We start from the raw sequence: 55,354 nt of genomic DNA on the forward strand, positions 1-55,354 counted from the left end.
AACCCTTTTTGATGGCAGGCAAGCAAAGCTTCCCTGATCTTAAGGATGATAAAAAATCTTCGCCTGCTACGAAACGGATTTTCCCTAATTGCGAGCAGGCAGCTCAGAGAGTCTGTCAGAATTACAGTCTGTCTTAAGTTATGAGAGTGGGCAAATAGGATTGCTTCCAGAATAGCAATCGCTTCACCGGAAAAAATTGGCTGCCAACAGGCTGAACCGACACAGCTACCAGGGGATATTTTAGAGGCATCAGTAAATATCTGGAGGTGGTTTGACCAGTTTTGATGAAAAATTCTTTGAAACTTAACATTTGTATCAGGGGCTCCTTTGATTAGACCAAGGTCTGTAACAATTGGAGGATTATGGACAAGAGCTCTAAATGGAGTGGAAAAAAGAGGATTAAGATTGAATCTTAATATAGGATGAGGGAGTTTTGTAAATTTTAAAAAACTGTCTAATAGCAAAGATTTACTATTAGGGCGATCACATAGTTGGGACAGTATGTTTAAACGGGACCAGAGAGGGTGAGAGGATAGCTGTAATGATTTTACCACAAAGCGGTCGCATAAAAATTGTCTTCTCAGTTGAAGTGGAGGATCAACACATTCAACTTGCAGGGCGTTAGTAGGAGAAGACTTCATAGCTCCTATAATTATTCTAAGGCATTTATGTTGGATTTTATTGAGTTTATCCGATGCAGATTTATTAAATGGGTCTAAAACAAATAGTCCATAGTCCAAATGACTACGAACTATTGCATTGTACAGTAGTTTGAGAGAATAGGGGTGAGCTCCCCACCAGACACCTGAGACTGCCCTAAGGACGTTAATGCCTTTTTCACATTTTTTGATAATATGCTCAGAGTGACAAATTCCGTTCAGCTTGTTATCGAGTATGATGCCTAAGAATTTCGCCTTATTGACAAAGTTGATACGCTGATCCCCACAAAACAGATCAAAGACGGGGATTAACCTTTTTCGTGTAAAAGCAACTGCCTGAGTCTTATCTACTGATAAAGATAAGCCATGGTCAGAGAGCCATAGGTCAAGATAATGCAAAGCAGAGTTTAATTGCAATGTTAAGTTTTGGACTGAAGGAGATCTAAGATATAATATAATGTCGTCAGCATATTGAAGAATGTTACAAAAGTTATTAACAGACAACTCGAGATCGTGAGTATAAATGCTATAAAGCAGAGGGCTGAGGACTGAGCCTTGCGGGAGACCTTTCCAGACTAATCGGGGGGGCAGAATACAATTTTGGTATTTAACAGAAATTGATCTGCAAAAAAGCAGATTACATATGAAATGAGTCATCCTCGGAGGGATACTCAGCTGTTGCAGTTTTTGCCTGAGTACCGGAAGAAGAACATTATCATATGCAGAAGTAATCTAGAAAAACACCCACAAGGTACTCTCCGTTAGAAAAGGCTATTCGAATGTCTGTCGTAAGAATGCTGAGACTATCAAGAGTGCTCAAACCCTTTCGAAAGCCAAATTGAGAGGGCGAGAGAATATTCCTGCTTTCCATTATCCATTCCAAGCGGTTTTTCAGGAGATGTTCAGTTACTTTTACTAATGTAGATGATAAAGCAATGGGTCTATAAGAACTTGGGTCCAAAGGGCATTTTCCTGGTTTGAGGATGGGGATAATAATTTGGGACTTCCAAGATTCCGGGACGATTCCTGCTGAGAAAAAAGCATTAATTAAATTCAAATAGACGCATTTAGCTTTATCACTAAGGTTAATTATGAAAGAGTAGGGCACGCCATCTTCCCCTGGTGACGAGTCCTTAAGTCCCTTTAGGGCTGTATGGAGTTCTGCGAGATTAAAGGGGCTATCCATATCATCTAATGCGGATGTTGATTGCAACATTAAAAAGCTATCTTTGTCTGGGACAAAGGGGGGTGCAAGCTTAGCAGCAAAATCATTAAGCCATATGGAGGGATTATCGGCATTTGGATTTTCTGAGTTGAGGGAACGACGAAATTTCTTAAGATTTGTCCAAACTGTTTGAGGTGGAGACCGAGGACTGAGGGATTCACAGAAGTTGGTCTAACCCTGCTTTTTCTTTTTTGAAAACAGTCTTTTAATTTTAGCATCAATACGCTGATATTTGATGAAATTTTGTGGAGTCATAGAGACTGTGTATGACTCTTCGGCTTCAGATCTCTGTTGGACCATGACCTTACATTCCTCATCCCACCAAGGAGGGGAAAGCAAAGTCTTTTTATTTGTATTTTTTATAGGAAAATGAGCATCAGCAGAGGACTTGATCGCATTAAGAAAAAGTTCGTAGCAGGCAACGACATTCTCATCATTCACAAAATCAGGAAGAAAGTCCAACATGGCATCAACCGAGTTAGCGAATGCTAACCAATTAGCGTTGTTGAGTCTATATTTTAAGAGTGGGCATGATTTGATGAGTGTGAAGGATCTGTTATCAAGTGAAAGAAGGATAGGGAAATGGTCACTTCCAAATGATGATGGGAGGATATTCCAAGAGATTTGTGAGGATAGGGAGGGAGATGATAGGGTTAGATCAACAGCGGAACGAGGATTCTGATTTGGGTAAACTCTACGAGTCGGCGAGCCATCGTTAAGAATGCATAAATTTACATCCTCAGCAATGTCCACCAACAAGGGAGCAAATCCATCACAGTAATAGGAGCCCCATAATGTATGGTGGGAGTTAAAATCTCCCATAACAAGAATGGGGCATGGAAGGGAAGAGAAAATGGAGAGTAATTCAGGAGCAAGAGAAGGATTAGGATGAGGAATGTAAAGTAATAAAAAAGAAATATTGAAGGCCTTTATAGCCACGGCATTGATATGCTGGCTAAAAGGAGGAAGAGGAATTTGGGAAAAGGGGACAGAGTGCCTGATCAGGATGGCACAACCTGCATATCCGTCATTTCTGTCATCCCTAAAACAGGAAAAACCCGGAATCCGAAAACGGGAACCGGGGATCAACCATGTCTCAGAGAGGGCAACAATGACAGGTTTATGAGAATTAATAAGAGAGAGGAGGTCAGGTTTCTTATGACGGACACTCTTACAGTTCCATTGAAGGAATCTGATTGGGGCCATTTTTAAATATATTAAAGAGTTGAGTTAAATCATTGGCAACATTGGACGGCAGAGGAATTTCATTACATGTACTTAGGATGCTTAGGAGAGTTTTAATTAATAATTCTAGTAAGTTGGGATTGTTATTAGGAGGGGAGGGGTTACCAACATTCAGAGCACAACCATTTGGAGACGAGGAGGAGCAATTACCAATTATAGCTTGGTGGGCATGTTTATCATAACCCTTTCCTAGAGGAACTCTAGGGGGAGGAGAACGGAAGACGGTCTGTTTATATGATCCATTAGGAGGAGGGGTGGATTTAGACTGAAGGCTAGAGGGACAACTAGGGCTTGGCGGAGTGTAAACAGGAGAGGAGAACATTTCTTTTGCAATCTCAGCGTAGGATCTGCGGACGTTTGGGAAGCGAGAGGCTGCCTCCATGTAAGAGATGTTATCCTGCGACATAACAATTTTTATTGATTGCTGCCGTGAGTACTCTGGACAATCTTTATCAGTGGCAAAGTGTTTACCAGAACAGTGAAGGCATGTAGAGTTTTCCTTATTAACCTCACACAAGTCATCTGTATGAGATTTTGAGCATTTAAAACATCTGGGTGTGGATCTACACTGTGTCTTGATGTGGCCATAACGACAACAGTTCAAGCAAATGATGGTAGGAAGATTGTTGGTTTCAACCGGGAGAGAGGTATGATAGGAATAAATTTTATTAGGCAGGATTTGGCCCTTAAAAGTTATAACCACAGACTGAGTTGGGATCCAGGTCACAACTCCTTCATTGACATTTTTTCGATTCAATCGTCTCAGTTTCATAATTTCACCACAACCATGAGGAAGCTCGACAGACTCTAGAAGGTCCTCCACAGACCAATCAACTGGTACACCCTTCACAAGACCCATTCTGGTAACATTGTAAGTTGGTAATGTTGCTTTGTACTTACAAAGTTCCAAGATAGGGTTATTTAAAAAGTTATTCGCTGCTTGAGCTGTAGAAAATTGTACCTCTATTCTGTTCCGGCCAACATTTTTAACCCCATCATTAACAATGGAGCCAATTTTATGTTTATGCAAGAATTGACCGAATTTGATTGCACGAATTGAGTTTCCTGCAGCTGGGTCAGCAACTTCACGTGAGACATGAACTATGAATGGGCCCTTATCGTCATTAGCGTAACTTTTAGGGCCATCAGTAAAGGCGGGATTGACATATACAGTCTGGATGGAAGGATTTGCGGTAGTGGGATGGGTGACTGTCTTCTTAGAGGAGGAATCGGGTGAAACGGAGGATTTATCCCCAGAACGTTTCCGAGCGGAAGATTTCGAACCGTCAATAACAGTTTCCAAACCCCCGGGATCGGGAGGTTCAGGAGGAGGGTCGACATCCATTTTTAAACTACTTAATTTAACTTACTAACTAATATATGTTAACTATAAAAGAAAATTAACACTTACCGAAACCGAATAATGTTAGTAAAACCCAGAAACCATATAAATTAACTATTTGCACTAAAAAATTATTGAAAGAACAACACAAAATGATTTTAATAACACAGATATCTCACTAACACGTGTGTCAACCAAAGCTCTTATATAAACTTTGTCATTTATAATAATATTACCCAATGACAATATATTTTTCAATCACAAACAAAACGATTTAACTTACCTACCTTCAATTAAAAAAAAACCCTTAACGTCTTTTATTCTTTCATAAAGGAGTACAACAAGTATTCCTTTATGGAATAATAAATTTGCCATTTTATGACTTCATAATCATGCCATTTATAATTAGACGTACCGTTGCCGTCAAAGGTTAGGGTAATATTTTTTTATAGAATTTGCATATCATACAAAAGTTGGTCCTATACCTAACTAACACCTACATAAATCATATACGACGTAAATAATGTAATAGCATCACGATGATGTATATCGATTGACTTGACTATAGTATATTATATGTGCATATACCTGCTTATGCTTATAAGCAGTTACAAACACAAGTTTAAAAGTGACACATGCAAAACGGCAGTTGGAATAAGAGCTCCTTAAGTTGTTGGGGTAAGTTATTTGTTTCTATAATAAAACTCCGCAAATATTTTTAACTTTGCCAGTTTATAAATTTGAATTCAATATACTAGTTAAGAAGGTATTTAATATAATACATATACAATACATAGATAATAAAGCAACATGAAGCTAATACTTATTGATTTCCAGCCAGGATGTATTATATAATGTATTGTATACTATATTTGTAGTTGTATTTAACTGACATGACCTTGTATTTTTAAATGTCGACAAGTAGAAACTACAGAGTTTCTTGCCGGATCTTCTCAGCAGAATCTTTATTACAAACAGGAGGTAGCTTCACTTAACATATAATGTTAAATGACAATTCAAAAGCTTGCAAAAGCTTACTTGAACAAAGTATATTTAGATTTAGATTTTCGATTGAATATTGAATTTTTAACCTAAAATAAGTGTTTTTACTGAGTGTTTAAGATTTTCTTCAGTTTCCATTTCTTTTTTATATAAAGTTATTTCTCCTTTTTGGTATATTTGTACGTTTTACTTATCTAAATTGTTACTCACTTCATAAAGTATAATTTTCTCACAGTGTAAACAGTCGAAGTTAGATGAAAAGTAAGAATAACAATTTATTTTATATACAAGTAAGTACACAAATCTTTATTAAATGTTATTGTACGTTTATAGTTTAGTGGATGTAGCACTCAGGAATTTGTTAGGTTTGGTGTAAATAAAACTGATTATTTATTTATTATTCTCTGCAGTCCGAAATCGTAAACGTTACTAAAATATCAGTCAAAACAGATCAGATAAGCTTCTCTCACTTTTGTTTGTATGTATATTCTTTTAAGATCAACAGTATATTTACTGTAACGAAACTAATTATTGGTCTTAGTAATTTAATTATTGCGACTTAAAGCTACGTACATACTTACTATTTTTATTAAGTACGTAAGTACCACGATTTTCTATATAAATAATGCATATATTAATAATAAACAAAGACATACTTATATATTTGCATGTATTAATTAGCTCGCAGGAAAAAATGATGGGAGTTAAATACCTACAAATATTTATTAAGCATATTTAGTCAAAATTTTGGGATTTATATGCTAATCTTGGAGTCTCATTGATATTCATACGCAATCTTTTACTATATACACTTTGCTATACATGACATATTCTTTTATATTATAAATGCTAAAGGTTGGATGGTTTCATGTCTGTTTCTTAATCATGCACCGGCTGCACGGATCTGCAAACATAAGGCTAAAAGATAGATTACAGTCTGATATAGCACATAGGTTACTTTTTATCTGCAATATTATATATATATTATTTATTGAATATTTATTTTGTATTTATTTAGCGCAAAAGTATTATATAAATTGTCAGAGCCATTCATAACTACATACATAATAATATACATATGCACCATTGAAAATAGGCATTGGGTTTTGGAAACTAACTTAGAAGTTGAGGTAGTTGACAAGACACGATTACTGTTATTGCTTACCAAATACCATTTTTGATACTTTCTTTCCTTTTTGTTGTGTTTATGTAGATTAAGTATTGTGCCGTGTCCTAAACAAACTTTTTCTTTCAACAGCATCAGCAGCAGTTGGATGGAACCTGTTCCACGAAACTGTTCTATCAATACAAGTTGGTGGAAAACCTTCGTAATATATGTGCCGTTCCAGATTTTCCTTCACCACCGACGAATTATAAACACAGATTAAAAACGTATTCAATGGTATTTTCCCAGGTTTGATCTCTCAATCCTCAATCCCAGTGGTTAGAACGCGTGCATCTTAATGTCTTAATATCGTTATAATTCATCTCGTGCTCAGCGGTGAAGGAAAACATCGTGAGGAAACCTGCATGTGACAAATTTCAAAGAAATTCTGCCACATGTGTATTCCACCAAGCCGCATTGGAACAGCGTGTTGGAATGTGTTCCACACCTTCTCCTCAAAGGGAGAGAGAGAATTTACAGGCTGTTGTTGTTGTTGTTGATCTCTCAATCTGAGGTTCAGATTTTGTGTTTGGAAACTTAATTAATAAACGGCTTTGTTCGATTTTAAGTAATAGGGATGTATATGGCTTACTTTCTTGTTAAAATCCAAATGGAGATACTAAATATACAATGTATACGTTTAATGATATTAAATGGAGCGTAAAGGAACACTGACTTGAGCATATATCGTTGTATGTACATACATAATTATATAATATTATGTATTTACTACGGCAGGCTACTTAGAGCGTTATCTCGTTACTGTCTTGTTTGATCTCCTTATCAACCGTAACGGTAAATCTATTGTTGCGGTCTAAATCCAATCTATAGGTCATTTGAGATGATAAAATTTAGTGAACAAGATTACTGAGAGGTTGAAAGAAGTAATGCCTTGTTCACTATATTATTACTAGAGACTCTTTTGTGTTATGGGCTCCCATTATCTTCATGGTTTTTGTCAGAATAAATAATCTAAATATACTCTATTATAAGGAATCAGAAGCGGTTTTACTTAAAAAAAAATATATATTTCACAACAACAAAACATTCAAAAAATAGAAATTAAAATCACATTTTAAATAATAAACTTGATTAGTACTAAATATTACAAGATTTCAAAATTAACAATGACCAAATCGTTATAAATGACAAAAAATAACAAATCGGAATTTCAACGTTATAACAATGTAAACAGCACGTCCGTTCAGCACAACGACCCAAAGCAAAGTGTGTCCGAGTCGATGTTTTTTTTTTTTTTTTTTGTGTGTTGTGTATTGCTGTTGGCCCTACTGGCCTTCACAGCGTCACCGGTCTTTCGGGCGAGAACTAATGTCCCCTGCCCTGAGGTTGAGCGCGGGGCTCTAAATTAAAACTTAATTAAAACTAAAGTTCGTCCTGAGGGTCTCTCCTATGACATCGCACCTCGGCTCAGAACGAAATCGGTGGGGTGTCCGAGTCGACCACGCTGCCTGTTTTTATAGTGCATCTTTTTGTTGATTGATACAGTTGTCATCTAATACTATATACACAAAACAATTCTTAGATGAACATCTAACGCTGCTTATAAGAAATATCGATAGAGAAAAAATCTGCCATGAGATGATAAGATATATGGACGACATTAGGATTAATTTTCATGGTGAGTACACATCTCATCAGCATCAGGAGTAATACGTGTTAAGTGTAAGTATTTTTATTATTTTTTCGTGCATATAAGTGAGTACGAAAATCCACCAGGACCTTCGTAGTCAGATACTTTAATTGCACTAGAAGAGTTAATTATAAAAATAAATTAACCTCTTGTGATTCAAGCTTACTTTCTAATAAATTTTACCACAATCATTTCAGTGATATATAAGTGAAAAGGTACCAGTCTGACAAATATTCATAGTTACTTTCGCATTTACCATATTACAAATTAATAGTAAACATCACATCATCAGCCCGTTTTTGTCCACTGCTGGACATAGGCAGAGGCCTATGGAGAGCCACGCGTGCACGCCACCGTAGTCTTTCTCCGGCCCGGGAACTGGGGGCCGTGGCTTGCGTGTGTTGCGCATGGAGGAATTGCCCATAATCGCCACGTTGGGCAGGCGGGTTGGCGATCGCAGGACGTAGCTTAGCACCGGTGACGCTGCTGCCCGTTATCGGCCTGTGGTATTTAGCTACGCCTATTTTGTTGATGGTTATATCGCCATCAGTCGGTCGCCAGAGCCTCGTTTGCTGGTCGGCACGATGCACCACGGGCAGATGAGGTTGGCTTTGGACACTAAGACGTAATTTGTACCCCCTTACATCCCATTATACAATAATAGTAAACATTATAACTATATGGTATAGACGTTTGGATCTGTTTTAAAGTTCAATGAAATTGTTGTGGAACGCTTTATGGAGTTTTATTTGGTACACCATAAAATAATATTTATATTTTTCATTTAAATATTGTATGTGTTCCCCACGATTATTGATATACGATATATATATAACCTTGAGTATTTGACTTTATATTACTTATTTTAGTATTGAATCAAGTTAGACAAGAATAAGTATTCGGTTTTAATTAACTAGACTTTCATTATACTACACATGGGCTTTACAGAATTGCTTCAGGGGGATAAAGACTTCAAACAAAAGTGTCATACGATGGCGTAATCCTGTTCCCCTAAGTTGTCGTACCTACATCAAAGAAGCTGAGACATACTTCGAAATTCGTAAAGATATATCGCTGTATTCGTTGTTATTGTGTTGATTTGTTTATGTATAGTAACAGCCTGGACATTTCCCACTGCTAAGATAAGGCCTCTTCTTTCATTAAGGAGGGGAGAGGGTTTGCAGCATATTCCACCACGCTGTTCCAATGGGGGTTGGTGGAATGCACATGTGGCAGAATTTCGATGAAATTAGACACATGCAGGTTTTTTCACAATGTTTTCTTTCACCGCCGAGCACGAGATGAATTATAAACACAAATTAAGCACATCGCTTAAGACGCACGCGTTCTAACCACCGGGTCATCTCAGCTGTATAATTATACCTATATAAAGCCGAGTCGATCTTCGATCGGGTGAGCGATCTCGCTCGTTAGTCATTGGAGAGATCACTTGACCGTCGTTTTTCTTATTCTTATTCTACCGACATTAATTTCTTAAAGTTTATCACCTGTGTATCATTATTATCATATTCATTATTATTATATATCGTAGTATAAAACAAAGTCGCTTGCCGCTTGTCTGTCCATATGTATGCTTAGATATTTCATATTACATAACGGATTTCGATGCGTTTCTTTTAATAGATAGAGTGATTCGAGAGAAAGGTTTTTGTATATAATACATGGACAATATACTAAAGAAATACTGAAAATATTAGAAGTTTCTAATGTGATGTCGTAATAAAAGAAAACTGTAGTATATTAAGTAGGTATCAGCATTTCATTGGTGCGTAGCCGGCGTGGGTTGCTGGTGTAGAAGAAAATAATGTGTATTAGAGCTTTTTTTAATATTTCCTCGCCTGATCTCTTACTATATATAAAATAACAGTCTTAAAATGTCGTACCGTTCGATTAAGAAGTATCGGAGAATATTTCGCCCGGGGCTCAGGTGCATGTTGGTGGATTCCCTACGGCAAGATAAAAAATAAAATTGATCTTAGATAAGATGAATTTTAGACTCAAATTAAGCTCATGAACAGCCTTACATGTATCATCTTTTTTATTTGATATTAAATAAAAAATATTTGGATGTGTATAGACACAAAGTAGAGACGGTTATTTATATTAAGAAGAAATCTGAATGTCACCGGTGTGCCATGTCAGCGGGAGTTTGCCGTCTGCGTTTGTCCTTCACTGGTACTGATAGATACTTCGGTGTGGTAAGGATTAATTCAAAAATTTTATTATTTGTCCACACGCTTGTATTTACTATTACCAGTTTTCATTACTTTTAAATATAGAACAGTACCAAAAATATTGTAAATAGTATACAAAAGATTTTAAAACGAATAAGGTATTTGATGTTCTATAAATAATTTATTCTGTATAAATAGTCTAAAAATACCCGTAGTGTTGTAAAAAATTACTTAAACCAATGCTTGACGTTGAGTGACGTACGTTACAAAAGTTATTTACTTGGGTTTAATTTTTTGTAGAATCTAAAGGTCTAATGATGAAATGTAGGTAAGTAACTTTTCAGAATTAAAATATTAAATTAGATATTGAGTTACAATTTTTTTGCAGATATGTACAATAAAAAATGCTGTTAAAAATGCACTCACTTCTCAATCGTATAACGAATAATAATGTCTTTAAATTCTGACGGTATAGTAATATTGTTTCAACGCTTAGCCCATTATAAACGGTTCTACATACCACGTGATGGTCATTACATCGGCACTGCAGCTTTAGGTTTGTTAGCCAATAAACAATAGATCATTAATTATGTTTAATATCACACCTGGCTTTCGTGAATCTCTTTGTATAATAATATACCTATTATATATATTGCATATTACGTTATTTACTCGCCTCCATAAATGTTGTGATCGACATCACTAAAACAATATATTTTTTCTTGTAGCCGATATTTTCCAAACAAATTTAATAATTATTCAAACAGATGGTGTATAGCATTAAAATTCTGAGACCGAAACGACTGAAATTGATTTTTAAATCCGCCATTTATAGTTTCGACCGCCCGCAGGCACATAGATATTATTCTGGATCGTTCAGTTTTATCGCTAGATGCAGGGTATCCTCATGACGGCACAAACACAATACGCTCTCTGAATCCGCTTCTAAGTTCAATACATCCATCAGATGAAAAAACTTTGCATCCTGTATAGAAGTTTTCTAATAGTTCTGTGAAGTTTTGTAAGCACCGGATCGTTTATTGAGGAACTTCCTTGGAATGAGCCGGTTAATTCTCGCTTAATATCAAACGTGTACTAGATTATTTATTTTGCCAGCTGTATTTACATTTGCTCTTTACAGATACGAGTGCACCATGTAACATGGAGCTGTACACTGTCTGCAGATTTTATCTTCCTCACCAAACTGAAAAGAGAATCCATGTATTATTTTCAAGTTAGTCTAATATTACGATGCTCACAGAATTTTATAAATAAAAGTGCATAATATTAATTTACTGACATTATATAAAATCAAATAATAATAATCGCGCTAAACTAATCTGTCTACATGTCTAACTAAGAGATAAAACGTAAGTGAGTTTACCAGTTTTTTTTTTAAATCTAAACAGAAGCTTCTATACAAAAAGTCCAGTTGTTTCGACTAAATACTTCATTAATATCCGATTTGTTTGCACAATATTTACTTGATCTGTGACGAGTTCGACATAAAGTTGATAAATTCACATTGCTTAAAATATTTTCCAGTAATAAAGATGAGATGTGGTGATTCAATCGTATTACAAACAATCTCAAGTCAATAAAAATTAAAACACAACGATGAGTGAGGCGTGCTTGTTACACAGTGAGCACAGCACAGCTTGATTGGAATCGGGCAACTACGAGTCCGAGCCGTTAGTCAATATTTTATAAGACAATGCTTTAAGTATTGTTATATAAAACACACGAAATGAAACTACAAAGTGTCATAGAAAATAAAAGCATAATTGAAATACAATAGAAAATATCTTCGTTCCGATATGGTCTAGAGCAATATGTCAATAATAACTTTTGATCGCTTTATGTAGTTCTTTTGTAATAAGATGAAACTTTCGCTACTAGCTGAACAAGTTCAGATCAAAATCAGATCCTTTTGTAGTTCACTAGCTATCCGTTGGTTTCGCACGGGTAGAATAAGGATCTACGTGGTGCCGCTTTTAGTGTCTTCGCAAATATATTCGTCTTGACTTGACGTTGAATACATTGAATATTGCTGCAAGAAATAAAGAATAAATTGCTGCAATTTTAATTCAATTCTTTATTTCTTGTAGCAATATTTTCAATATTTAATCAAAAGAAGTATAGCGTGGATTCCCAGGCATGGTCCACTCGTCGTGCATTATAGGGCATCTCTAATCCCTTTTTTCATTCGTTGCCTATGTATTAAGGTACGTGTTCGGGATTAGTGAGCGCACTCTGTCGACCCGTCCATTCGAGCTTCTTTCATTCCATATACAATTAAAGTAAAATAGACGACACGTTCGTTACTTTTGTAAATTATCACGCTAAAAGTTAAGCGACTGTGTTAATCCAAGGAGTCTTTAAATATGTTTATATCCTGTTTGCACAGGGATATAGAAAAAGCGTAGCGTGAAATTGCCAACGAGTGGTCTCTGACTGAAAAGTTTCCCATGCATTGTCGCTATGTTACCAAAACGAGCTAGTCATCATGTCAACGATTTGTTGATGCTTATTCGAATGTTTTAGTATTGATTTAGTGTTGAGCTTGCATAATGTGGCTTTAAATTTAGATTTTTAGCGTGGCAAGCGTGAAAATCATTAACTTATTTTTTTACAAATAAAACATTATATTTGTATCTCTCAAGCCGCGGCGTTTCTAGTAATTTCTTAGAACATGCTCTACATATATATAAAAATAAATTAATAATTGCTACTTCAACCCAATTCTAATTAGTTTTTAATTATGTTTAAGATTGTGGGAAATAATAATTGTTCCCTCATTACTGTTCTGATTACGTTCATTTTAAATGTTTCTTACATTATTTTCCTTAAGAAAACAACACGACAAGAAATATATAATTATATATTATTATTGTATTACATAATAACCAATTAGATATTAAGTATTTAATAAATAAAAACACCACTCAACTCAAGCGTTACATATATGAAGTACTGTCAAGTGATTTCGATCTCGGCGGCCAATCTCAAGGAAAAGTATCGAATTCGTTAGGACATACTATTGTTAAATACACAAGCGTAAACGAGTACGTCAAACACAGATGCACTCTCTGTTCTCCCACTACCGTCGTCCGATGGGACGACAATTCCAATATAACTGGGAATACGTACTTGCTTAGTACACTCCGATGAAACAACACAAGTGTGTACTAACTCCCAAATTCCAGACTTCAGGCTGTTGACTGAGAATATTTCTGCTGAAAAACTTGATATATTTTTTGGTGAGTTTTGAATTCACCTGTAACATTAATCAACGCCAGTTGACAAATGGTAATATTATATGGTAGAATAACTATGTGGCATAACATCAGCCACAAGAAAATTTTCTTAAAAATTCCTTCACCACCGAGTACGAGATAAATAATGAAACAATTATATAGAGACTTATATACTAAGCACATGAAATGCGATAATGCTTGTTCGGGCTCGAACTCGTATTATTCGGCTAAAGTAACATGTTCTTTCAACTGGGCCATTGCAGTTCGGATTGTGTCTTTTATTTTGAGTCATTATATTCTGAATTGTATGTATATGTATTGTATATTGTAATGGGGGTATTATTAAAAAAGTATGTGAGACGGTTGATTCGTGTCTGCGCAGTAAAAGGTTATACATCGAGACCGTGTTTTATTTCTAAACACTACAATATTACATGAAAAAAATCATAACAATACTCCAGCCTATTTATACGCCCTAGAAGGCTGGTTTCATTCTATGTTTGTTCTTAGGATATCTTCAGCTTCATCAAAATCAATTCATTGCTTTAGCCTTTATAACTAAGTTGTAAGTATAGATATGTATCTATATACTTATGTAAGTACCTAAGTATTATACATATATAGTATTATACCAATAGAATTGAACACAGGTAGTAGATACACGAGTTCTGAATTAGAGGTTGCTAATTTATTTGAATCATTTTTTGATAAAGTACCCCATAAAATAACATTTCATTTAAAATCATCTACATCAAATGCAGCTAGGTTATTAAATAATAGTGTTTCTAAATGCGTTATTGATTTTTCATTTGAAACGGTTTCTGCAATAGATGTCATAAAAGTATTTAAAACTATAAATATTAAAAAAACTAACGACATATGGGGCATTTCGGTAAAATTTTTTAATAACATCATATACGATATTGCTCCGTATATAGCAGTAATTTTTAACAAGAGTTTGGACACGGGTTCATTTCCTAACTTGTTAAAATGTAGTAAAGTTTTACCACTTTTTAAAACTGGAAACAGAAGCGATCCCGGTAATTACAGACCTATTTCAATACTCCCATCCTTAAGTAAAATTTTCGAAAAAATTATTTTAAATCAACTTCTCGTCCATTTCGGTACAAATGCTATTTTTCATGGTGAGCAATTCGGTTTTAGAAGAGGTCGCTCGACAACTGATGCGGGAATTGCGCTTCTCAAACATATTTACGATGCTTGGGAGAAATCACAGAACGCTATTGGAGTATTCTGTGATTTATCTAAAGCATTCGATTGTGTAGAACACGAAACGCTTCTTTATAAGCTCAAATATTACGGTGTTAAAGGTAAAGCTCTTGATCTCATCGCTTCATATTTAAGTCAAAGAATCCAGCAAGTTTTCATTAATGCAATGCAATAATGCAAATCCAGCAAGGTTCAATTTTGGGTCCCTTTCTATTCCTAGTATATATAAATGATCTTCCTTTCTATGTTAAGGGTATTTGTGATATAGTGTTGTTTGCTGACGATACTTCGCTGATTTTTAAGGTTGACAGGAAAAAAAATGACTATGACGATGTGAACGGTGCATTATCACAGATACACAATTGGTTTACAGTAAATAATTTAGTTTTGAATGCTCAAAAAACAAAATGTGTAGTTTTTACCCTACCTAATGTTAGCAAGCAAAATTATTATATATCTTTAAATGGTGACCGTCTTGAAGTAGCTGATACTACGGTGTTTTTAGGAATAGAATTGGATTCCAGACTTCAGTGGACTTCTCATTTATCATCCCTAACAGGAAGACTCAGCTCCGCAACATACGCGGTTAGAAAAGTTAGACAACTAACTGATATTGATACCGCTCGTTTAGTTTATTTTGGTTATTTTCACAGTATTATGTCATATGGCATATTACTTTGGGGTAACGCTGCAGATATTGAATCTGTCTTTATTTTACAAAAGAGAGCAATTCGGTTTATTTATAATCTTGGAGCTAGAGACTCTCTTCGGGATGTTTTTAACAGAGTAGGAATACTTACTGTTGCGTCGCAATATATTTACAACAATATCATGTATATTCACAGTAACATTGATCACTTTGATAAAATCAGTGATAATCATTGTATATGCACTAGAAGTAAGGATAAACTTATAACGCCAAGTTTCCGACTCCGCAAAGTCAATGGATCCTTCTTGGGGCAAGGTATCCGTTTCTATAATAAAATTCCGCAGAAATTTTTAACTTTGCCGTTTAGTAAATTCAAATCGTTTGTTAAAAATACATTGGTAGAAAAAGCATACTATTCAATACAAGATTTTGTAGATGATAAAAAAGCGTGGAGTTAATACCCGTTGACTTCCAAGCAGGATACATTAATTGAAATAATTGTATTTAATTGACATGACGTTGTATTTTTTAAATGTTAAAAAAGAGTAACTACTGAGTTTCTTGCCGGTTCTTCTCGGTAGAATCTACTTTCCGAACCGGTGGTAGCTTCACTTAATTGTAAAATGACGATTCAAAAGTGCTTATAAAAGCCTACTTGAATAAAGTTTATTTTGATTTTGATTTTTTGATTTTTTGATTATTTGTTTTTTATAAATATTATGAAATAAGTACTTAAATAAACACGTGTGTTAGATTTTAATATTCATTAACCAATGAAAACAATTTGTACATAATCGATTTAGCAAATGGAAAATTTATTGTGATACTGTGTTTATAACTTTAGTATTGAATTATTAATTATGCGAGTCATATTATACTTTGTTAGTGCTGGCCAGTATTAGCTAGACACGAATGAGAACAGCGTTTATTCGCTGATCCGATGATTTGCCGATTATTTGTAATTGAAGTAAAATATGTACACAGATAATAAATGTCTAGTTGAGTAATACTATACTATTTTTCTTTCAATCTTTTTTACAAACAATATTTTAACATATATATATATTTATTTTGATAAATTACTATGTCAACCTTTCACCAAAGGATTCGTTTCGACGAATCAAGATGGATCAATTGTAAGAAGCCTTATATAAGTTATGTTTCGTTTTCAAATATAAACTCAGATAAATTAGCAAACAATTATAAAGGTAACAGAAGCTGCAAGTAGGTAAGGAATCTGTGTTGTTATGTATGTCAAAATTTTTAAACAAAAGGAAAAGCAATTTATCTGCTTTATCTCAAACCAGCGTGTGGTAAAGAAATCTGTGGAAAATGAAAAACGTCAAAGGTTTAGGAGTGAATATTCCACAAACAGAAAGGAAAAACATATTTACGTATTTGGCATTTGCGGAAAAAAACTGACATTCAATAATAAAATAATATATAATATTGAGTTTTTATAATAATATATTTAGAATGCATTAACTGACTGAAAAAGTGGATAGACGAATATATCGTTGACTTGCTCACACAATATAAGCCAAGGGATCCTTGTCAATTTATATTTTGCTGTAATTAGTAAAAATATGTGATAAAGTGTCTTTTTTTTAAACGAAAATAAACTATTTATTTTGTATGATGAAGATTCATATATTTTAAGAAAATCTTTATCCTAATTACTCCAATTATTTTTTATTAATGTATTTGATATAAGAATCATATATAATAATAGCGTAACTCGATTTTTGTCAGACTATAGGACCATAGTGACACTTAGAAGATCGGCTACGGTTTTATATGGTCTGAAGAGCTCCAATCGTTTTTAATTTACTAAAGGTGTTACGATTTAACAAAGAATTAATATTAGAGAGCGGAATAAAGTTACTGGCAGGATGGAGAGCGGCGCCGTCCTCAGCTTAAAATTAAATTAAAACAAAACCTGTCACAAGTTTCAAAATTACTAAAAATCTGTTTTTAAATAGCACAACGAGATATTTGATAGAAAGTCAAACACATTTTATGAAGTTTCATGTTTGTCTGTGGGACGTGGCTAATAATAGCGTGAGTGAAGCGCTTCTATATGGATATGTTTTTGATTTCGAATTTTGACTTTGATTATGAACTTGAAAAAATATCTCAATGTATGTTCAAAAAGGAATAACTTTTAATTAATTAAATAAATAAATTATAACAGATATAAAATAAATATGAACTTTTGAATGAAACACTCGAATTAAATGATAAATATTGTATATTTTAATCATCAACAACACAAATACAGGTAGGACTAGACTAGAATAAATATAAGTATTACTATTCCATCAACGGTGTATTTACATAAATAATAAACTATTAATTGGACCGTTTACAGTAATAACAATGAACATTTTTTTCAGATAGTTGTTCCAAAATATTTGGATTTTAGGCCAGATCGTTTTCTTATGTAGTCAAAACGAATATGATCGTGAATAAAACCACTCTAACAAATTTAAAAGACCCGCGATGTAAGTACATTTTAAAGAAATGAAGGATTCATTCTGTAATAACATTTATCTAGTATTATCATTAATTCGTATATTGTAGCGTGTTTCTCTAACGCTGTGCAGTCAAGTGGAGGTGGACGGCGTGCTTTTAATTCGGTTACATAGTAAACGTTGGTCGTGACACAACCATTCTAGAAACTGCTTAGAATTTCAAGTCTCCGTAATTAGTGCCTTTCCGTGATTTGTGACTATTTGAATATACAGTGATTTTGCCGAAACGCTTTCTAATTTTGCAGGATACACCTCCGTACGCCGTTTCATCCGAAAACGTAAATCTTAATCTTATTTTCGACTAAATTCTTACATTTTACAGAAGAAACATCCGTTTTTTCTGTAAAATGTAAGAAATGTAAAAATATTTTTAATGAACTTACCGTTCATTCCTGTAAGAGTTATTTATACTGAAATAACATTTTAGCAAATTATATAGGATGATAAAATACTAAAATTCGTATTTATGTTGGTGAAAATAGTTGGTTTCCAATGATTACATGAGTTCCAAATAGATCGAAGCAATAGTAAAACATTGGTGACATTTCGATTTATTTCCAAACAAAATCAAAATAGAAGCGATGCTCGCTTCCTAGAAACAGAACATTCTACGCGCCGTCAAATATAATAGATTTTGTGTACACTGAATACAATTATAATGAAATTTATATAAAGAGTTATTGCATACAAGTACCTAGAATTCTATATAGAATGAATAACATAAAAGAAAAATAAATTTAAAACACACGGATAACCCCGTGGGAACAGCTCGTATTAAGCAAATTCTGAAGTGATTTCATATTGTATTAAAGTGTCAGTCGTAGTCGGAAATCACAATAATTTAGTTTGAAAACTTAATCTGTTGAGCTTCACTAACGACATTCGAAGCCTGACGAATTAATCAGTTGCAGTAATGTTATAAATTTTATAATTGCGTTTAATCGAGTTTTAAGTGTTTTTTTTTTCTTTTTAATAATAATGTGACCATGGTTACTAATTATTACCAGGCCTCGCAAATAATGTGTTGAACTTGAGTCGTCCCTTTGAAATGCTGAGGTTCTGGCCTATGGTCTACCTGTTGGTAACGGATCACCACCGCTACTGTAAATGATTGATAGAAGAGATATCAAATCTATATTTCAAAAATTATTTTAGTTCTAAATATGAATAGATCATCTAACTCAAAATCAGTAACACGACTATCATTTGTTTTCAGTGTATCATAACGAATTATATTTCGTGATATTATCTTTTAAAAACTTTTGCTGAACATAATTAATAGGTTTTATTTAGTAATATATGCCCAAAAAGAAGTCATTTGTAAAGAGTAACAGTGAGTAGTCGCTAAAAATGTCATATTTCTGAAATATTACTACGATTCAATGAATGTAGTGCCTCAGGTTTGTCCTTAAAGTATCACAATCAAGAAGTTGCTTCAGCATTCAACAATTGGTCACAATGTTCATAAATAATGTATTATATTCGAGCTATGACAACGAAATAATCCGAGCTCTAATCAATCGTCAATTGTATAGAAACTTTGCTTGATTCAAGTCAACACTAGAAGCATTCTTCTAGCGAGTCAAAGATTATCTCGTTGATAATCTATACGATCTCAATCATTTCTCATTTCCAACCGAGCCGTTTGATAGTCTCCTCTCTATTCTCTTGTGTTTGAGAAGCAAGAAGTTGGGCTATACTAACGCAGTGCTAATCTTGTGCAATTTCTCGTTCTTGTTTAATGGATTGATTCGCCATGTTTCAAAGCCTAATTGCAATACAGCTTTAAAATATAAATCAAACTAATCTTTAACCTTTCAAAGTAACATTTTTATGCTTCACTTCAAAACAAATCACATTGAGACTAATCAATTTGTCAAGTTGTTTTTATTGGTTCTTACTCGTTCTTTATATTTTTATTTACATTGTGATTTAAGTAATTTCTATATATTTTTAGGCAGAAATATTGATATTTCTTATTTTTTTTGTAAATTCATAGTAGATGTCAATGTTAAAAAAAATTGGTAGTGGTTCTTTCAATTATTCACGACTTGGAAACATTTAAGTCCGGCAACGCACCTGTAGGCCCTCGGTGTTATGAGGTTTGAGTTTGAGTTTGCTATATATAGCATAACAATTTTTCTTTTCAAAAAACATTAATGTCTTCTTATATTATTAAATTTCTCAAGTAAGTATTTTCTGTAAATAATCCGTGCTTCTTTGGCACAAATAATAGACAAAAAAAGTTTTTTTTTTCTTCTAGACTCTAACCTACATCTATTACGTTGACTGTATGTTTTTATAAAGATGTTCTAATCGACTACACACCACAATTACAATTTTACAATTATGACAATTATCGAATCAAACTATTTCATAATAATATTCTCAGAAACGAACAAAAAAAGTTAAAAGCCCTTGTTAATACACCAGCGCGATCGTCTCGACTTAATCAGTGAACTAAATTAGTCTTCTGCTTTCTTTCCCATTTTCGTCATTTTGTCACAATTACAATGTTTTTTTTTATTGGCCAAGAGGGCACAGATTATTAATTTCAATGTTAATATTAAGCGATTAACGTGCGTGACGTTAGCTGTCAATTCCTGAAGATGGCGGTATTCCAGATTTGAATTAATTCTAGCTTACGTGTTTTTTGGCATGGTTTATGGTTATTCAGCTTAGCGGGGTAAACACTATTCAAAGACCATTCAAGTCGGGACAGCCCATCTTAATACATTCACTTTCAAGCGGTTTAAGTTTAAGCTTTCATATTTATTTCAAAATGTGGTACAGCTACATACATACATATGTTTCTTACTTTATTACTTTCCTTTTTTTTTTAAATTTGAAGCATTAAACTTGCTTTCTTAAAAGATTCTTCTTATTAAAAAAGGGCTGCTTTTTATGCATGACCTGCATAAGATATAATATAACATAATAAAAAAATACATTAATCATAATAATTCGGGATTTAACATTATATTCGTTGATTTTTTTTTATTATAATCGCAAACAGTACATATATTGGTTTGGGTTATTTACCATTTTACATTATCATTAATATATTAATTCTGTACTTGAACTACTTATTTACGTCATTATAACAATTGATTTCAGTTAATTACAAAATATTTAAAGTACTTTTTAATTCCTTTATATATCGTATAGTAACTATTTTAAATTAATTTAAACAATTTAACGTCACATTACAAATTATACATGTTTATTCTGGGTACAATTAAGGCGTAATTGAAAGTTTAGAACTCCATTGCAAAATTCAATTTACACTTAGGCTTGTTTTATTTTAATACATTTAAATTTATTGACAGTAAAATTCATATAAGTCCAAAGTAGATATTATGCGTACAGTCAGTGGTCGTGGAAACATCAAAAGCGTTATACATTTTTATATACTCTGAGTTAGTCTGTGGCTTTACAATTTATACTTGAAGTCGGATCAGGTTCTTCCATACCGTCGAAGCTGCCGTCCCCACTTCGATTTGCTCTCTTAAGGATCATAGATGGTGTAGCTGCTTTTACTGAAACATATAAGGAAAAATTTTATCAAGATGAACTTAAAAATTGAATCCAGCTTAAAATTAAAATACCTCATAATATTACCATTAGTACCATTGTTAAATGTATATTACTTTCACTATATTCCGAGGACAACAACTTAAATTTAAATCTTTATTAGTTAAAAAACCTCAGCTTATACTGTAGATAATGTAATGTTTTGCGAGGTCAACTACCATTTTTTTCTTATTTTATTTTCTTTTTATTTGATATTACTATATTTTTATTGTGCTTTACTCTTTGCTATTACAATTTACTTTGTTTTGCTTCCTGTACACATGCTTAATATTATTGCATAGCTCTTGAACGTTCTACATATTATATCTACCTTTTAAATGTGACAATCAGTTTAGTTTGCATGAACAAAGAGCTGGATTGCTTAATACTATTAACAAAAAATATTTAAATTGATCTTCAATTCTACGTCGTGTGTTATACTTGACCTATATAAAAATAAAACGACCGCGGACCTATTTAGTGCTGTCTTCAGAAATATTTAGTTTTGAATCTGTTTATATTTAATTTCGTTTTAATTTTGTCATCTCCGTTTTTCTTGTTACAGAGTTCATATACATTTCATTTTCTTACAATATTCCTCGTATTTCACCCATTTACGTTCATACATACTTGTAACATGTCATTCACCCCGTTCGTATTACATATCATATAAGAGTCGAGATGGCCCAGTGGTTAGAACGCGTGCATCTTAACCGATGATTGCGGGTTCAAACCCAGGCAAGCACTGCTGTTTCATGTGCTTAATTTGTCTTTATAATTCATCTCGTGCTCAGCGGTGAAAGGAAACATCGTGAGGAAACCTGCATGTGACAAATTTCATAGAAATTCTGTCACATGTGTATTCCACCAATCCGCATTGGAACAGCGTGGTGGAATATGTTCCAAACCTTCTCCTCAAAGCGAGAAGAGGCCTTTAGCCCAGCAGTCGGAATTTACAGGCTGTTGTTGTTGTTGTATTACATATCCATATCAAGACATCCTAAATCATTTATAATCTAAGAATTTATTCAATGATGTTACAAAAACATTTCTTACAATCATATGCCCAACCAATCTTAGCGAAAATATCGATGAACTTAGTTGATAAGTTCAGTCTTCCGAGCTCCGACGTCCTGTAGTCCCACGGGAAGACGTGGTGGTAATTATGCCACCCCTCCCCGAGCGCTGCCAAGCTCACCATCGAGTTCTCGACTGATTTGATAAATCTGAGGAAACCAAAATATTTTGAGTTCAAGGGATATAAATTATACGTTATACGAGATCTAAATTTGAGATGGGACAGAGGGCTTGCTGTCTTAACGGTGATAGCTAATTAAACAAACGGTATCAAAAGGCTTTTGATGATATTTTAAGATATTTCGATTGGCAATTAAAACTTTAATGCCCTTCAGTTCTGTTTCTTAATGGTACAAAAAGTAATTAAAGAATTAACTAAATATAAACTGTCCGGAATTCCGTCAAACTGTCTGGAACTGACTTGTATTGTTGTGAATTAAAATCTTCTTATTCTTTATTGTTCTCGTTAACTAAGATATCCTGTTATAAATATTACGCATGTTTCAAAAATGGCTGGTCGCAAATAGCTCAATATATTTTTGGCTCGAAACCCAGTTATTTAAAAAGAAAACCCAAGATAATTAATCTACCTACAGTTCAAAAAAGAATAAGCCCTAAAATAATTAGTTAGGCTGGCCTTCTTAGGAACATTTTGACCTTACGAAGAACGTTTTAACTTATTTGATGTCATTATAATACTCATTACTGCTATTTTTAAATAATTTCCATGAATATATTCTTAGTTATAGGATAATGTTCAAGTAACATTCGTTGAATTAGATAATAGAAAATAGATGATAAAAATATATTGAACATTTAAGGTTTCACTTGATTGAAATAGCTTATTATGTAGTTTTAGTGAAGCCGTGCTCCTTGCTAGGCCATTTGGAAGAGCTTAATAAAATTTAAGTTAAATCAAAAGTGATTATTTAACCGGTGGTAGCTTCACTTAATTGTTAAATGACGATTCAAAAGTGCTTGTAAAAACCCACTTGAATAAAGTATATTTTGATTTTGATTAAAGCTAGGTTAAAAATTAAAAGTGTAACCTGTCATATGGCTTATTTCCACATAAGTGTGCGAAGCTGTTGACGCAGAAAGCGATGTTAAGTGTCACCGTGAATCGCGTAACGAAGCTCACAACGAAACTGTTCAGAAGCGTTTCTTCCCAAAAGTACATTGGTATCACAATGGGCAGTACAACATTGAGTAATATAAATAAAGGAATGAAGAATCTGTGAATGAAGAAAAAAAATAAAATTAAAAATATATTCTCTTATGAAAGGTTGATGACGAATGACTTAAATTATTAGTATTCAAATGTAAAATATAATAGCTTCGAAACAGCTTAAATCCATAAAACCCGTGTGAGCAGCGTGGTGGTATATAGTCATAGCCTTCTCCTCAAAGGGAGAGTACGCCTCAGCTCAGCAGCGGGAAATCCAAAGGCTGTTACTATAAATATAACTTCACAAGTTTCAGATTGATTATGATATATTAAGTTGACACATACTGCCTTTGTAATCTAACTACGGGGTCATCCATGAGATCATTAGAGACTTTTCTCAAGGCCACTCGTCTGTCTTCCACCGCTGGATGAGGCGTCAGGAATAACCAACCGACATGAGCGAACCAGAATCCTCTTCGCACATCGTGTGGATCCGCCACTGTCTCGGAGTATTTGTGATGTACTCTGTGGTCCAATGCCCACGTGTAAATGTCTTTCTGGAAATAAATAAATAAATAAAACCTCTGACTGTTATATCCAGAATTTTTTTAAACAGATTAATTATTGTCGTTTATTTTCAATACGGCTTTGTATATTTTGTACAGTTAAGAGGTGGATGTAAGTTCGTAGTTAATCTTGCTCGATTAGGCGTTACCGATAAATATGGCTCGCGTACACCTCACGTAACCTATCTCCCATGTCTGCCGAGAAATTTATTTATTTTTTCTTTAAACTTATTAAGCACCTTTGTCGTTGAACAATAAATAATAATTTTAAAAATAAATTGCACAAATATTCCGACAGCTCACTTGGTTTAACACCATTAAAATATTATTTATTATTACCAAATAAAATATTTTTCTAAAGGGAACTGTCACAAATGCAAATTGTACGGTGCTTATTTATTTCCATTCCTTTAAATTGTTTTTTAAGCAAAATTGAACACAACTTTAGATGATTAAACTTAACATAACTATAAACAGATAAATTTATCTTATAACAATTACTTATTTCATTTTGAACTATAACCAAATTTCTTGTGTGAATATTAAGTAGGTATATAACGGGCAATTCACCACATGCATGTTTGAAATTCATATATTACCTAATATCCTCAAATAAAAGTAAATAGCCCAATATAATTCTGAGTACTTATTAAAAATATATTGTCGAAATAACGTGACTGCTTGTACCAAAAAACACATTTCAATCTTATAATTTTGATAGACGATAATGCACGTTAAATGTAAGCAGTGTGTTACGGCTTACAATCAGGCATTTAACCCTTTGGCCAGTTAACCCTATCGCAAAATAGAATATCGCAAATATATATAGATTATAATCTCACGGTATGTACAATTACACAGTGTAATAATATATATCTATCATTTTTGTAGAATATCAGAATTAAGTGACATATTGTCTCGTTAGTATGCTATACAGCATATATTTGTCAGTAAACATATAATTGTCTATAAAATCATCTCTCATCTCATTTTAAATAGACATGAAAACGCTTTGTAGTCATATTTTCTTAATTCGCTGATATAGTACTGATTCAAACTAAGTAAACAATTTTCGACTTTAATTTAATAATTATAAAATTCACTATTTGTAAGTCACCTTAATTTTGTAATAATAATTGAATGTACTTATATAACACCTCGCCTCATTGCCTCCACTGGTGACAGGAGGGCTGGTTCGTTTTTTGCCCAGAGGATCGGAATTGCGATTCAACGGGGAAATGCTGCTAGCATTCTTGCCACCATTCCACGCGGTCAAGATTTATACAGTAACTACTTTTAGTTTATATTTGTATATATATATTTAAGTATTTAATGTTGTTAATTCTTATGTTAATATAATACTTATAATACTATTCTTATAATACTTTATAAATTCTGAAAATTTATTTATCAGTTTATTATCATTATTAAAATCCACTGACAATTGATCCAGATAAAACGATTTTATTTAAAAGATCAACCGGCGGTTTAATTTTATTTCAACGTTGATATAGTTGTCGATAAAATATCAAATATTGTGAATGAAAATGATAAGCTGCATACATTTAAATTTTAAAATCGAACACATTGGAATAATGAATAAATAAACCGCCTATTAAATTAATTCAAAATCCAGAAGCAAATTAAATTGTAGGAATCGATTTATATTTACTGAATTTATTTTAAGATTTTATTTTAGGATTAGCATTTTCTCTTGTTGTTTGTATAAACAATTGCGTAACATAGCATAATAAACATAGAGGCCGTTGGTGTTCAACACATTTACATCGTTCGAGTACGCTCTACAATGATGAGAGGTCAATTCGTACAATTGACTCCAATATTCGGAACCCTGTTTAATAAGTAGCTTGTCTTCTTGTATAATTTTATCTAACGTAGTTGTATTATTTTGACGTATAAAAATAAATAAAAACTCCCAATTTCGGGTTTTACATGGAATTCTCAACATCTATGCTTTTTCGCTCGAACGCAAAAACCTTTATTCTTCATTTAAGTGATACCTGTCATCATTCTTTTAAACCCGAATTAAGCTTCTTGTATCTATATAGAAATTAACAATAGCGACTAGACTAAGCGATGAAAGGGGCCGTCGATTATATAATCGTTTTGATATCAATTGGATACGTCCAAGCATATCCAGTTGAAACGAAACTACATAGGTATTATCAGTAGTATTTTTATAAGAAAATATGTTAGAAATAATTTTCTATATTGAAAGTGAAGGTAAAACAAAATATACTCACTTGTCCTGTTATTGTAAAAAGTATGGCAAGTAAAATCCTAAACGGCAGCCGCGCTTTGTACGCTCTGTGAGACCAAAGCCTGTGTACGCCTGCGGTTATTCCAAAGCCCGATGTATATATTGTGCCAATAGCTGTGTGAAATAAATAACACAAATTATTATTAAGAACACATACCTACTTGAATAATATGAAAGACTTTAACACTTAAAGTCATTTATTTATTTATTTATATGTTTGACGGCGTGTAGCGCGGCCTTTACGTGTTATTGATTAATTAATTTAAAACAAATATAATATTTCATACAGAGCTAATGCCTATAGACGGTGGCAGTGACGACGGTAAACACTTACTGACAGGCGGTCATTAGCTAATCCGCTCAACTATTGTATATAAAAATAAAACCTATTGTTAATAGTGCGACATAGGAAAAATGTTAATTTATAATCCAAGTATTTGAAAATAAACAACAGAAACAATCATAAAAAGTATTTAGTACGAATTATACAATTTGTATAATACACATCGAATTAGCACATCATTCTAAATATATTTTTTTTAAATAAGAACGATTGTTTTTTTTTTGTCTGACCCATCTGGGTACGGGTTCCTTTACCCGGATAATTCCTCAGCGGTAGCAAGGGATACCCGGCTAAAAATCGCGCGTCAAATTTTATAAAAATGATTGTTATGAATCCATCAAGAGAATATATTAGAAGAAAATTTATCACGAAGTTTTATTTATTCGGCGAATAGAAAATGTTCATTAATATAATAGTTGTATTGGATACCATTTATGCTATATAATATATTAGATTTACTGCATATTTATGACAATTATAGTACAATAATGTCCACGATACATTTGTGAGATAGAATAATTTAGTAAATGGAAAAACGCACTTAATACATTACCTGAATTGATCATATAAAACAGCGTTATAAATATACTAAGCACAATTTCATTACGCAAATGAGATTTGCATTTCGTAATTCGTTAGAAATGTTTCAAGAAGATGATTTTTTTTAAGTCGTTTTAATAGAACTTTTATGAAAGGGAAATAATTTTGTGATTCATATTTTTAGTATTTAAGTTTTGTACATTACAACGAATAAGTGATATTGCTTCTATAATTTTAATTCAATTGCATTAACTTTATTCTATATGAAATAGTCATTTATATAGAATTTACTAGTTGCCTAACCTAACCTAACTAGGCATCGGCTTCATGTTGTAGTAAAAGTTTCACTTTCTTTCCAATAAATGAAATTTATGGAACATAATTGTCTAGTTGACAGATATTTCCTGATGTCTAAATATCTGCATACATATTTCCCACAATTGTTATTATTTTATAAAAGATGTTGGCGAACTTGCATATGTGCTATCTGGTATATGGTCACCACCGCCCAAAAACTAGGACGTCAAAAATTTATTAGCGATAATATATAATTGTATTTTTTATCACTAATGACAATGTTTAACCATGCTTATATGTTATCGAAAATTTTTGGATGAAAACTCGGCTTCGATCGGGTAAAATAAGGAAAATTATACAAATCAAAAAACAATTATATTAACTACCGACCCCTGCACGAAATTATTTTTGAACGCACCTGTATACATCAAACATGGCCGTCTGTTGAATTGTCGTGTCATCGAACTTCATGGATTTAATATCGAAATATCTCGATTATATGAATTTTGTGAATCGACTAAAAAATCATTATTTTTAACGAATCATAATTATGGATAGGTTTAGATCGATTCTGTGGTAACCCTATACAAAATTATTAATATATGTTAAACGAGTTAATGATATCTACAGAAAAATGTAAAAGAAGATACGGTTAGAAAAATGTTATCCTTTATGTTATAATTGTTAGATAACGTCCGACAGAGAATTATGGAAGGAGAGGACAAGTTACGCCGACCCCAAATAAAATTGGGATAACGGCAGGAGAATGATAATGATGATTAAACGAGTTATTACCGACTAAGATTTTGCCGACCCGAATATAAGATTTGATTTCAATAATCTTCTAAAAACTTCTCAACATTGAGGTTAGTATTCTCCAAGCATCTATTTTCTATCGCTTTCATTTCTTATCTCATATGATCGGATGTTCTTTCATGCATGTTTTCAAGTTTTTCCGTTTAATCAACATCATTTTATTTTTTTAACATTTATGCGTGAAATGAAATGTCTTCATTGTCTGCACATAATGATTGCGTGTTTGTATTATGTGCGTGTGATCATATGTTTTCTTCGTGGGATAAAAATTATAAAAAAATCTACAAATATATGAAAATACAATAGCAGCTATTTTGCAATCACCAGCAACAACAGCATTTAATAGTTTATACTTAAATATTTATTCATTTACTTTGGACAGGTTTTTTGGATATTTCGGGCTACTGATATAAGGCGTGCGCTTTCATTTCAGGTTTTAGTTAATATTTATACTATGTTGTAATTGAACGTTTAAAAATGCGCAATCAATTATATAAAGCTATCATAGAGATTTCGATTGTGTAAGAGTTGAGAGTCTTCTAAAAATATTTCAAACGAACGAGAATTCGAATTTTTTATTTGGACACGACCGGGCCCACGCTATGCACTACCTACCTTTTTTCGAAGCGTTTCGTCATTTTTTAACCGACTTCTAAAAAAAGGAGGTTATCAGTTCAACTTGTATGTATGTAACATTGTTAGAATGTGAATGAATGATCGATTTAGGCTTCCAAGCACGTGTGCTAAATTTTATAAGTATATACTTGTCTATAAGTTTCTAGAAAACTAAAAGTTGTATTGAGATGATCATTTTTAATCTAAGTTAGGTACACTCCAACTTAGGTAACAGTGCAAGTTTCATTGAAATCGGTTGAGTAGTTTTTTAGATTTAATTTTTTATCTTTAGTTTACTAGCTGTTTCTAATTTCGAAGTCGGTTTCATATTTTTATAAATTATTTTAACTTTAGCTATAACTAGTGTGTTCCATGAGATGGAAATAAATAAATTAATACATTAAACATTATTTAACAACTATTGCCAATAACATTTGTAAGCAGCCAAACAATTATTATTCCTAGCGATTGCAACCGTGTGTTCGCCATTGTTTATTATCGGAAGGTTTATAATATACTTCAACTATACTTATCATTTTAATAGTCTAATAAAAAATTCCAATAATAATTAAACCATAATCTAGGACTCATTTACATCAGTAATTACAGTATGATAAAAATGTTGACTTAGGACTTGGGGGAAAGTTTATGAATAAAAAAATCATAACAAAATTAAAAGTTTGTAAACTCCGAGTAAACTCTTCGTTTACGCCTGAAGTAGTGTCAGTATTGATAGACAATTTGAGCCTTCTATCATCTACATCATTTATTACTACACAAGTTAATTATTGGATACTTTAGGAGTATTTTTTGTATCAGTAAAAATAGTAAAACTATAATATTGCTTAATACGGTTTTAGCGATGGTCTGTAATGGGAGTTTGGTTAATTCTTAATAAGCAATATGACGGGTACTTTGTTTAGTTCTTGCATTCAACTATCAAGATCTGATAAGTATATATAACATATAATTACTACCAAGACAAAGTAACTGGCAAAATTTATTATAAATTTAATATCAAACATACATATAAACAAATCAGTGATTTAAAAAAGGAGATTTTTTTTGTACCCTTAGCATCAGGTACCTGTAAACTGACCGGCGACCCCACGTAGCAGGTATACCTTATTAGTATGTATACTCGTACATTACTTATCCTATCACGTTTTATTTCTAAAACATTAAGAAACGTGTTGCGGCTCTGTCCTCTTGGACTTTTATGACAATGCAAATTCATAGACAAAAAATGCCGGCTTGAGCTTCAGGTAGCAGATTCAGGTGTGTAAGGTTTGAAAATTTTAAAGTTTGTGTGGAGTTGTTTGTTTATAAGTTATTTTTTTTTATGGTATAGGTTGGTGGACGAGCAGATGGGCCACCTGATGGTAAGTGGTCACCATCACCCATAGACAATGACACTGTAAGAAATATTAACTATTCCTTACATCGTCAGTGTGCCATCAACCTTGGGAACTAAGTTGTTATGTCCCTTGTGCCTGCAGTTACACTGGCTCACTCACCCTTCGAACCGGAACACAACAATACTGAGTAATGTTACTTGGCGGTAGAATAACTGATGAGTGGGTGGTACCTACCCAGACGGGCTTGCACAAAGCCCTACCACCAAGTAAAAAAAGTTATACATTAAGGAACAATAAGTATTATGTTTAAACAAGGGGTCATTAAAACAAAATATTTTAAAATTGAGACCAGTTAGATACGAGGTAATAATTTTGACGCGAACGGTAAAATGTACGCAATTCTGATTGTGTTGCAATTTTGACGATATCTTATTAATTATAGTAAAAACTTCAATAAAAACCGTGGCTAAAGTATATACATTCAGCATATTGATCACTTTTTAAAATTGCAAATTTTCGAGCTGATAAACGCGATATTCCCTTAATTAATTATTTAAATTGAAATTAAAATATTTTAACGAAATGGTACCAATGACGATAGTATTCCAATTTTTTACAAAAATCTGAACAAAAAGTACTCGTCTATTGTAACGTGCTCAGTCTCATAGCTCACATTTTGTATCATTCGTGTAGTGTATTTCGAAAAATAAAATAAAGACAACAATTTTTATTACGGTCATTTTTTATTATACAAGGTTTATTCCATTGTATATAAGGAAATAAAATTGTCTTTATTTTGTTGTTATTTTATGTAATAGTAAAAACACCTATATTTTGATAAATAACTGTAAATAATGCCACTATAGTTACGACGCATGAATATTCATAAAATAATTCAATCCCGCGCAAATATCAATAATATTTTAATGTGCTTTTTATTAATTTTATGTACGGTGGTGAAGGATAACATCCTGATGGAATCTGTATGTATCCAAAACCAGAACGAACTCTCTTTGTAAAACCAGAATATACTGAAGTATATTCTGATTGAAGATTTGAAAATCTTCAAATAAAAATAAGGAGATCTTACTCCCTCAGTGCCAATATATGTTACTTATGTACAAACGTTTTAGCTCAAGGGAATATTTTAAAATACTTACCAAATATTATTGTAAGGAATTTCACCCTATTAGTTAAAATAAGATACGCTCCATAAATCGTCACTAAGTGTAACGATAGTTGCGCTAATAAATCCGGCCACTTTATTCGGGATCTGAATTCCATCGCTTCATATTTAGCTATATCAAAGTCTGTATCACTGTTTGTATCATCACTAGTATCCTTTCTTAGTAATGTATTATTATTTTCAAACTTCTTTTCATCGTTTATTTTGTAGTCGTTATCCATAAAGTGGAGTTCTTTATCCAAATCCATGGTGATCATTTTATAATGCTGGACTGTCGGCGCCATGCTGCTGTATATTTTTTGCGAGAGATAGATTTCGAAAGTTTGAATGGTTCGCGTCGAATATTGTCACTCGTTTCATTAGCAGTTAACAGTGTTTGGAATCTGTGGAAAAAGATTAAAAATCATTAAAATTTTGGAGCGACTATTATGGGTATGTGAACTATAATTGAATTTAAAGTATACATATACTATTTTTATTTATAAATGGCGGAAGTGCAAATGAGCAACCTAATTAGTGGTCACCATTAATAAAAAAGTCTTAGCATAGCGTAAATCTATGTGTATGTATCTATGTATCTACGGAACTGATAAAATTTGTCATAGAGATACATGATCTACATAGTGTTCGGCACAGAGATTTTGATTTTTATTCCGAAATTCTGCATGAAACTCCCTTCTTAGCCAAACACGTAGGTGAAACTGCAAGGGGAGGCGAATATGGAAACTATTACTGTGTAACAATAAATCGTTGTATATATGTCGCAATTATATATTACTGTTTGCGTGTGATGTGTAGGGCAATATAATAAATATTGCATGTAAAGTCCGAATTACAAATTGATTTTAAAACTCTGTAGTTAACGAATACATGATGTTTTTCTGAATATTTAAGTCGATAAAATGTTTTTAATAGACGCCGTCACGAAGCCTGCCTGAATAAGTGACTAATGACCAAAGCAGATCGATAACACTGTTATACACAACAAGATATTGTAAAAATACATATTATACGTACCACATAAAATAAGAAATTAAATGTATCGTACATAATAGTGAGTGTGTTATTGATATATTTTTCTAACTAGCCCGCATAATTACTTTTAAATTATTTAGTAAATTAAATTTAGTAAAATAAAAAAAAAGATTTTAGTCAATATATGCTATGCTGTTCATTTATTTTTTATATGTATCTAGCTATTATAAGTAATCCATCACGACTTTGGTTGGTATGAGGGCCCACATTATAATCGTTTGTATTTAAGGACAAACGTTAAAAGAAAATATTGTCTTTTGGGTGAGAAACGTTCTCGAGCTATGCATAACATCTCGCCAAAGATTCTTCATAATCATATGAATGATTTAGGAACGCATAAAATACAAACACAGATGCAATCATTTTAATTAATATTGTTGAAGTAGATATAAGTATCTCCAAGGAGCGTGCAAATAGTCAGAAGTGAACTGAATTGAATTGCCAAATAACTTCGATATAGAACGATTATACGCGAGTTTTCGGCCGGGACTTCCCACGCATTTGTGAAGGGGGTGGAGGGAGGCAAGTGTTGCATATATAAATATTTTCCGGGATAAAATAGCCTATGCTATTCGGGACTCTAATCCGGGCCGAATTTTGTTCAGATCTGAACAAAATTCAGCACAGCTGAACAGTCTATCCGTTAAAATTTTCCTATTTATTCTAATTATTGAAACATATGCTAGATATATTTTAACTATTCATATATTAATATTACAGCCTAAATATCAACCTATTCGAACACAGAGCGGTGACAGTATCGGTTTGGTGACTGTCTTCATTAAAGCAATTACAGACCCGTTGTGAACATATTTTTGTCATAGTTGTATAGCCATTATTCGGTGGGCCTGTTGTTGCGAGCCCGGCTAAATGTCAATAACGCAAAATACGTAATTACAAGCCATCGCGATCACGGCGTGCGTGACGCGACTCGATAGCAACTGTTTTAATTGTGTTACGTTCCGGGAAAGAGCAGAATAAACTTTACTAATAGTTGCGGTTTTTCCTACTTTTCATAATCCCATGACATTTCATTCATAATGCACTATTCTCAGTATACGAATTTATTATTTAGAATGCGTATAGCTGGAAATATTTTAGACCCAGACTTGATTAGCTACCTGAAGTAGGAAAGTTTATAGCACTTTCCTCCTTCCAAAGCCTCTAGAACTCAAAGGTAGGTAGGTTCATAAAATAATACCCGAATACCTGTTATTATATATTTTCTTTAAATTGTAATAATCAGAAACTCGTTCAAAATAAAAAAAAACTGTGAAGTTTAAAATGTTTAAGATTAAGTTCCTTTTTAGGATCAACAATTTTCTGGTTTATTGTTTTGATAAGTAAAGTAAGTTAAGGTAGTAAGGCTTAGTCAACGTTGGCTATGTAGGCTTACCAAAATATTTATTGGATATAGCACCGTCATATTTCAGCCATTTCGTAAAATATATTTACAAATTAAAAAACAAAACATCCTAGTTTGCTGCTCTTTCTATTAGTGATATCCGTAGAGAGGGTAAGCGGATTTACAAACAGAGGCAACAAAACCTTTTTTATAAACCTTTTTTCTTTGTTATAAAATTGTGAAATACATAACTATTTACATCATAAAGTTATATACTTATTAAATTTTAATATTTTAGCTCTCTATGAAGAAAAATATTGTAATTTATGATAAGATATCATACCTGCTTTTATTAATGCATTCGTATTTTGTAATACAAACAATATTATTCATAAAACTAGATATTCTTATCTTGACACAAATTAAAAGTAAAACAGTCGCATTTAAATTACTAGTGATAAGGAAACGTTTTTAGACAATTATTTTATTGTTTAAGAATAAACTCTTGATAGAGATCCAATTTATTCTTAAACATTAAAATAATTGTACCAAATTTAATTTGTATAAAAGGTAGAATATAGTTTCATTTATTTTATTCAGAATCTAACAATATTTATTTTTAAATATAATTGAAAACTACTGAGAATTGAAAGAACGTTTCAGGCATAAGTTTAACTGTACGTTACGTGGAGTCTGAAATAATAAGTCTGAGGCTGGAAAGGATTGCAAGGTCCCCTAACTTTTAATTCCGGATAGTATTATAATGGGTACTGGATTTGAGCTTGGTCTAAAAAAACTTTACTAAGTTTTTTAGACCAAGACTCAAATCCAGTAAATGTAAAACATTTCAAAGCGAGTCCAGAATCAGTATTAAGCACGAAATTACAAAAAATAAATCTCCTTTCAGGGATTTCTTCGTGAGGACAATGATAAGGATAGCATCCTGCATTATGCACTTTAGAACATGCTATGTGTGCTGTGCTCTGTTAAAGAGAGTTCCTCGGATTCGCCTGTGAATACTTTATTTAGGTTGTATTACAAAATGTCTTATAACTTAGCTATTTAGTGAGTTATTTTCATTGGATATTATTTTTAGTTAATTTTGTGGGAATTTTAAAGAGCGACCTATATATAGTACGAATTCGTTTAGGTTCGAATACGAATTTCCACCAGCGTCCTTTCTGGGCATTTTATTTCGGTTGCTTTGGAATAAATTCCTACTTGTTATGCATTTTTGGAAAGCTAAGCAAACGGTTATGTTTTAAATAATCTGCAGAACAAGTTTCATAATGGCGTATTAATGTTTAAATATTGATTAATATTCAGTGTTTAATCAAATTTTGAAGTTGTATTTTTAACAAATTTTAAAAAAAAGCTAAAAGCTTGTAACTCAAAAATGGTTAATTTTTGCACAATGCATATGGGGGTTCAAATGATTGCAAATAGTCACCTCTATTACCTCGTAACGGATATACCTCGAATTACCAATAACCCTGTAACATATTAATAATGCAAATCATTTTCACTATTTTGTATATATGTTGGAACCAGTTTATAATACGAAATGTATTTATTAAGTTAAAAGTATTTGTCCGATTGATAAAAATATTTCAAAATATAATTTAAATATTCATACATAATTACGAATAATTTAAATTTTAACAGAAATATCGTTAAATATAATTCGATAGAATTGGGAATTCGATTAATCTTTTATTATCACAGTATTATGTATATAATACATACATTCATACACACATACATACATACACACACATACATAAATAAATACGTACCTACATACATACATACATATGTTAAGCACATATGTATCGACAAACATAAAAAAAATGCTTTTTTGATGTTTGTCACATGAGTTTTAGCTTTTTCTTTGTTTTTAACTACAAAAAATCTTGTTACTATTACAGTTTTTCTTTTTTCGGAACACAGTCTAGAAAAACAACAAATAGATTCTTATCAACATAAATAAAAATAAAAATATAAATTCAAATTAAATCATTTGAAACTCAACTTCATCGCTAAGGTCTATGATCCATTTTTTATATTATATATAATAAATATATAATAAATTCCATTTTCATTCAAGTATCTTTAGGCAAGATACATATTTTTTCTGGCGCAACGATCAATTGAAATATAACAATGCCAACTATAATAATAAAATGAGTAACGGCAGAAAAACAAACAATACTGTTCGTTTACCTTTAACTGTTAATATTTTCACTTCATTTTTGTGTGTCCTTGACCGTTCCTGTTGTTGATATTCAAGCAATAAATCTTAGTCATGATATTATTTTAATAAGATCTTTAATATTTGTAAGCGTTACTAAGTTGGTGAGTACGGGAACATGAGCATTATTAAACTTTGTTTACTCAGAAAAGTATTTAAGAAAATATTTACTTTATGTGTTTTGTACAATTATCAAAATTATGAATGCCGAGATTAATAACACTCATGTCAAGTAGAATTTTAAAAAAGCAATCGTAAACAAATGATGTTTCTATAACTCATTTTAATAAAGCATTAAGTAGTAGAGTAATGGTTAAAGCAGTACCATCACCACCACCATGTCATCATCATCATCATCAACAGCCTATTTTTGTCCACTGTTGGACATAGGCCTCTCCCAGTGTAAGAGTAGCCGGAGAAAGACCACAGTGGCGTGCACTGGGAGAGACCACCATGTATATAATACATATATTATAAACAGTATGGAACACATTATACATATTATAGGACAATGTATATATATAATATTGTCGTTCTTATGTTTAACGGACGTGTACTTGCCAATATTTTATGTCTTTAATTTTATACCAAATATATATATATATATATATATATATATATATATATATATATATATATATATATATATATATATATATATTCAAATTTTGAGCATGATTTTGTTGTAAGCAATTTGAAAACACTTCATAATACCTTAGTTTAGAACGAATATAGTTTCAAGTATTTTCTAGTTCCACCATTGATTTATTTCTTACGATATTCAATAAACGAATCTGCGATGCGATAGTGTAGTCTCATTATTACAAAATATCTACGCTGCTGTTCAAAGCACACACAAAATCAAATTTCACCAATAAAATTTTTGGACTAGATGTTAAAGGTTTCACGTTTGTCAGTTGGGTGTGAGCAAACTGTTAGTTTTCAGTATATAGAATAACCGCAATCATCTTGATGTCGTGATATTCTGGTTTGCCAAGGACGATTAAGTAAACTCAATGTAGACTATTGGATTGGTCGTAAATTAAAAAAAAACCTAAGAAACACACAGTGTGAAAGTGATTACATAAAACTGTTTAAAATATGTAAAATTCAACCTATTAGCTTGAAACATAATTACTGGGAGTAATCAACCGTGGCAATCAGGTGCATGTCTGACCTAGTGTATATTAATACCAAACACACGCCTAACAGCCGTTCGTACTAACAAGTACATTCTTTGTAAATAGAATTGTATGTTATTACGGTGAATATAATTGAAGATAAAATTGAATAGTTTGTCGGTGATCATCAGACAAAAAAGCAATAAAATATATTTTAACGTAAAATAAAATAATAAAACTTACATAAATTCTGGGACACACCTTATGGTTTTATGGATGTTCCATGATTCTACAGTGACAGTTTGTAGTTACACAGATTTATAGTAACCTAGATACCGCATGTTCTTTAGATAGTATGAGATGATGGTAAATTTAGGTTTAATTCAATCCTGTAACGTAACCATTTGAAAAGCCTTTTAAAGCTTACTTAAATGAAAAATATTTTGATTTTGAAAAACGAATAAGTCACCCCAGTCACACTTGAACATTATAATAGATGAATTTAATTAAGCCATTTTAGCAACAAACAAACTTTTGATAATATGGCAATACTTCATAGATTCAATTCAATATCCTACAAGAGTTTTAACGGCTTACAATGTCATAATTATTCGAATGCAAGTTAAATTAGCGCGTCAATTTTGTGCGTAGTACAATCTTAGTGGCACGCTAGGTCAGAGGATTTGTGGTATCTCGCCTACTCTAAGTCCAACACAACAACAACAAAAGCTTGTAAATTCTCTCTGCGGGGATAAAGGCCTCCTCTCTCTTTGAGGAGAAGGTTTGGAACATATTTCACCACGCTGTTCCAATGCGGGTTGGTGGAATACACATGAGGCAGAATTTCTATGAAATTTGTCACATGCAGGTTTCCTCACGATGTTTTTCTTCACCACTGAGCACGAGATGAATTATAAAGACAAATTAAGCACATGAATCAGCGGTGCTTGCCTGGGTTTGAACCCGCAATCATCGGTTAAGATGCACGCGTTCTAACCACTGGGCCATCTCGACTCACTCTAAGTCCGTGGGACCAAAAATACTTGTGATGATATTTGTACGAATTATTCAATGAACTACCAAGAAAATATCTAAGTTTTTTGATTTTTAGCATATTACATTAATTGCCAGTAACTAGATATTTATTTAGTTTTGCTATTCAACATTAATTTGAGTGTTAAGCATGAATTTTTTTTTTTTAGAAAAAAATTAACATAAAGATATATATCAGTAAGATCAGTGCTCAATGTTTAATCTGAGATATTGTCTTGCGACTATAAACTTGGCTTAATTACGGCAATAAAAATTGTACTACATAATCCTTTTATACGAATGCACAACTGAAGGTCGCTTGATATTTTTATTAAAACAAAGAGAAAGTAAAAAATATTTCGTAATAAAATACACTTTACATTACATTACATTAGTTAAAAAAAAACGACATCAATATAATGGTGTTTCGACACTATGAAATTAACACAGAACCGAAAATATTTCACACGATTCTAAAATGCATATAAACACAAACTGTTATATCTTATAATGAATATAAAATAGAAGACGTAATATGTACCCATAACACTACGGACCGATGATATTCTTTACAAATTGTTTCATAATACCTGCGTCTATGTTGATAAAGAATGCACCAAAAACCGGTTAAAAATTTAGTAGTTGTATAAGCATTTATAAACGACTACGGAATGCATTGTAAAAGGGCGGAACTAATGTCTTAGGTCGACCCGACAACGGCTTACCAAACTACCTAAATTCGAAACAGCACGACTGCCAGGCATAATAATCTTGTCTTATTTATTATATAGCAACAGCAATGGATGACGTAACACGTTATATTTACAGTTCATTAGAAATGAAGACTCTCGAAGTAAGCAAATTGTATTTTAGGAAAGGGCAAAAACAATTCATTCGATAATGACAAGCGATTTAACTACAAATTAATTAAAACTTGGTATTGAACTAAACTTAGCTATGCTTCAGATAAAAAAGAAAATCTCTCTGATGTAGACGAATTTGCACGATCCTATTATGAAATTTATTTATCAGCCCTGCCAATCTGTTTATATTTATTTGTCTGTTGATTATTTATCACAAAACAAAATTTAGAACAGATGAATCTGAAAGGAATTTAAAATCCCGACAAAAAAGACATAGATTAGACTAGTGTTGATATTTTATTACGACAAAATAAATCAATAAATCTAGATGTAAGAATCTGCCTGGATTTAGGCTCGCCTTCCAATACGGAACTGATTAAACGATTGTGAATACTAACATGTTTTAAGATGATTATTTAATACAGGAACTATGCGAATTTGTTGCTGTTTCTTCTCGCTGAAGGTTTCGATTCCGGAACGCTAGTAGAGTTAAAATATTGGCGATTCCATAAAGTGTTATTGTAAAGTTGATATTGACAAGTGATTTATTAAAAAAGCTTTTAAATTTTCAAAAACAACAGCCTGTAAATTCCCACTGCTGGGCTAAAGGCCTCCTCTTCCTTTGAGGAGAAGGTTTGGAACATATTCCACCACGTTGTTCCGACGCGGTTTGGTGGAATACACGTGTGGCACAATTTCTATGAAATTTGTCACATGCAGGTTTCCTCGCGATGTTTTTCTTTCACCGCTGAGCACGAGATGAATTATAAAGACAAATAAAGCACATGAATCAGCGGTGCTTGTCTGGGTTTGAACCCGCAATCATCGGTATAAGATGCCATCTGGGCCATCTCGATTGAAATTTTCGTTTAGCAGTAAATAATAGATGATTCAGTGTTTTTCGAAGATGAATCATCAAAGAGGAGATTTATGATGATCGATTACATGTATATCATAAAATAAGCCCCTATTTCAAATTACCTCGCCTCTATCATATAAAAGTTAACTTATCTTATCTTATCGAGAGACGTTTATTCACACCTGCAATATGCACGTGCGAGACAGTTCTGCAGCGATAGCATGGCCAATAAAATAAGAATGATTTAAATAGTTATTAGTGTCAACTAAATAATGAACATTTATTTCTATGTAGAATTAGCTGATGGGAGACTATCCGTTTTATAATTAAGAAACCGACCAAAAATGTCGATATTCCATTCACATATATTTCAACACATTTTTATATTATCACCTACGTTATGTGAGAAATTCCTATGAAAAATTACATTCACTGCTTTAGATTTTCAGTCAGTCTGTCATTTTATATTTGATTGAGTACACGAAACACTAATATTATATATTTGGTTCTCCTTCATTGGCGTTGAAGCTTATAAGGGTCACATGGACATCGTGGGTTCACATTCCGGGGATAAATTTTATTCAGATTTTTTCTGCCTAAAGATTTGCTATATTACGCGAAATTGGAATTTAGTACCTCGTTCGTGCATTCCAATTTATTCAGAGCAGTATCTCATACCCTGAATAAATTGGAACGCACGTTCATTATTAGTGAGCCTGAAAACTCACCTATCGATTTGACTTGCCGTCTTATTAGTTAATGAATGTGAGAGAACAGAAAATTTCTCTGTGTTTTCGAGCGTAATTACTCAATAATATTTCCTGCACAGGCTGCGTAGTTGGCTAGTTTCTATTGAGAGTAGTGGCCGTCGCTGAAGTCGGTCAGGACAACATCAAAAAAAAATCCCGCATTGTCTTCACACAAAGACAAATTGGTAAATTTGTAGAATTAATTACCTTAAGCCATAAACAAAATTGTAAATCATAAACAAAATGAACTTTGATAATTTTGAAATTGGCGTAAAATCAGAAATTACTGAATATGTCAGTGGATTCTTACCATTGCAATCATATTTTAAAAAAAATGATATAAAATTACACTGATCTTTGAAATAGTATACAAGTATAAAACATACTTGTATACTATACAACCATATAACAAACAGGGAAAGTATTGTATATTTAGTTGATTAATAACGTATTTTTATATCCCACTTCATGTGTACTGAACGTTCGCATTAATATAAGTTGATTTTATGCGGACATCTTGTATAATTTTGATGCTCATTGAGGCACAAAGGCGTCCGAAACTACATTACTTACATGAAAAGTATTTGATAAAGACGTACTACGTATTACGAACTGCTTCTAATTATATTAGCAGTCATAAATTAGCATAATCCTAATTGTATTAAAGTGTCTACACTATGATGATGAATATGTATACACTTAAGTAGATTTTTGTTGAGATAGTTCAGTGGTCAGAATACGCGAATATTTAAAGAAGGTTGAGGATTCAAACCACTACTGAATTTTACAAGTGCTTTGTTTGGTGAATACCGCATAAAGCCTTTATGTGTTTAATCAAATTCTGAAAAATGTGTATTTGTTTGTAAAAACCGGTATCGGTGAGGTGGGGCTCGAAAGCATTTCCTTAAAATAAGATGGCATTTACGGTCATCTGTTTAACGTTCATATCAGTTTCAGACTTTACAGTATGCATACACATTGTATATTTTTAAGGTAACAATTACGTCATCGTAATTGAAAAGAAAATGATATGCACTAACGCTTCAAGGTAAGCTCCGCTAAAATAATGGACGATAGACCGATTAATTTACAAGATGTTTGGAGATCTCTAATCATTTGTAGGATGAGTAATCAAGAAAATTTATCACAAGTTCTTGTGAAAAGGAAAAAAAGGCTTAAAATCGATATATGTATCGTGTTCGAAACTTCAATACTTACCATAATTAATTGAAGAAAAATCTCAATCGAAAAGTAGACAATATTTTTAAATAGAACCTTGTTACAAATGATTTCGCTAATATTAAAAATAAACAAGTCTTCTCATATTTATAACATTTAGCTTATAAATATAGCATGTACATATTTATGTACGGCAAACAAAGTCTGGAGAGCTATTAAATCATGGGTTTTTGCATTACGTAATGTCTCCTCTCAATTAGTCTGATATAGTTAGACATTGATAGAATTTATAGTATGTACCTAGTTACTGACTCGAAATACTCGAATGATATCATTGTATTGTCACACGCCCAAGGCCGTCACAAGGTTTAATGAAATATATTTTTCTTATGCACAGTAAGGAAAAATTTTCACACAAATTATATTTGTCTAGCGATGTTCATAATCTACGTACGTACCTTTATTTCATAATCAAGTACTTCAATAAAAGTAAGTTTATTTATATATGTAAAGTAAAGACTTACGTTAAAATCTCTTTCGTAATAACAAGCGTAGGTGCCAATATAACATGAATTGTAATAATAATAAGTATGTTCATTAACCCGTAATACTATGCTCCATTGCCTAAAAGAAATCGCTATTAGAGCGATAATTGTTGTAAAATGTATCGGTTTACACTAAAAAATATTGTATGTTGTTGTTTTTATTTACTCTAATGATATCAGAAGCAAAACATCGCAAGTTATATTGAAATATTAAGATTTAAGACTTTATTATTCATTATACAGGTTCACATTTTCTTAAAGAATTATGTTTAAATTTTCATATTATTTAATGTATTTCCCGTTTATTCTAATAGTTTATACATACCAAGTAGATTTTCAGACACGTGAACTATTCATGAGCGGCGTTGTATTGAAACTAGTGTCATCCAACCTTGACACACACAAGACTGTTTACGCACGTGACAAAACAAACTGTTGAAATTGGAAAGTTTTTTAAACTTGGTATAAAATGTAGGTACAGGGTATGTACCTTAATGCGATTTTCAATTTTACCGTGTCACGAAATTCAAGGAAAACTACGGACCGAATTAGTCATTCTCGCGATGTAGTTAGCTGACTGATAATGTAATGGGGCGAACAATACCGGCGCGCGCGACATGCTATAGTGAACTAGTGAGGTGGTTTGGTAGCTTTGGATAGCACTGATGGGATGGGGACGGGGCCATTCAAACATTGCATACCTACCTATCATAGTTAACACGTCTTAAAAAGGACTACACAAGGCGCTACAGTCCCGAGATACGATCTTACGTCATTATTTCTTTTTGCTTCTTATAAATATATATGACAAAAGCCTCAATTTTATTTATTTCTATTATTAAATCAGTATTATTATATTGCGCTTGTATGTGTTCAATTGTACAATATTTCTTTTTTAGTTATCATGTAAAGTTATGTATATATATTAATGATTCTATATAAGGAAATAATAGTAATTATTTTCTTCAATTGTAGCTCGTGTACAATAACATCCTAGAAATCCCGAACGGTGTATATCTTAATAAAATATAGCGGGTTCGAATCTGACTTACAGAGTTGAATCTATTAACTCAAGTAGTGAGAAAAATATCAAATCTTGGCTTTAATAAAGGATTCCTTTGGACATTTGGAGGCTATTACATTACTTCATACAAAAATATAATAAAAAAAAGATATTGTTACGAGGGTAACCTTAGCCTTTAATACGGTGTTATGACATTTGATTCAATATTACAATTTATATCACATTATTATTGCATATTATTATTATAGCAGGAGCTATTGAATTTACTTTATTATATACAATTATTATTGTAATTAATTGATCAATAATTTGTAAAACTGTAATTAATATTATTTTATATGGCATAGCATTTAATACTGGCATGTAACACTATTTCTTATTTTAAATATGATAGAGCTGTCATTATAAAACAATTAGACGATAGCGGGGCATTCTAACAAAAGATAGAGACATTGAAGCATAATTGTAAAACGATAATATTATTTTGGCCATCCCGAACTACTGAAATTACAATATTCTGTAAAATGAATGCCGGGATATATCTTCAGAACGTTGTGCAGAGACAAGCACCGATGCGTCACCGGGCGGCAGCGAGGCGCGGCGATAACGGCCTACGCGCGTATATTATAAGGGCTCTGCTTCCAGGGCTACAATAATTTATAAATGAATATAAAGAAAATGTTACTATTTCTTTTTCTTCTGTAATGCATATTAAAATCTATTAATTATCCTTAAATAATTCAGTTATATATATACTGTTATACGTGCCAGAATTCCATACATAAAAAAATAATTTTCCGTCTTAAGTATAAAAGCTATTCTAGTTCTTGAAGATTTTTTTTTCAGCAGGTTAAAATATTAAAATCGACGTTCGTAAATATGTTTATATTAATATCATGTGTTATGTATAAGGACTTCAATTATGATGTGTGTATTTTTATAAGATTAACAATGTGCAACAACAATAACAGTATGTAAATTTCCCACTGCTAGGCTAAAAAGCCTCCTCTCCCTTTGACGAGAAGGTTTGGAACATATTTCACCACGCTGTTCCAATGCGGGTTGGTGGAATATACATGTAGAATAATTTCGATGAAATTGGTCACATGCAGGTTTCTTCGCGATGTTTTTCTTCACCGCCGAGCACTAGATGAATTATAAACACAAATTAAGCCCATGAATATTCAGTGGTGCTTGCCTGGGTTTGAACCCGCAAACATCGGTTAAGATGCACGCGCTCTAACCAATGGGCTATCTTGGCTCCAGATAACAGGGTATAAAAATATAACAACATACAGGGTCAACAATATACAGGGTCTAAAAATATATATTCAAATCAAATTAGCAATAGACTATAAAATTAATAGATACATATGTTACATACTTAAATAGCAAATATGCCAGCAAATTTGTACGAATTTGAAGGTTCTTTTTGGTTTTACGTTTTTAGCCATTATTCGTACACAGAAAAAAGAGCGATGGAAAAACATAAACGGCTCTAAAACCCTCACAGCCCTAAGACCTCGAAACTTCATATTATAATAACTATGTTTTAATAACGCTCGCGACCCTGTTTCTCTCTATAGGTATCGTTTTCGATATCTCGTAATCTTTGATTAGTAATAACAATATTTACAGTAATTCTGATGTGTCATCCGTATCTAAAGTATTAAGAATACGCAGCGTTGTCATTCACCACTTGTATGACACTTTTCATTTATGAAACTGTTGATATAGTCTAGCTAGCGTCCAGCTTTAAACATAGGTCTAGCGGATTGAAGTTTTTCTTCAAGAATTCCTATGGAACTTTTAATATTAACATCCGAAAGGGTTTAAATAAATAGGAAGACTCAAAGTTTATATGGATTTTCGTCATATCTGATTTTATAAATATGAAAATCAGAATAGGCTTTTTCATAAATACATAGGGTACCTGAAAATCAGTCCCCTATGTATTTATGAAAAAGCCTATTCTGATTTTCGTTAGTTTTTGGAACCCAGCTTGGAAGCTGAATGGTACACCTATTACCGATTACTATCATTGCTTATCAAATTTCTTTTCTTTTTTTTAATATCTTCATTCCTATTTTACTTTATTTATTTTTTTGGAGATTAGGTTCCTACTTAGATATTACACATTATACTCTGTACATTATACGAATTATTATTAATTTTGGTATTTTTATTTTTTATTCTTTTCTTTACTTTTATAATTGTGCCGTGCATTAAACAAACATTTCTTTCTTTCTAGCTTTTTATTATTTTTTTGTATTATATATATGGGTACTTATTGTTTAGGTCGTTTTAATTTCTGCATCCAAATAAATTAATCAAAATTATTAGTGTCAATATTTTTATATTCTATTTCCATGTTTTATAGCTAGTTAGCAGCTCAATGTTTACTTTTCATTTTGATACCATGAAGTACCTAATAGTTTGATTTTACATATGTTGTTTTATTCTCGATATATTTATTTAATTTTCAGTGTTCACTGGAAATGTATCAATTCAGTTAACGCAACACTGCTTTTCGGTGGCTTGCCTGTTTATTTGCTACAATTTGTTCATAGTTCATCAATAAGATGACGTTGTTGTGAATTTGGCCGAAATTAGAGATTGAAACAAAGAGACAACATCACATACATTACTCTGATCTCAATGTAAGCACTTGTGTTATGGAAATCAGAAGTAACGACGGTACCACAAACACCCAGACCCAAGACAACATAGAAAACTAATGGTAATCTACATCGACTTGGCTGGGAATCGAACCTGGGACCTCAGAGTGACGTACCAATGAAAACCGGTGTACACACCACTCGACCATGGAGGTCGTCAAAGAAATACCACCGAAGAGCTCTGAGCCTACATAGACAAAGGTGTGGTCGATAATACTCGCTTGCATTTTGTGTACAGTGCAATCCCGGCGTAATATAATTTGTAACATTCTACGGCCAGCAACGCCGTGGTTATATTTTCTCGATAATTCCAGAAATTTGTTCTACATAACGTGATTACTAGTAAGTGCTACTAGTGTGTATTAGGAAGTGCTATCAAAATTTAATTTGAATACAAATATTCATATCTGTAATTCTGATCGTTAAGAAATTTTGTCAGCCGTCGTTGGAAAAGCTTAACTCTAACATAACCCTATCATGACAACCCTAAGTGCAATAGCTATGTCACGATGGCACTTATAACGGATTATTTCAATTAAATCAGTGTTCGAAAAAACATGTGTTACGTACTTAATTAATTATCATAAAATTCGAAGGCACATCTTCAACGATTGTTACTAAGAATAAAATATTTTTTTTATTTAGTAATGTTCACACGTAATGCCGATTTACCAATTAGACTAAATATACGTTATATTTAAACATCAGCTCGCTGTCTTCACCGCGCGCTCATTTTTATGTATCCTCATTTCCCGCGCTTTTGTGATGTGTGGTCACTCGAGATGACAGATGCATAAATACACAGATAATGTATATTTATACGAAATATAAATGTAATATTCATTAATACATTATTATAGATCCGTGTACACTACCCAGTGCAGTGTCATATTAATATACATAAAATTTTAAGTAATAGCCTACTAAATTACTTACCTACTTACTAGTATTAAATAGTTCGACATAAATTAGTTTGTCACTTCTGTCAGGCGTCTCTTGTCGTAAGGTGACGCACGACTGTTTCATCGAGATTCAATCACGAGGATTCTAAAGAGGTTTCACTTCAAAAACAACCCGCTGAGTTAATTTAAGATGTTGGTATATTTTTGATACTATCACAGTTTGACAGAAGTAACCTTATGAAATTTTTTAACAAAGATAATTTTGAAGTAATTTGTTTCGTTTTATAAATATAATGTCATAATAAGCAAGTTACACATAGCGATATATAACCAGCAATTTACCAAAGTGAACGTTGCAGGTTCAAATCATATAATCAGTCGATAATAGAATAAATATATAGGTTTAGAATAAATTTGAATACTTATAATGAAAGATGCAAATATTTTTATTCAAAATCCATAGCCTGGAAAATAGGCGAAAACTCTTAGCAATGAAATTTTTATTTAATTTATTCAATAATGATATAGACTGTCCAGAACTCTTATCAAGATTTTACTTAAACGTACCACGCAATAATTCTCGTAGTCTTAGTAATTTCTTCTATACGCGACCATATAGAACGCAATTTGGTAAAAATTCTATTATTCCGAGGTTATCTTTATTATATATTAGTATTTGTAAGCAAATTAAGGATTTAGACATCTGCTATGATACGCGCTCTCTGTTCATTAAAAAAAATTAATGAATTTATTTGTACAGCCCAGTTGTAATTAGTGTACTGTTAATGTTACTCCTAAAATAAATTATTTCAATGAAATGTTTTAATCGAGCGAAATATAAATATTAATGTTAATTTTTGTTTAGATGATTAATGCTTAAATATTTATTTTCTAATTATTAATTAATAATATTTCTTGATTATTTAATAGTTTAATCGAATTGTTATATGTATTTGTTTTAACTTAAAATATTTTATAAAATATGTGTGTTGTAATGTTATAAGTGTATGCCGAGACTACCTGAAATTAGTAGAACATTTTCCTTGATTTAAGTTGTTATATTGTATGTATTCAATGTGTTATTGTATCTACTGTTGGTTATCCTAAGTAAATAAATAAATAAATAATGTAGGGGAAAAATACTTTTTACATACATATTTGAGAACTTAGCACTTTGGAAAAAAAATAATTATCTAACAATTACTGTCTTTTTTTACCACAGACAGCATTATATAAATTACTTACTTTTCAACCGACTTCAAAAAGGAGGAGGTTATCAATTCGTCTGTATTTGTTTTTTTTTTTTTTTTTTTTTTTTTTTTTTTTTTTTTTTTTTTTTTTATGTTTGTTACCTCATAACTTTTCACTGGGTGGACCGATTTTGATATTTTTTTTTTTGTTTGAAAGGTAGTGCTTCCCGTGGGGTCCCATTTTTTTTTATTTTTTTTCCGATGATAGTATCCGTATGAAAACGACATAAGTCTTAAATTTGCATTATGTATATGCGCGACAAATAGGTGAATAACTGAAAATCACGTCAAACAATTTTGATAATTCTTTTTTTATTATGAAATATATACTTCAAGGATAATTTGGTGAAAGTTTGGTAAGGTTTTAAGTATAGGATCCATGGCAAAGTAACGGAACGGAACGGAACGGAACAATTCTGAGGAGCACGTTAGCGATACTCGGTCGAATCTTTTATTTTTATGTTATTTGGATATTTGAGTCACCTTCCGTAATGCGGTAATGTTAATGTAATTATCATAGTCGAATATTATAATCAACTAGCTACCCAGCCCGGCTTCGCACGGGTGCAATACTGATACTATATACTACAGAATTTGTTTATTTACGACATCACATCGCAAACTTCTAAAATTATCAGTGTGTCTTTACTATATTGGTCATGTATTATGTATACTAACCTTCCTCTGGAATCACACTATCTATTAAAAAAAACCGCATCAAAATCCGTTGCGTAGATTTAAAGATATAGGGACAGAGAAACCGACTTTGTTTTATACTATGTAGTGATGGAACTCCTAAACGGCTCACAGTTAGGGTGCGATATGGGGCCGAATTTCTTACTATCTTTAATCAAATTTTGTGTATATGATGTAATGTAATATGATGTACGACACATATTAGCTCTTTTTCAAAGTTTTTTTGCTGAGGTCGATTACAGCTCTTTCGAGGGATCCTTGTAGTTTATGCCGCATGACGTAATAAAGTCGCATTTTCGAAAGTCTATTTTTGCTTTATTCGCAAGTTTCCCTTAAATTGTCCTCGAAGTAGTTTATGACTCATATAAACGGAACGCTTAATCTATCCATATTAAGAAAAATTAGTTAGTCAAATTCACAAGCTTCACTTAAAATCAAAAAATAAATAAAAATTTTAACAAAAAGAAAAACCGACTTCAAACAAAACACTACTTTAGAACAAATGAATATGCACTAAAAAGTGTTAAAAATAATTGCGTATTCAATATATATTTTTAGAGTCCTCCTAAGTAAAATGAAATGAAAAATATTAGACTACTTAAAAGTCGATTTACGGTTATATAATGTAGTTATAATTATTGCTATATTTGGAGTCGGTGTCAGCCAAGAAAACCCTATAGTATATCTATCAAAAAACAATACGAGAATACTTTAACAATTTAACAGTTAAAATTTTTATTTATAAATTACACGTAAATAACATTATTAACGAAGATACTATTTTTTTCATACTAATTAACATGAAAGTAAAAGCTTACCTTTTATAAAGAAAAATAAATTAAATACAGGAATTATTAACCCTTATTTTGTATTATATACTTTTTAGGAATATGTTAATGTTATGTGAGCTGAGATGGCCCAGTGGTTAGAACGCGTGCATCTTAACCGATGATTGTGTATTCTAACCCAAGCAAGCACCACTATATATATGTGCTTAATTTGTGTTTATAATTGATCTCGTGCTCGGCGGTGAAGAAAGACCTCGTGAGGAAACCTGCACGTGTCTAATTTCATCGAAATTTTGCCACATGTGCATAACACCAACCCGCATTGGAAGAGCGTGGTGAAATATGTTCCAAACCCTCTCCTTAATGGAAGAGGAGGCCTTATCCCAGTAGTGGGAAATTTACAGGCTGTTACTTTACTTTACTATAGTTATGTAATGCATATAAGCATAATATAAAAACTATGTAAAATTAATAAATAATGAGTTACAAATTACAACAATTTCATTTGAAAATTCTGAAATAGCTATAACATGATGCATACGCTTTGCTTGCGATTAAGTGAGCGTACCGCTGTAAACGCTAATTCATGAAATAGAATATAAATTCATTCAGCATTCAAATAAATATATGCAATGAATGTACGTAGTATAAGTTTTTTGTTTTTTATTTCTTATAATATATTCGGGTTTTACGGGTTGTATCTTTCAAATATATTTTTGTTTCGTCACGGTCTGACTAGGACCTCCTTGCGTCCTTCAAGAGTTTTCTTTGTCTCCTTAACACGTCACAATCGGTATTATGGTGCTCACCAATTAGAGAGTATCAGTTACCTCGTCATACTCGAATTTGACATCATATCAGGCGGTTACATAGACAAAAAATTATTTAGTTTAATAAAATAAACCTTATCTAATTAAAAAATAGTTACTATTTAAGAATAAATTAACCTCAAATACTACAGAACATATATTTTTTAAGTGTAATTATTAATCGGTTATGGCGTTATATTATACAGTACAGTTAAATACTGATATTAACAACTTTTATAACGCCTCATAAAAAATAATAGCAATTCTTTAGTTATGACGATTTGCCACAATGTTAATTTACATAATATTTTATTTTGTGTTAAATATCTTATATTTAAATATTTACGATAATCATATCGTATGCTTTTTAATAAATTATTCTTTATTGCACACCACAAACAAAAAACAAAAAAAAAAAAGAAAGTAACAATAAGAAAGTAATCATAATTTGATAGTTATTTTTTCACTGACAATTCAAAAACTGATTTTTTAAATCATTTAAACACAATGTTGTCGTACGTACAGTCAGAGTGATAACCTTCGTCAGTTTTCAAATTCATTCCTTTATCAAGTTTTAAACTCTTAGTAACTTTTGAATCTAAACATCATTGCGACACAATAAATCATTTCGATCGGTAAAGCAGATTATCGCTTATACTGAGCACACGAAAATAGATCTTAATTTGACGAACCTTTTCTTACCCCTACTGTACAAATGGCAAAAACTAAATGGATATATTTTGTGTTCATAATACATCAATCATACCCATCATTGCGGGTTCAAACCCTGGCACTACTGAATTTTCTTGTACTATATTTATGTTCATGATTTATCAAGTGTAAATCATGATGTTTACCTGCCTGGTTTCGGACGAAATTCATCCACAATAAATTCCAATTTATCTCCTCAAAAAGAAAGCATGCCTTATACATATAGAAGCTGTTTACATTAAACAGTTTTCAAAAGATAACTTTATGTCATAGTCCAGGAATTTTAGTACCGAAAATCGGTCTGCTCTGCATAAAATCCTTCTACGTGATTTTTCGATTGGATTATGTCAGAGGGTGCCTCCTAAGTATAAAACCGAGTTTCTGTCGCCCGCAACTGCGAGCGTTAGCCGCCATCTTGGTAAACGTTTCTCTGCATTATCTTGACACGATTGACACTCGTGACGTCAGCATTGCTGACGTCACGTGTGTCAGTATTTCGATCTTTAACCATCATCGGTGGTATGAAGTTGAACCCTTCCTAAATTTGATCCTTACTGATTTATTCCAATATGAGGCGTTCCGATCGCTCCGACGGCTCGAATAAGCATGTCGTGACGTCAGCATTGCTGACGTCACGAGTGTCAGTGTTTCGATCTTTAACCATCATCGGTGGTATGAAGTTGAACCCTTCCTAAATTTGATCCTTACTGAATTATTCCAATATGAGGCGTTCCGATCGCTCCGACGGCTCGAATAAGCATGTCGTGACGTCAGCATTGCTGACGTCACGAGTGTCAGTGTTTCGATCTTTAACCATCATCGGTGGTATGAAGTTGAACCCTTCCTAAATTTGATCCTTACTGAATTATTCCAATATGAGGCGTTCCGATCGCTCCGACGGCTCGAATAAGCATGTCGATACCCGCGGGCGCTTGGTCCTTTATAACAAAAATAGGTGGGTAGACTTATTCACTCAACATTACACCTTTACAAACACTAAAATATTTTAGACTAATTTAATATTTCACAATTCACTAACAATTAATAATTTAACAATCTAACAGTTTTAAATTATTATTTCCGGACACGAGTTTTTCTTAAATTCGTTGTTTTGCGCCGACATGTACAAGTAAATTTATTTCTCTTTTTTAACCAAATATGTTTAAATGTCTACTTTCGAGGTATAACAAAATGAGAATTTCATGAAAATCGTTCATATCAGACTAGCTCGTAAAAATAGTGATATTTTAATCATCTTTGGTAGTAAGATTAATTTACTTAGAGTTTTTTAAACTTGTACCTAAATACAACTTTAACTTTTTCACGGAAAGTACGGAAAGAGCATAGCAGATCCTTGTTTTTACCAAAACAATATATAAATATTTTATTAAACAAGTGACCCGAACAAATATTTGGTTAAATTTTTAATGAGATTTATATTGTTAGAATACCAACAAACTTGGCTGTCTTTGCGGAAATTCATTATATTTGCCTAGTTGCGGTTATGTAGTTTTGTTTTGTTTTTTTATATCACTGCTGTTAGATATATGTGGGTGATTCTACGATAAGAGGTTTCAAGTCCATAGACAATACGGCCACGGAGAAAAGTTGCTGTTTTTTCATCAAACACTTATATTACTATTGTTCCTATTTATGTATCTTTTCACAGAAGGGCAATTCAATTAATGCATATTTTATTACTTTTTACAAGACCAGGGTAAATACATTGGCTAGGGTAGAGACACCAAGATCAGGGTAGATACTTATTTGGCCAGGGGATAATGTGTGACAATAAAAGTAACAAAATTAGTAAACTCAACTTTAATTAAACATTGTATTTAACATATGATCAGACTATAATAATTACCAATCATATTAAAAATTAACAGACTATATTATTTCAGCCTTCTCTGAAATTTTAAACAAAAGTATCTTTAATGTCATTTCAAAATATATGAAATTAACATGGTTTGGTACTTACAACAAATAATAACACATTCAAATTCAAGAACAACAACAAGAGCCTGTTAATTTCTCACTGCTGGGCAAAGGCCAAGTCTCCCTTTGAAAAGGTTTGGGACATATTCCACCACGTTGTTCCGATGCGCGTTGGTGGAATATACATGTGGCAAAATTTCAATGAAATTAGACGTGCTCTAACCACTGGGCCAGTTTTGTTCTCATTTGTTAATACTAATCAGACCAGGGTAGATAGACTTTTAAGTAATACAAATCGGACTTGCGATAACTAGAATAATTTTCATATTACGTATGCACGTACGTTCTCTAAATCAACTTGTTTAATTATAACATAAAATTCCATAACACTTGATAAACACGCAAGTACCGGGAAAACTCTTTATTGTTCTTTGATTTTGATTTGAGGATATTTTCAATGTCAATGACGAAACCTTTGATGCTGGGACAGTTCTTCTGAATAGCAATTGTCAGCCACTAACAACTAATCAGTCTGCTGATCTTTTTAGCTCCTACACTATCAGGAGAAACCGTTACCGTGTACAGGTTCATGGTAATTCGGGACTTAACTGGGACTTCGGGGATGACAAGAAAGTAAAACATGTCTCTGTTGCGGTATTGTGTTACGGTTCCATCGCTCCAGAAATGGATAATCACTACTTCGGGTGGCGGGCACATATGGGTTAAGCCGAATGTAACTAATTTTGTGCCCTCAAACAATAAATAGCAAGTAATTTTATTTGATTGTCTAAGCTCTCTTGCTTTCTTTTTCCATATCTTACGTGCCTTACGTTACTCTCTAGGAGTCATTTGGCTGACAGTGTTTATAATTCCTTTCTCCTTCTTTTTTAAATATTTTGCTTTATCTTTTTGGTTTTGTAATTCATATTTTTGGGATCATTTTTAATCTTTTCATACTGTAGTCTCTCTGCTTCACGCTGTAATCTTTCTTCATATGTTAACTTTCTCCCAGGGGCCATTCTCTGTAATAATATTATATATAATAACAATATTAACCGAGAACCTACTTTATATTTCAATTTTAAGAATTTACTAAGATTATTTTAAATATTTAAAACTGTTTGTTAATAAAAAAGGGTACATCTAAGTTTATAAACATTATCTGGTCAAAAAGTCTCTCCCCTGATAGTTACCTTGCCAGGGGAAATATGGCAGAGGAGAGACGTTTACATGATAAATTCTATTGTTTTAATTAATATAAGAAAATTTTCGGTATAATATGTATCACACTGTAACTATTGCATTATTATTGACTTGGACTACTAAATACAAATAAATTAAATGAACAATATAACTTTTATGACTTACCAGGAGAGAGCCACATTGACCTCGCAAAACAACCAACGCGTCGCAAAAACTAACAAATGACGTCGATCTTAACTCCTCACGTGTTTTGCTTTGCTAACTTCATGTCGATAGATGACTTTGAGCGGTATATGGAATATGCCCGCTTTATATTTGTGTTGTATTAGCGGAATGAAATTTGCCAGGGTAAATAACCAAAAACAGTGGGACAAAAGTTCAGTTTAAAAAAAATCCAAATAT

General features: G+C 32.3%; 1 protein-coding gene across 1 annotated transcript; it reads right to left on the reverse strand.

Annotated features, from left to right (window-relative positions):
• Positions 1-21,108: 21,108 nt before the first annotated feature.
• Positions 21,109-43,601, reverse strand: LOC124531820 (acyl-CoA Delta-9 desaturase-like). Its single transcript, XM_047106357.1, has 7 exons — positions 43,279-43,601; positions 31,949-32,357; positions 26,803-26,933; positions 24,318-24,529; positions 23,854-24,039; positions 22,784-22,953; positions 21,109-21,693 (listed from the first exon to the last, which is right to left on the reverse strand). The coding sequence occupies exons 2-7, from the start codon at positions 32,256-32,258 to the stop codon at positions 21,575-21,577; spliced, it is 1,128 nt and encodes a 375-aa protein (XP_046962313.1). The 5' UTR covers positions 32,259-32,357; positions 43,279-43,601; the 3' UTR covers positions 21,109-21,574.
• Between the last annotated feature and the right edge of the window lie 11,753 nt (positions 43,602-55,354).

The sequence above is a fragment of the Vanessa cardui genome, chromosome 8, assembly GCF_905220365.1.
Source record: "Vanessa cardui chromosome 8, ilVanCard2.1, whole genome shotgun sequence".
Taxonomy (NCBI): Eukaryota; Metazoa; Arthropoda; class Insecta; order Lepidoptera; family Nymphalidae; genus Vanessa; species Vanessa cardui.

Coding starts and splice junctions, on each gene's coding strand:
- LOC124531820 (XM_047106357.1), bottom strand. CDS start 32,258: ATGGCGCCGACAGTCCAGCATTATAAAATGATCACCATGGATTTGGAT. Junction 26,934..31,948: donor ATTCCTTACAATAATATTTG/GTAAGTATTTTA, acceptor TATTTCACACAG/CTATTGGCACAATATATACA. Junction 24,040..24,317: donor GTAGTTAGATTACAAAGGCA/GTATGTGTCAAC, acceptor CTTCATTCACAG/ATTCTTCATTCCTTTATTTA.